Source organism: Piliocolobus tephrosceles, chromosome 6 (genome assembly GCF_002776525.5).
Source record: "Piliocolobus tephrosceles isolate RC106 chromosome 6, ASM277652v3, whole genome shotgun sequence".
NCBI lineage: Eukaryota > Metazoa > Chordata > Mammalia > Primates > Cercopithecidae > Piliocolobus > Piliocolobus tephrosceles.
Window position 1 is genome coordinate 116,922,391 of NC_045439.1, and position 72,089 is coordinate 116,994,479.

The window sequence follows — 72,089 nt, forward strand, 5'->3', positions numbered from 1 at the left end:
CGAACTCCGCCTCCCAGGTTCACGCCACTCTCCTGCCTCAGCCTCTCGAGTAGCTGGGACTACAGGCACCCGCCACTATGTCTGGCTAATTTTTTGTAGTTTTTAGTAGAAACGGTGTTTCACTGTATTAGCCAGGATGGTCTCGATCTCCTGACCTTGTGATCCACCCGCCTCCGCCTCCCAGAGTGCTGGGATTACAGGTGTAAGCCACTGCACCTGGCCAGGGAGAACATTTTTATGTCTTTCCCCCTGGGTTTACATTGCCCCCAGTTTTTACTTTGATGTTTCTATCTGTCTGTTGTTACACTAGATCCCACAGCTAATGGGTCCTAGGTGAAAGCACTTTGGTTATTTGTTCCCAGACACCATGGTTCAACTGCTAAACAGAACAATCCTTTCTCATCCTCTTTCTTTTGAGATCTCTGTAGGTATTTCCAAAGGAGGTGAGAAGACTCAGCATTTCATCCCCAGTTTCTGCCTTCGCATCTGTATTAGTTCATTCTCATGCTGCTAAGAAAATGTGGCACATATACACCATGGAATACTATGCAGCCGTAAAAAAGGATGAGTTCATGTCCTTTGCCGAGACATGGATGAAGCTGGAAACCATCATTCTCAGCAAACTAAGACAAGAATAGAAAACCAAACACTGCATGTTCTCACTCATAAGTGGGAATTGAACAATGAGAACACATGGACACAGGGAAGGGAACATCACACACTGGGGCCTGTCAAGGGGTGGGGGTCAGGGGGAGGGACAGCATTAGGAGAAATACCTTATGTAGGTGATGGGTTGATGGGTGCAGCAAACCACCATGGCATGTGTATACCTATGTAACAAACCTGCATGTTCTGCACATGTATCCCAGAACTTAAAGTATTAAAAAAAAAAAAGAAAGAAAGAAAGAAAGAAAGAAATATCTGAGACTGGATGATTTCTAAAGGACAGAAGTTTAATGGACTCACAGTTCCACATGGTTGGGGAGGCCTTGCAGTCATGGTGGAAGGCAAAGGAAGAGCAAAGGAACATCTTACATGGTGGCAGGCAAGAGAGCTTGTGTAGGGGAACTCCCCTTTGTAAAACCATCAGATCTCATGAGACTTACTCACTTTCATGAGAATACCACAGGAAAGACCCACCCTTATGATTCCATTATCTCCCACTGGATCCCTCCTCCAAAACGTGGGGATTATTACAATTCAAGGTGAGATGTGGGTAGGGACACAGAGCCAAACCGTATTATTGCCTCTCTCTTCTCCAGCTGTGCCTTATTTCTTAGCTTGCCTCCCGTCTCTCTCACTTTGGCATGGTAATGATGGACCTCTCCTGATTTACTGTGTTCCAAAGTGTCTCAGAGGCCACTTAGGGTAGCTTCCAGCTACCCCTACATATCTGATCTTTGGTAGTAAAGTCTCAGTCACTTTCCATCCAGCAGGGGAACATCTTCCTTTCTAGGTCCAGATTTTGGTGAGGCTATAGTGGTCCCATGTTAGTGAGACTAGGTCCAGAATAACACTGAGCTTTCAGTTTTACTGCACCAATGCTCCGTACCTGAAACTCCATACCATAGATGTGGTACTGAATTTGCCTGGCAACACCAGTGTTGAGTCTTACTCACGATACTTTTTCTCTTAGGGCACTCATTGTTTCTGTCTGTTGTCTGGCCTCTGTTTTCACCCCCGTTAGTCTATAAGACATATTAGTATATGTTTGGAATCCTGTTGAAAACTGGGTTCAAGTTCTTCCCCACAATGTTCATGCAATGGCTTACAAATCAGAGGATGTGGCTGTTGACCTCTGCTTAAGTTACTGTAAGCAGATAAGAAGGCTTTGTCTTACCAGTGTCAGCTCTGGCCCAAATAAATCATGTTACACCACATTTCTTCATTTGGTCAGACTAATTTATTTATTCAGAGTACAGAAGGGAGAAAGATCTTTTTCTTCACTGTTAGTCTAAATATTATATTAGCTGAGTCGCCTGCTTTGTTACTGCTTGGGGAAAGTGAATGGTAGGGCATGTGGGAGTTAGCGTGACTCCATGTTTTTATTATAAAACATCAGCTGTACATTGTAGAGCAAAAGATAAGAATGAGGTGAATGGAATTCTCATAGCCAGGACCTGATGAGAAAGAAAAAGGGGGAAACATAGTAAATATCAAATAGGTATGAGTTTAGAAACAGGAAAAGAAGTTTTGCAAGCAGAATAGAATTTTGTGGCATTCAAAGATGGAAAAGAGAAAATTTAGAAAGCTACCCTGAGTATGAGTTTGGGAAACAAAATGAAACCAGAGAAGGTTTTCGTAAATCATACCCCCAAAGAGCTTCATCTCCATCAGCAAGTATGAAATTGACAGCAGCTTAAGAAAGCAGGGCCCAAAGGAATAAAATCTGGCTGGCTAGAAATAGAAGTCTCCAGTGGTAACCCAGAATATTAAGAGTAAATAGAGGAAAGAAGCTTTAAAATTGGAAGTAACTATTCCTTAAACCTACCTTATTTTAAATTCTTTTCTTATTTTAAAACCTTTATCCCCAAATTTTCTGGACATTCATAGGGAAGCTGGTGTTTACTGGCTTGCCACATTTGGCCACTGGGCTGCAATGGACACCATGAGAGAAAGGAAATATAAGTTACAGAAATAATTTAGCATCAAGAAGTGGGCTTTGAGAAAGGGAAAGTGTCACTAGTCTTCAGACACTGAGATGGGAACTCTGATGTTTGGATAAAACAAGAGGTTCCAGGGCAAAATGCATACATACAAAATCTCCTGCATACATTACAAAAATGCTCTTATTAATCTATAAAATCTCGGTGAATTAATCATATGTCTCCCTATAATTTTCTTGTGATATTAAAGTACTCATTTTTATATAACTTTCAGTGAATTTTTACCCTATAATTAAATATTGGTAAATGTGGTCAGAAGGTAGTCATGACCGCCACAACTAAGAACAGGAAATTTAAGATTTTAATTTATTTAACAAGAGATTACTCAACCCACAGAATGTATTTCTTCAAAAATGATTTCTTCTGCTAAAAATTTTGTGAGGTTATTATATGCATATATGTGTTGCCAGAGAACAGTTATTAATAATTAGAGATCCTTAGGTCAGGATCAATACAAGTTTCAAGTAATATTGTTTCATAAAAGGCCTTAATCAGTGAGTTATTTTCCTGCAAGTGGTTCTGGAAAGTCTGAAAAACAAAGTATTGAGTGTTCACCAATGTGCCTCTGATTGTACTCCCTGTGTAATTTTATCAGTGTTTCAAACCAGGAATCACAATGGCAGGGCAACTGCCAAAATTATGTCATAAAATTGGTACAGGTGGGCCCAGTGTGGTGGCTCACACCTGTAATCCCAGCACTTTGGGAGGCTGAGGCGAGGGGATCACTTGAGGTCAGGAGTTCGAGACCAGCCTGGCCAATATAGCAACACCCGATCTGTACTAAAAACACAAAAATTAGCTAGGTGTGGTGGTGGGCACCTGTAATCCTAGCTACTTAGAAGGCTGAGGCAGGAGAATCAGTTGAACTCGGGAGACAGAGGTCACAGTGAGCAGAGATCGTGCCACTGCACTCCAGCCTGGGCGACAGAGCAAGCCACTGTCTCAAAAACAAAACAAAACAAAACAAAAAATTGGTCCAGGTGTCCTCATTCTCCAGGAAGGATACATCTTGGTGTTTATATAATATGAAAGCCTCTACAGCACACTGATGTGGAAATCAAAGCTCTAACCTGGTTGTCTTCTTCTTCTTCTTCTTTTTTTTTTTTTATTATACTTTAAGTTCTAGGGTACATGTGCACAACGTGCAGGTTTGTTACATATGTATACATATGCCATGTTGGTGTGCTACACCCATTAACTCATCATTTACATTAGGTATATCTCCTAATGCTATCCCTCCCACCCCCACAATAGGACCTGGTGTGTGATGATCCCCTTGCTGTGTCCAAGTGTCTCACTGTTCAACTCCCACCTATGAGTGAGAACATGCAGTGTTTGGTTTTCTGTTCTTGAGATAGTTTGCTTAGAATGATAGTTTCCAGCTGCATCCATGTCCCTGCAAAGGACACGAACTCATCCTTTTTACGGCTGCATAGTATTCCATGGTGTACATGTGCCACATTGTCTTAATCCAATCTGTCACTGATGGACATTTGGGTTGATTCCAAGTCATTGCTATTGTGAATAGTGCTGCAGTAAATATACTTGTGCATAACCTGGTTGTCTTCTATCTCAGAGTGGGCATAAATAGTACTGCCCTTACTGTGCTAGACTTGTCTATAAATTGAATAGATTCAACTGGATCTTTAAGGTCATTTCCACTTTCAAATTCTGTGACTTTTGGCCTGAATCTTTGCACTGACTTTATCGTTATTTGGAGTTGGGATATGATGGTTGACTTGGTGTGTCAATTGGCTGGGTTAAGGGATACCCTGATAACTGATAAGGGAATATATCTGGGTATGTTTGTGAGGCAATTTCTGAAAGAGACTGGCATCTGAATCAGTGGATTGAGTAGAAAAGATCTGCTCTCACGTAATGTAGGCAAACGGCATCCGACTGGTTGACAGCCTAGATAGAACAGAAAGACAGAGGAAAGGCAAACCCTCTCATTCTCTCTTTTCTGAAGCTAGGGCACTCTTCTTCTTCTGACTTTGGATGTCAGAATTCCAGTTTCTTCTACCTTTAGATTCCAGAACTTGCACCTTTGGACTCCGGAATCCCTAGGATTTTCAGCCAATAGTGTAACTCTTGGACTGAGAGTTGCAGTATTGGCTTCTCTGGTTCACAGGCCTTCAGACATGAACTGAGCTATGCCACCAGCTTCCTGGGTTCTCCAGCTTGTAGACGGCATATTATGGGACTTCTGAGCGTTCATAATCATGAACCAATTCCTCTAGTATATAAAAGGGGATTTCTCTATACACATATATCCTATTGGTTCTGAATTCTCCTATTTTTTTCTGGAGAATCTTAACACATGGAGACCTTTAGAATATTGAACTTTTCCATCCAATACTTATTGAATTTTATATCATTTTATTAAAGTTCTATAGTTTAATACTTATTTGGTATTAATTTTTTTATTTGATATTTTAGTGTTTTATTGTTTGCTGAGAACAGGAAAGCCAACATGGTCCCACATTGCCAACCTCTCTCAGAATTTTCAAGAGATTTTTCTGTTGACAGTCTAAAGTTAGAATTCTAAGTTGACACAATGGCATACCTCATGGATTTGACATCTAGAATGGATCATTTTTGAGCACTCCATCCTGTATGTGACAAAATTGTTTCCAGCAATAATCATGAAAGGAAGCAAGTAATAATAATCCCCAGAAAAGAAATGCAGATAGATTAGTAATTCTCTTTATTTAAATTTCATATGTATATAATGCCACTTAAAAATTAATATTAAAAATAGGCCAAGTGCAGTGGCTTCTGCCTGTAATTCCAGCACTTTGGGAGGCCGAGGCAGGCGGATCATGAGGTCAGGAGATCAAGACCATCCTGGCTAACACAGTGAAATCCTGTTTCTACTAAAAATGCAAAAAATGGTGGCACACGCTTGTAGTCCCAGCTACTAGGGAGGCTGAGGCAGGAGAATCACTTGAACCCAGGAGGCAGAGGTTGCAGTGAGCCGAGATTGTGCCACTGCACTCCAGAGCCTGGGAGACAGAGTGAGAGTCTGTCTCAAAAAATATACATATATAATAATAATAATAGTAAGTATTACAGTATGTAAAAGGAAAAATGTTATAGATTAGCGCTTTTAATTATACTATTGTGTCTTTTGAAAAGGGGAATTTATATTTATAATGGTCTGTTTCAGTAATAATAACTTCATAATTTTTATTTTCAAATCTTAACAATCTTAACTTCTGTACATTTTTCAAGGACTTTGGAAAAATTAATCTTTACTAGTCAGATTAATTAATCCATCTTTACTCCCAGTAGATAGAATATTTTTCTTACTTTTAATTAAAATGTTTTCACATGAAGCAACAGATACATAAATATGAAAAGTCTTAAATATAAAATTGTCAGTGATTCACAAAAATTCTATTTCTTGAGAAATTCCAGAAATTATAATACTGCCCATTTCTTTTTTGTAGAACAAATTCTGTGAATTTCATTATTGATAGTGTTTTAGAATTGCTGACACATGGGAATAATAAAAAAAGACCGAGTTTTTGTTGGTCCTGCTCCTGTTTTAAAAATGTCTACAGATAACGTACCTTTGTGCATCTGAAGTCCACCACTCTTATCACTTTTCACTTGATTTTTTTTCTATAACTTTCCAATATCTATACATTTTGTTTATTCTTCTAGTCTGGCCAGGCTAGAATACTATTACATTGTAACAGTGATAATGAGCATTTCTGACTGGATCCTGACTGATACGAAATTGTCTCTAATTTTTCTATTATATATCTTTTTGACATCTGTTTTATAAACAACCCATTGTTTAGAATAAGATTCCTTATATTTCTAACTTACTCATTTTTAAAAAATCGGAATTGCATGTGGAATTTTATGACATAAATTTCTGTATATATTGGGCTGATCATTTGACTTTTATCCTTCTACTTATAAATTTCACATTAATAAGTTTTTTTAAGTTTGAAGCATCATTTAACTTTTGGAGTAAAAGCTACTTTTTAATGATGTACCATTATTTTGTATAATGCTTTTAGATATGTGCTGGTATTTTGTTTAAAAACATTTATAAATAGTATAGGTCTAGAGGTTGTTTTGTGTGTGTTACTCTTAGTTTTGATATCAGGATCACAAAATATCATAGGATGAGTTTGGAAAGTTGTTTTTCATACTCTTTAGGAATTTACATAAATTGTCATAGTCTATTCCTTGCAGGCTTAGTTATTTTTTCCCCTTTTTAAAAAAGAGTATTCATGTATTTGGGTATCTTACTTATATAAGTCTCAGAATTGTTTATGATAGTATAATAGTGAGTCTATCTTGATTTTAAAACACAGATGTGTTATCACCTTCAATGTTTCTTTTGGAGATATTGTTTTAATTATTTTAAAGTTATCAGTTCCCTCCATTAGCACCGTTTTATTTGCAGTGGGGCTTAGCTCTTTTCTGTATTAAGTTTAGTTTCTCTGTTGCTGGTGGTTTTCTTCAAATGCCTGCCAATTCTTGGTTATCTCTTTTCATGGGTAAATGAGGTTCTAGGTTGAACAGTATTCGTATCTGAGACAGAGTTTCAAGATATCTCCAGACAGAAAAAATGTTGCTAATGGAATTTGAAAGCCTCCTCATCACTTCACACTTTTCAGTCTCCAACCCTGAGGACAAACAGGCCCTTAGATAGTTAGAGGGAGGATTTCAGTGGATAAAAAACAACTATTGCTTCCTGGTGCAAAAGTATTCATTCTTAAGGATGAGAGTAAGTAGTGGGGATCCATCTTATATCTGTGATGCTGAAGACCTACACCATTACAAAAATCTAAGTTGAATTCATCTTTCTTTTTCTCAGTGATTCAGAGAAAACAAGATTTCTAGATGTTCTTGTACATAAACATGGAGAAGAATTTTCCATTTAGGATGACATATCCAAACCTAGGTACCTGCCCTTGGAAAAGGAGTTATTTACAAATTCTCTGTTGTTCCAGATAGAACTGCAACTTATTTGCTACAAATCTTGGCTTAATGTCTGTGTCATGGGCTATATAGGGGAAATATATTAAAGATAAAAAAGTTAAAAAATAATTAAATCAGGGATTTCCTTTGAATTGCCTGGAGAGAAAGACTCATCATGTGGAGACATATTACAGTCAGTCCTCTGAGTCCCAATCTGTGCCTTTAAAAACATGAGTAGTTCCCTAGGGAATGTGAGATTCATCTTTTTTAAGGTGAATGTCGGCACTAGATGAGACCTCTGTGGAGGCTGCGGAATTTCCCTAGAGTTGCTGTAAAGCCACTGTTTAACATTTCAGATGGCTGTGAACCTGACTTTTACCAGAACATCCACAAAGACATCTGTGCTGCTACATTGGCCAGTTTTTACATTTTTGTGGATGCTAAGGTACCAATATTGATTATTCCACCAATGCCAGCCTGTGTCGTTAGTGTCTTTGAAATCTTTCATTCAAGTAGGTATTTTAGATTTTTGTCCTAAAACTTGGACAATCTGGCACATATCTCTCAAATACTGGCCTAAAACTCTTGGATCTCTCTTGGGTTATTCACTGACTTCTAAAAGATGATGAGTTCTTTTCTAGTAAGTTCCTAGGTCTTTTCTGCAAATAAACCATTGGCAGATCTACAGAGTTTCCAGATATGAAGTTTTCTTAGTTCTAGAGTACACGACAGTTTAGTTTGCCTAGCTTGGAACCAGACAAAAGGATGACTAAATAGTAGTGAATAAATAACGTTCTGTTTTTAAAAGACGGGGCTGGAGTAATGAATACAGATGTTCATGATACTTGTCTTTTATAACTTATATAAAAATAACATATTCATTCATACATACATATATAATATTTCAAAAATAAAAACAAAATAGGCTAAATGAACCAAATTTATATATCATTCTAGGACCTCTTCTTACCCCTAAGAATTAATTTTTGAAATTACATGTGTTCAGACTATGACTCTGCAGATAAGTTTATCTAAGTGATGGTTAGTTTACATGGTACACCTTGAGAAGTCTATTAAATTTCACCTATTCTTTAGATTTCCCACTCTGGTTTACATGAGAATTCAGAATTATTCTACCTTAAACTCACCTCTCACATGGGCATTGCCACCAAGAGAGGGAACTGAGGCTGAAGCTGACCCCTTCCGTTTAACAAACGGTTAATGTATATTAAAACTACTTTTGTTAACTATCGTTTTGAAAGAGGCCCATTTAGGAAAAGTCTGAGCCTAGAGGGGCATAGGAGGAGCAACATAAGCCTGTAGGTTTCAGGGGAGAAAGGCACAGCAGACAAAAGTATCTAGTCCTAGTTGGCTGGGAGGGAGGCAGGAGTAAGAGTACCTGGGAAGGAATCCTGTGAATTCTATTTCTGAAAAGTTTCTTGGCCAGGCACAGTGGCTTACACCTGTAATCTCATCACTTTGGGAGGCCGAGGCGGGTGGATCACCTGAGGTCAGGAGTCTGAGACCAGCCTGGCCAACATGGTGAAATAACCCCGTCTCTACTAAAACTACAAAATTAGCCAGGCGTAGTGGTGTACGCCTGTAATCCTAGCTACTCGGGAGGCTGACGCAGGAGAATAGCTTGAACCCTGGAGGCGGACTTTGCAGTGAGCTGAGATTGCGCCACTGTACTCCAGCCTGGATGACAAGAGCGAGACTCCATGTCTAATGATAATAATAATAATAATAATAATAATAATAATAATAATAATAATAATAAATAAAGGTTTCTCACATCCCTGTTTCGCACATCCATGTCATCAATGCATCATTGCTTTGGTTACTCTTTCATCATCTCTCTGTCTAGATTATCACTATTATTTCCTTATTATTCCCCCTGACTAAAGTCTCCACTCCACTCTCATCCATCCTCCGTGTTATCTTTCTTAATCACAGGTTGGAGCAGCCATGTTTCTTCTTAAAAACCTTCCATGGCTACCCATTATTACAGAATACTACAGAATAAAGTTCAAAGTTATTGGAGTGACCTCATTCTGTCTTTTTTACTTTATTTTATTTTATTTTCAGTATGTGCTCGTGTTTGGAAGCTTATGCTCTGGAATCACTGGCTTCAGATCTTGACTCTACCACTTGACGTGGGGTGAGACACCACATCCTTCTCTCTCAGTTTCCTCTTCTAAAATAATGACAAATAATCCTATTTTTCATGGGTTAGTAATAAAGATTAGTTTAAATAATACTTGTAAAGTACTTAGAAGAAGTGGTACATGCTAAGGACTCATAAGTGTTAGCACTTATTATTAATTATTATTAATAACATGTTTTGCCAATCTCCTAGGCACTGTCTATTCTACCAGTGCCATGATTTTGCTTATTCTATTCTGGGAGTTGAAAATTTAAGTATTTTGTAGGTGTCTGGTAAAGCACAAAAAGGAATCATGTGAATTGAGAGCATATGTCCTTTTCCCACAAAGGCATGCAAATTAAGGTTTTTTTTAATTTTTTTTTTTTTTTTTACTGCTGTACTGACAAAGGAATCATCTCTGTGGTTCATCCTTTACATTTGTGGCAAATTATGACCCATCACCTAAGGTCAACAGTAAATAGTGTCTCTTCCATTGACTTCTTTGACTTCTTCCCTCCTCTGTACTCACAGAGTATTCATTCTCCCATTCTATTGCTTATTATTCATTCTACCATAACGCCTATCTTCATTATTGTATTGAATATGTTCATTTTCCCATTGTCATGCTTATTGTATTATCACTTAGTTATTTACATAATTGTCTGTCCATTTGGATTTTTGAGGTCCTTGAAAGCGAGCAAAATCGTTTTCCATTTGTGTATTTTCAATATCTAGCCGGTAATTATTACATTTTTTGAATAAATAGTTATAGATAATATCTAGGAGATTTGCAACATAGAAAACTAATAATAAGTAGGGATAAGAAGGTTAAAAAATAAAACTGATGGGACCATGAAGGTAGACTTAAACTACTTTACATGTTTGTATTGGCTTTGGTTAGAATCTCTCTCATGAATTGTTACCCTTTACTGTTTGGAGGCAAATATCATCAAGGACACGTCCTCTTTTAAGCCTCTGCCAATTCAACAAGGCAAGAAATTGATAGAGTAATCAGCTCTTACTTCCTAATGGAGGTTGGCTGGTTCTTACATAAAAATTATTGAGTTATCCATCATTGACAGAAAACACTCAGTAAAGGATTATTTTTGAGATGTGTTAAAGGTGGCGATTTTCTTCTGTTTCATCAAGATAGTTTTTCTAAAACAAAATTGCTGAAACTGAAATGCCGATAATTTACCAAGTTAAAGTGTTTCTTTTTTTATATACAACAAACACACAAGCAGACAAACAAGTAAACAGCTCCCTCCTCCCCACAAACACAGAAAATAAACAAAAAACAAAACCAGACAAACCAAAGCCAAAACTATCAATGGGAAGGGTCATAGCAAGTGTCTTGGATTTGTGGCTACCTCTGTTGGACCATCCAGACCCCATTTTTAGTTTAGGAGTTCTTGGAAGCAGTGCTCAACTTCCACTGTCCAATCCCCTCAAGACTCAAAAGCAGCTTCCGGGGGGTTCTCACTTCTTTATGAGGTAGTGTGCTCTTGGCAACTGGATCTGAGCACCATTTCCCAAAGTAATTTTCTTCCCTTTCTTCTGGTTAATTATATCACGTGTATTGATTTTCTATCTTTTGAACCTATTTAAACATTTTATCTCACATTTTAGTGAATTTTCCGATTTTTTATTTTTATTGGGGGAGGTTCTCAACAAATAAAATATTATTTAAGACCATAAATAATTGTGCATTAACAGATGAGTGCATAAAGAAAATGTGTTTTATTTACACAATGAAATATTAGCTTGGTGCAAAAGTTATTGCAGTTTTTGCCATTTGGTGCAAAAGTATTTGAGGTTTTTGCCATTGAGAGTAATGACAAAAACTGCAATTACTTTTGCACCAAACTAATACTTTTCAGTCACAAAAAAGGATGAAATCTTGTCATTTGCAGCTACATGGATGAGCGTGGAGGACATTACGTTCAATGAAATAAGTCAATCATATATAGACAAATAGTGCATGATCTCACCTACATGTAGTATCTAAAAAGTTGACTTCATAGAAGTAGGAAACAGAATAGTGGTTACTAGTAGCTGGAAGGGGTAGTGGGGAGAGTGGGATGAGTGAGTGGTCAATGGATACTAAGTTACAGCTAGATAGGAGAAATAAATTCTAGTGTTCCCTTGCACAGTAGATTGACTATAGTTGATAGTAATATGTTACATGTTTCAAAATAGCTAGGAGAGAGGATTGTAGATATTCTCCCCACAAATAAACGATAATTGTCTGTGATAGATATGTTAATTACCCTAATCTGATTGTTACACATTGCATGTATATATCAAAACATCACATTGTACTCCATAAATATACACAATTATTATGTATCAATTAAAATAAATTTAAAAATTTAAAAAGCATTAATAAAGACAAGTATTGTAAAGGTCTTTCTTCTTTTCCTTCTTAAATAATTTTTAGCAATGTATTTACACATATTGATATGATTTCATTTAAAAATATCTTAGAATTCATGTGTCATCAAATTCAACATGAAAAAATAACGCCAACAACTTTGCAGATTCTCCCTGGCCCAAATTCTTAAGCACTCCAAATCTGATGATATGAATATAGTTTTGATGAAATAAATCAATTGATAACATGATGCACTAGATTAAGAAAAGAAAGGAAGAGATTTTTAAAATCCCTCTTTTTTTTTTTTTTTGGTGTTTCTAATAAAGCTCATTTTATTTTTTCATCTGCCTGAGACATCCAGCTCTTCCTAGAAACTTTGCTGTCATTATAGTACCTGCAGAGTGATACCACTAACAGACCTGGCTGTTTGTTTCTGAGTAAGAACAGCTGTGCAACAGACTGTCTGAACAGTCCCCATTTCAGGATGCAGCACAGATCTCTGACACTGAGGCAGCACCACACCAGCTGGCTCTGCGCTCGGTGCATTGCTATTCCTGGATGATTTACCTGTTCTCAGTCCTGTCACCTTACTGTTTCTGCCATCTAATTAAGAACCCATGTTATTGAATTCACTCTGCTGCAAATTAGCAATCCTATCTGTGTTCTTTCTGAGCCTAAACTGACCATTTTTACTTTTATGATACATGATTTATTTTTAAATTCATACAAGATGCTTGATTATTTATTTGTGGTATATTTTAGCTCTCTTGTGAAGTCTCGATCAGAGTAATCCTCTCCTAATGTATTCATATAGCGTGAAGATCTAAATTTCCTAATCAAAATCATGTCAGCAAAAGTAGAGCTGCTCTTATGATAACATTTTAGTCTAGAAAATGATTTTCCTTTAAAAGGGATTCAATGGACATGATGACATAAAAAGAAGTGGCAAAATTACACACAATCAGTTCACATAATCAAAACAGCAATGTTTTGTATTCAGCAAGGATTTCTTTTTACTATAATAAATGGAACAAAATAGTCCTTTTGGAATTCTGCAACCGTGTTATGGCTACAAATGAAATACTACTAGCTTCCTATAGGATTAAGAACAAGCATTTTAAAAACTTTAGCGGAAAGGGTCCCATTGAGATATAGTACCTAAATATACATTTGGATAACATTTCATCACTAACACTGGAGCTCTACCTTCACTTCAACTTCGTTAGGAACTCACTATTAAACCAAGATTAGTTTACTTTTAAAACAGGGCAATTCATGCAAATAGTTCAAATGGTTGCATTTTAATCCTAGTTTTCTGGAAAAGAACTATTATGTTATTCTAGTATGTGCTGTGGAAGTGTACACGATCTAGGGAGCATTTCTGGATTCATCAGGAAGAGCTGGTACTGTCTTGAGGAATGCTTTAATAGCCTTTGTGCATATTCTATCAGTATAGTATTCTGAAAGTGTATATTATAAGATGCATTTAGTTTCTCAGAAAGATTGAGGTTCTGTGCAAACAAATATCATGTATTGTACATCTTTATAATCCTTGAATCTACAGTCTGGAAGCCTGACATATGGTAGGTGTTCCAAAAATGATTGTTGACTAACTTCATGGAAGCTGAAGGGACATTAACTAGAATTTATATGAATTAAGATACTAAGTTAATTGGCTTCATATACTATAAAATTATAGTCACATCTAAATCCCCCAAAAAGTAGTCAAGTCATTTACATGAATAGATGTCCATATTTATAATCCTGCTTTTTAAAATTCAAGGATCTGTGAAAATTGATCATATGAGTTGGAGACTCAAGTCTTATCATACTCAAATAAAAAAGAGTTGAGAAGCCAGCGGGGGAAAGCATTCACGGCACTTAACATTGCTCCAAGAGTGTAATTTTCTGCAAGCCTGGTTGCTAGAACTGCATGCTGTAACCTGAAACAGTTTTACCTAATGGCTTCTGAAACAACCTGCTACAACTTTAAGAGTGGTTTTACCCAACATCGTCACTCACCAAACAGAGCTCTCCTTTCTATAAAACTTCCAAGCTCCTGTTTGTTCTTTGGACATACCGAAGACCACCTGTTCTGTGTATATGCCCTGAATTATGATTCATCTATCCCAAGTAAAATTGTAAATTTAGAGATTTCTCTCTACATATTTTATTTGACATTGATAGATCTCTTGATTTATAATCACAGATTTATATATGAATTTGATTTGGTCAGACGACCACTTCCTACTGAATGATCGAATTATCCTTTGGTCTTTTAACAGTTTTGATTTTAAAGAATTTATTTACATAGTTCATTTCTTCATTTTTTACCATGAGCTACAACAAACTGTGTGTGAATTCTGGAACCATTACTTTACGTACTGCAGTAGCTATATTTGAGAAGTAGAGATGGAATGACAGAGGAGCTGGAGAATTGGAAAAGTATTGAACGTATCTCTCAGTGGTCAGGCTGCCTTTATTGTGCAAGGAGTTACTTCAATCCAGGACAGATACATACTGCCACAGCTGGCTACAAAAGCTTTTTCTATGAGCCCGGAAATCATCAAGAAATTTTAAAAGAGATAGAAGAAAACACCATTGGAAAAGGACTTTTTTCTCCAGAGGACAGTCGGCCTCACTTTCCTTCTCTCAGAAATGATTTCTTTCTTTCTCAAATCACAATGGTGTGAAGAAAAGAAGACTTTCTGCTTTGTAAAGGCAAACTATATAGACACATAAAGATTCATAGGTTAGAACAGAGTAGCCTGCTAATGGGAAGTTTTCAGAGACTACTTTTGAATTGATTACAATTAGCATCATAACTGGTTGAAGTTAAATTGGTAAGTTTATAGCATCCAGGGATCTAGGCAAGGTGGTCAGCAAGACAAAAACATAAATGAACAATAAAGTTATTGTTGACCAGGAAGATCATTGGTTTTGTAGTCATTTGGAGACCACAATGGAGAGCCCAAAATGCTAAGGAAACGGCTTAAAATACGGCCGAAGAGAAAAGAAACATTAAGAACATTGAGAATCTACGCTGACAACAGCAGGAGATGGATATAAAAGAGAAAGCAGAATGTCAGGAAATGCACAAGGTGAAGAGGATAAAGAAAAACACACTAGTAAGAAAGTGTTCATATTGTAATGAAAGATCTCTCCGAGTGCATAGAGGGAATCTGAGGTCCTTTACTGCTAACAGGAAATGTCAGCATAGGGCACAAGAACTGGACCACATGATTTGGGAATAAAAAGAAAGAAGGTAGGACTGGCACAGTGGCTCATACCTGTAATCTCAACGCTTTAGGAGACGGAGGTAGGTGGATCACCTGAGGTCAGGAGTTTGAGACCAGCCTGGCCAACATGGTGAAACTCTCATCTCTACTAAAAATACAAATATTAGCTGGGTGTGGTGGTGCATACCAGCTACTCCAGTGGCTGATGCAGGAAAATTGCTTGAACCCGGGAGGTGGAGGTGGCCGTGAGCTGAGATTGTGCCACTGCATTATAGCCTGAGCAACTGAGTGAGACTCAGAAAGAAAGAAGGAAGGAAGGAAGGAAGGAAGGAAGGAAGGAAGGAAGGAAGGAAGGAAGGAAAGAAAGAAATGGAAAGAAAGAGAGAGAGAGAAAGAAAGAGAGAAAGAAAGAAAGGAAGAGAGAAGGAGAGGAAGGAAGGAGGGAAGGAAGGGTGTGCCAGCTCATTGGTCTAGGGGTATGATTCTTGCCTTGGGTGTAAAAATAAAGGGGGACAAAAAATGAGGACAAAGACTATGATCTTGCACATAATTTTCTTACAAAGTTGTGTAATTCTCTGGGGGGACAACATGTGTTTTTTTTCTTTTTTTTTGGTTTATTATAGTAGAAACTTGTGGCTTGTCTTTATGCTTTTTTCTTAATATTTTTGAGTTCAAAAGAGCTTCTAATTCATATTTTTTGTGACCCTCATTTAATGTAAAAATTATACTTAATTATATTTTGTATCTCTTTGCTTAAATATTCTCAATTATTATAGATTAAGGTAGACAATTTGAAAATAAAAATAAAAACACGTGTCTAAGTTAATTATATACATATTATATTATATACATTAATACATTAATTATATACATTAATTATATACATATAACAATTTCTTTAAGCACAAATGTAATTCATTACACATTTATATTTTATATAAAATTTATAATTAAGTATGAATATAAATATGTACATGTATTTACTTAACTGTTAATTTAGACATTTTATAACTAATTATAAAGAGTTATAAAATATATTTATGTACTAAAAGTTTTATTTAGTTTCTGAAATGATCAGAGTTTTTTCTCCTCTAAATCCTAAAGAACTCCTTCAAATGTTATAAACCATGCACAACTGAACTTATGGGGAATGCAACCAACGTTTGGCATCATTTTGGAATTTATCCAAAATAAAGGCCAAATTATTACAGTTTACGTTATCTATCAGGTAAAAGGATGCACAATGCTAGGTGAGCCTCACTGGAACTAGAAGCATCATAGTCCACACATTTGAATGTTATTCTAACCTACATATTGATGTCATAAAATGCTGCTATTTGGGGCTCAGTAATAGGCTCTGCATCAATTCTAAATTTTGGAGGCTTGCCACTTTGTCTATATGTTCTGGTAAACCCCATGATATTAGATATATCAGTGGCGGAAGCACGGCATATAGGTTTTATATGCCCCAAAGGACAAATCGCAACACAGATGGCAAGGGTTTTAAAGCAAGGGAATCCCTTTTGCAGTGAACAGTTATACACCTTGTGAAAAACAGCTACTCATTTGCTTCTGGTCCTTAGCAGAGAAGATGCCCTACCTGGTTGGTGGATTGAACCAGCTAGGACTGGCCATCTAAGAAGGCCTGACCTGTCAGCATTGTCTATTCCAGAGGACATTGCCTTGCACTTGACTCTTTCACCACTAGTCTGATACAAAGACAAATCTTGAAAAAATAATTTTGAATATGCTAAGTTGAACCATATGAAAATTGTGGGGATTTTTGCAGATAAAAATAATATCACTAATTTCATATACTTCAAACTAGCAGAGAAAGATTAACTGACTTTTATTCAGTGCCTAGCATATGCCTAAGATATGATGCCTTCCTCTTTCCCTCCTTCCTTCCCTATTCCCCACTTCCTCCCTCCCTCCATGTCTCCCTCTTTCCCTTTCTTTCTCCCTTCCTTCTTCACAATGTATTTTTCATCTGTTGTATCGTTTGAAACTTTTATTCCTTTTGAGCTACTAAACACATTTATATTTTTGCAGCATATACTGTCTTGTGTTTTGCAATTATGATTCATAGTTATGATTTTAAAATTGCATGAAAATCATAACCATCTCAGTTTTAAATGGCCATCTTACACATCAATACAAAACCTTCTTTTAAGAAGTCACCCAAATATATGAGGCACACATCAATAAATATACTATTAGAAACCTGAAGGCAATAAAAGCAAATGCTAAGGAATTAGTAAATAAAGTTTCCCTGGGTTAAGTACAATTCTAGCCAACAGCAGACATTAATGGTTTAGTTGAAAGCCTGCCTGACTTTTGGTTCGTTCTTTCTTTTTATTATTAAGGTGTCCTAAAGACAAAATAACAACTTTCATACCTAGAATTTCCACCAACTAAAATTTTGCACTGCTAAAAATACACAGAATTGCGGGGGAACTGCCCTTGTCATCTGTTAAGTTATACAAGCACGTATGCTGCTGAGAGTTAAGAAACATCTCTCTTCAAAAGAGAAGGACAAGCTCCAGTACAGGGAAAACCAAACCGTACTATTTTTTTTTTTCCTTCACAAATAGTACAATAAGATTAGCCCAATGATTTTTTATTTAACATAGTCGAACACATTACTAATATTAAGAGGCTATCTTACTCTACTTTATTTGCTATAATAATTGCAGAAATAACTGCAACTAATAAAATATTCTAAAATATCCATTAAGGCATTTATCATAGATGCAGCCTTTTCATTTCTTATTTTTCAAATAAGACCTTAACAGGAAGAATTATATAAGTATGAAGAAAAGGACATTAAAAAGAAGCTAGTCCAAGTTCTTTTATTTTTCAGATGAGAAAACTGTGGTCCAGAGAAGGGGACTTGATGATGCAAGTGATGGAACCGGGATGAGAACTCGCATCTGCTGATTCCCTTGTGCTTTATTTCATCACACACATGAAACAAGAAGAGAAATGTTTAGCATTCAGTAGTGAGGACCACTTTGAGATTAGTTTGTCAATTGCCATATAAGTATGCTTTTGCTCGGTATATCTGTGTAAAGCAATAGGTACTCCATGTACTAAAAGTACATGATAATTATGACTTGAGGATAATACAAAGACTGACTGGTTTGTGATTAAACATTTCACATAGTAGGAGGTGCTTGGATATTATTATCTTTAAAACAAATATAAAATTGATTTAAAACTAAAGCATGAATATTTTAACAAATATATTGAATATCAGAGAGGAAGGAGGAAGGATTTTAGAACAATGAACTTGGAAAATATGATTATTTTTGACACGTTTTCACATTCCTACAACTACAAGTCACTTGATAAAAATGACCTAAAAAGTTTTTCTTTTTTTTTTTTTTCTGTGCCAACTTCTCGGCTTCCAACCATGTCATTTTAACTAACAGAATTGCAGCCTATTTGTACTTTTTTCCTTCTGCATCAGTTTCGATTCCTTTTTATATACTTGCTTTTATCTAGGTGTCACATTCTCTCTAAATGATAGATTGTAATCTTAGCCATAGGAAAAAAAAGGAAACTTAGAAAATGGATGGATTTGATTTTAAGAGATGTAGGCTAGGCACGTGGCAGCTACAGAGAAATGAGCCTCTAGTGAATGCTAGCATTATATGTGTTTATATTAACCCTTGGTTACGTGCATATAAAAATATTTTGTAAGAAATTTCTTCATGTATTTTGTAAAATTATTTTAAAAGTCCTTCCTCCTCAAGTCTCTGAGGATAATCCAAAACATCTGGCAGTTTTAAGGTCAGGAATATGAATTTTATTCTCAAATACATTTCATGTCTCACTTTAATTATGTGTAAAATGGTCATGTATTCATTTATATATATAATATAGATATAATTTACTAATGTCATATAAAGGAAATATTTAGCAATGTGAATGAGAAATGAATAAAACTTTCATAGAACCTATAGTCTAACAGAGGAGCCACAGAAGTAAAGAGACAATTATAACATAACGTGACAGACCTTAACCATAGGGGAGTAGAAATAGTGCTGGAGGGAATAAAGTTGCGGCTTCTCTAAAGCAGGGACTATGCTGAAAACATGTTTTGGTTTTGTTAAAAAGAGCATATCTGCTCATTGAGTTGAAGTTCTGTGCATAGACAGATGATTCAAGAATCCTCATTCAATAAATCAGGAAGGCATCATGCTTTCCAGTTCTTATTGACAGTGTGTAAAATAGATTTCAAAAACAGCTGAATCTAGAGGGGGAATGCAGGGCAAATCAAATTATTTAAATGGTTTCTCCACCCCAGTGAAGTTTAAAGAACCATATTTAGAAGAAGAATCTAATTTCACATGCAACTGATTAAGTTTTACATGAGTTTGAAAGGGAAATGGTTTGGGGCATGAGAGAAGTCGGGGAAAATGTCAAATTCTGCTGAACCAGATTTCCCAGTGTGGTTTTATTTTCAGTTTTGTAATGGAATTTCAGAGTCTTACACTCACATTTTAGGTATAACTGTTAACACAGAAACCTATTTAATAGTTACACAAAATATTCTTAATAGTATTAACAATGCAGTTTCTTCATTATTTGAGCAGATGATTGAGAGGTGATTGTTTTGCAATGAGAATCTTCCATAGAATACAATCAGTACCAGTTACTGAGACCTGAGTCAGGCATTGTTCTACATGCCTTATATGTATTCATTCATTTAGCTTCGTAACATCCATAGTAAGTACAGGAAAATATTATCTCTATTTTATGGATACAAAAAGTGAGGTCAGAGAAAGTGCTTTCCCAATGTCACACACCTAGTAAGTGGTGAAAATTTGACAATCTCTTTAAGGAGTCACTTGGCTATCTCAAATTCAGGAATTTTAATTTTGCATTCAAGCTTCCACAGCTCTATTTTTAACAATAGGCCTAGATGTTCAGAGAATAATTTAAAATGTTTATGTTTTCTGGATACCCTTTATATTAGAAAAATTTGGATTTAATTCTCTGAATTCATATAACCCCACTTTAAAATTTGATTTTATTTAACTAACAGCAATAGCAAGGAGACATGTACTATCAGACATATAATGAAGATAATCATTAGAAGGAAAATTGACATAAAACATTTTAAAATAACTCATATTTATTTAGTCTATTACAGTTTACAAAGCACAAATATCTGTCTGTGGTAATTTTATACTTTTTCCTTCTACCATATTTTAATTTGTACCAACATCTTGCTTTATGTATCCTTTTACTTTCTCTCCATTTCTTTCCACCAGTTACTCTTTTTTCTATTTTTATTTCTTAGAGTCTTTTGGTGAAAATTTAGCTCAAAAGTTCTAAATGAGTAGGGTCTTTTTTTTCCATATGCTTAGCTTGGGGTCTAGTCTTCATTCTGAATCACCATTATTGATCCACACAGGGTTTAAGTTTCTGTCTGAACCTGGGATGGAGACAGGTAGGAAGGCAGAATGAAGTTCTATACACACAGAAGCTTACTGCCTTGGTTGCTACAGACTAACACTCTACCTGTATTCTTTGTCCCATGTCTCTAGCTTCTAGGGATAGTGTTCTGAAGGTGTTCTGAAGGGCCCTCAAAGTAATTTTGTTTTAAATCCTGATCTTTCTCAATGTACCACACAACATTCTGATGTCACTTCTGTTTCCTCATCATCTGGCCGGCAGAGTTGTGACAAATATGTATTTGACAATCAAGTGAGACAAGCCCATAAGAGAACTCATTAAGATTTTATCCTGATAATCAGACCTAGAATCTTATTTAAGGGAAAATCAAAAATGATAACAGCACACATATCACATAGGAATCTTAGATCAAAATCATCCAAAATGCCTTCAAACAAGCCACTTATATCCCCAACTTTTTTTCATTTTGTAGATCTTGGTGGAGTACACATATGGACTATGGTAGAAAAAATAACAGCTAGCATTTGATAAATTAGTCTGAGTGATTATGATTTACAATAATCCATTGTATAGCTCAAAATAACTAGAAGAGAAAAATTTGAATGTTTCTAGTATAAACACAATTATTTAAGATGATGGATATCCCAATTATACAAATTTGATCTTTACAAATTATATGCATGCATTAAGTTATCACATGTACCCTGAAAATATGTAAATCTATTATGGATCAATAAAAAAGAAACAGTTGTGATTTGATTAGGAGGATTAATCTCTTGGGGATTGGAGCATGGGAGGAAGGAGAAGACGGAGTATTTCTACCCCTCCTCTGAATCAGGTTTGCTGCAGTTCCCACAATAATTGTGTTCCTCCCTAGCTTTCCCTTTCTCTGCCCTATGGTAATACTGTTTCTTCCTTTCAGCCCTGCAGCCCAAAGAGGCTAATGGCTTCCTATTCTTGTCAACACCTATGTGTCTCAGATCCTCAGCTGGTTCCATTAATCCTGTCCATACTTATGCAAAACGTATCTTCATTAAATTCTCAGAATTTCAGCTGAATGTGTCATCTGTTTCCTTCTGGCATCCTCACTGGTGTACACCTATTTTAAAAATCCTGAATTTCCCTAGTACGTATCCTAGAGCTAGAGCCCCAGTGAGAACATAATCTGAGTACCTGACTGGAGCCAGGCAACATCTGAAGCAAGTATTGCCTAAGCACATTACAATGATGGACAGCTTCACAGCCTAGGATGTAGGACATGTCTTCATTGTATTCAGTTCATTCTGTATTGTTGTTATTTACGTGATGCCCCTCTTAGGACCAGATACAGTACCAATTATTTTTTGTTTATTTTTATTTTGTAAGTGGCAGAAAACACTGACTAAATCTTAAAGAAGATGAATTATCTTCTGTAATATAAATCCAAAAGTAGGAAAGACTTTAGTAAAAATTTTATTAGGGCAAAAATTCTGTTATTTTTGTATCTTCCCTCTTCAGCTCTCATGCTTACTTCATTCTCAGGGTGGCTTCCCTCAGGGTTCCAACATAGTTGCCAAGATCAAACAGGACTACAAGCTTCTTGATTAACACTGGGCAAAAGCCCTTGGCCCCTTACAACAATTATACTTATGCCCTTGGCTTTACGGTATGTGACTAACAACAACAATTTTTAAAAATTAGGTAGGAAACAAAGATCTCATGTGATTTGGTATAAAATATATAAATTCTGGATACTTGAATATAGGAGGGATATTTTTATTTTTCCTTAAATATTAGATGATAGGAAAATACATTCAGAAACTTAGCTATATTTTTGGTGACAAAATGACTTTTAATATTGTTTCATAACAACTCTTCCAACTTGTGCCAGCCTACACTTAGCCTTTTTACTTACATTAGCCTTGAGAAAAAAGCCATCTTGCTCACAGCATCACTGTTAAATATGTATATAATATATAAAATATAAATAAAACATGCTTTCATGAGAATAGCAGTGTGCCTAGCTTTTAATTATTTAAAAAAACAGCTATGAAATTAATGCTGCAGGTCGAGTACTGCTAGAGAGTATAGGAAGATGACAATAGACTGATATGTTCTGTGAGAAAATGCCTCCACATCTTTAGCTGAGCAGTTTCCCATCCACCACCCACTTCTGCTGAAGATAAGTGTTAGATTCTATTCCAAAGGGCCATTTCAATTTGTTTCCCAAAGTATGATTCAAGTAACAGTAATTTTAAGACATGATGGTAAGGTTACACGGTTCAATACATTTGGGAAATTATGAGGTTAAATGCTGGGTTTAAAATGTGTTCATACTTGGATTTCTGAGGACTTTTAATATGAAAATGTGCATTGCAAATGGTTAGATGGTATGCTACACTGTATTTCTCAAATATACATTTCATTTTTGAGAGTTCTGTTCGAAGGAGTGCACTTAGAAAAATGATAGGTTAGGTTACTGACATCTGAGTCTGGTTATCTTGTATTTATATTTAGAATTCACAAATGTCTGTATTGTTTGAAAAATTATTTATTCATTCAGCATAAATTTAAGACTGCCTACTGTCTCCCCCTGTTCGATACGGTGAAAGGGAATAAGCAGGAGTTCCATAGACTTTGGTATAATCATCTGTATTAAAACCACTACCATATATGGATATATTGACAGTGTCCCATTATACTTTGAGCACTATGCTAAAAGTCCCTGAGTGTAAGGACCTTATTTATGATTAGAAAGACCAGACCACCAGAAAAGGTAATAAAATCTACCAGGTCATGTTAGATGACAAATATCATATAGCAGGTGTTCAAGTTAGGGAGTCATCACCAAGGAGTGAAAAGGTGAGAAATGTCTTTTTGAAGAGTATGGGAGTGAAACTGGACTTTGAAGGAAGGATCAGGCTTTTAAAATGTCCAGGTGAGAGGGGCAATTTGAGATTCTATGAGAATAGTTTCTCTGATAAACAGGATGATTCTTCTGAATTAGATTGTCTTTCTCTATCAGACTAATAACCTCATTCTTCATCAATGCAGATAAAGATGTAAAGATCTGTAAAAAGATGTAAAGACAGGGTCTGTTGGAGGAGACACAGATATCACCTACTATTTAAAAAGTTCATTATATCAGGAATGGTTTTAAAACATTTATATGACTTTGGAAATAAAAAAAGGTATAGTGTTTTGAGGCATTTTGGGGCCATGCCAAATCTAAATGACTATTGGAAATCTAATAAGAACTGACGTACTTGCCACAGAAAGCACCTCTTATTGTCACCTAATTTCAGGGTTATTGAATTGGGATAGTGGAAAATAATGAACACCCAAAATTGTAGGTTCTGTAATTTCCCTGCCTTTTGCAATTTTTCTTGTTTTCTTCTACAGCTAAGTTTTCATTTTAAAGAAATACATTTCCTTCCTTTCTAGTAGCAAAGATAAAAACCTTTAAAATCTCTCAAATTGAGACTTTATTTCTCAGCTATCCAAGTTTCCACTACAGAAAAAAAAAACTATAAAGTGAACTATAATTATTTCTTTTCTACTTTCAAAAGTCATACAGAATGTTGAGTCCTTTAAATCCTACTTTCTGATTCTGAGAAGTTGATTGTTTCATAAGCATTCAGCTGGAGTTGAGGCACCTAAAATTACCAAACCACTTCTAGCCTGTTTTATTCTAATTGGCCATTTTGATTATTCATTAATACAAGTTGTTGACTCTAATCACTGAAGTCATGTTTCAGTGGTTCACTTACTTCATTCTGGCAAGTGACAAGCCTGACAACATATGAATGTGGAAGTAAATTATCACCCAAAATGTAAGTCATTAATCAGAAACCATAAAACTCTGTGATTTCACAAATATGATTAAACAAATATTTATGGAACCATTAGATTCTAAGGTACTCTCGAAGTCATACTGAGGGTCCTGAAGATGGATGAGCAAATCATAGACCACTTCTATCAAAGGTTTTAATGCTATACTGGGGAGGCCAAATAACCAAGCAGTGATGAATCAGTGCAAATATGTTAAACAACCTTAAGGAATAAAGTAAGAAATAAAAGTAGGGAAGGAGAACAACTGGGATTATTGATCAGGAAATAATCCATGTGATAAAAAGAAATTCAATTTATGCCATAAAACGAAAGTGAAATTTTCTGTAAGAAAAAGTAGTATCTGGGAGAAAGGTCCAAGTGATGAGTCTGTCAAGAACAACAACAGAGGGATAGGAAAGTAACAGGCTTCAGAAGTTTGTGAGTAATTTCAACTCGATTGCCTCATGGGTTGCAAGTGGGGAAGTAGCTGGAGCTAAGGCTCCAGGGTAGGTTGGAATACTGTGAAGTGTCCTAGGAAAGACAGGGTCGGGATTTTGTCTTGATTTGATTGATAGTGGGAAGAGGTTTACTTAAGGAAACATTATCATTTTAGTCGTGTGTAGATAAAACTGCACTTAGATAAGTTAGGTTACCAGGGTGCAGGATACTACTTTAACCTATGGACATACCCTGGGCCATGTGGTAGAAGGAGATTTCTTATGCAAAGTAAAATAACTCAGGTCAAAGGTAAGAAGGCATTTGACTCTAACAAAATTTTAACTGACCCTTGATTCATTTTTTCTTATTTCAGGTATAAAACATTGAGTTTCCTTTAATGTACAGTTTAATGTATGTATGTATGTATATATAAATTACTGTTCCAATGATAGTTATTAAAGACAACAGTAATTTGTTATTGGTTACAATAATGCTTAAAAGTGTTTCCATATTAGTGACTTAAAGGAAAACAAGTATTTGGCCACTAAACTATAATTGGCTCTCTACCTCGTGCATTGCCTGGAATTCGGCATTATTCATCATTTATTCTTCCTTTTCCTCCAGTATTATTGTGTATGGGGATTCAAAGGCATTTTTTTCCCCTTATTAAGTGCTCAAGCACAGTTTGTTTTCCCATATGAAACCAGATTTTACAAAATCTTCCCCATATTCCCCCACACCTTCCATCAATTCAATCTCTCTCTCCCTCCCTCTCCTACTTATTCTTTCTCATACGCAGAAAGAAAAGATAACATATAAAATATATTCATCAATTTTACTTCCTAATCAATTAATTACTTTCATTCTGCTTTACTATTTTTGGAGCATAATTCATTGCTTTTGTGTTAAATTTCATGATTAATTTAAGAGCAATTTCTTTACAAGCGGCACATTTTATTTGATTCCTTGAAAATATTTCTAATAATGTATTCATAAATCTAACAGTTACATAGTGGGCTATATTTTTCTTTTAACATTTTAAAAATATAAGACTTTATAGGAATAGCATTGGATTTGTAAATTACTTTGGGTGGTATGACTGTTTTTATAATATTGAGTCTTTCAATCCATGAGCATGGAGTGTTTTTTCATTAGTTTCTGTCGTCTCTGATTTCTTTCAGTAGTGCTTTGTAGTTCTTCTTGTAGAGATTTTTCACATCTGTATTAGTCCATTCTCACACTGCTATAAAGAATACTACCTGAGACTAGGTAATTATTAAGGAAAGAGGTTTAATTGACTTACAGTTCTGCAGGCTTAACAGGAAGCATGGCTTGGAGGCCTCAGGATCCCTACAAGCATGGCAGAAGACAAAAGGGAGCAAGCACCTTCTTCAACAAGGCCACAGAAGGGAGTATGAGCCTGTGAAGGAGGAACTGTCAAACACCTATAAAACCATCAAATCTTATGAGAACTCACTCACTATCATGAGAACAGCATGGGGAAACCACTGCCATGATCCAATCACCTCCCTCCCTCTATATGTGGGGATCCTTGTCTTGTTTCAATTTTCAAGAAACATGTAAAGATGCCTCCTCCTCTAGTTTCTGTAGGATTGCTATCAGTTCTTCTCATATGTCTGTTAAAATTCAGCTGTGACTCTATCTGGTCTAGGGATTTTTGTTTGTTTGTTTTTGATTGGTAGCTTACAATTTGAAATAAGATTTGGGTGGGGACACGGAGCCAAACCTCCTTGGTTAGTTGTATTCTTAGATATTTCATTTTCTGTGTTGCTATTGTAAGAGGGATTGTGTTCCTGATTTTACTCTCAGCTGGGATTTTGTTGGTATATAAGAATGCTACAATTTTTTTTCTTTTTTTTTTTGAGATGGAGTCTCACTCTGTTGCCAGGCTGGAGTGCAATGGCGCGATCTCTGCTCACTGCAACCTCTGCCTCCTGGGTTCAAGCAATTCTCCTGCCTCAGCTTCCTGAGTAGCTGGGACTACAGGAGCGCACCACTATACCAGCTAATTTTTGTATTTTTAGTAGAAATGGGGTTTCACCATGTTGGCCAAGATGGTCTCGATCTCTTGATCTCGTGATCCGCCTGTCTCGGCCTCCCAAAGTGCTGGGATTACAGACATGAGCCACTGTGGAATGCTACTAATTTTTGTTCATTGATCCTGTATCCTGAAACTTTGCTAAAGTTATCAGTTGTGGGGGCATTTTGTTGGAGTCTTTAGGGTTTTCTAGGTATAGAAACACATTATCAGTGAAGAGAGATAGTTTGACTTATTTTTCTTTTTCTTATTTGAACAACGTTTATTTTTTACTCTTGCCTGATTGCTCTGGCTAGGACTTCCAGTATTATATTGAATAGGAGTGGCAAGAATGGGCATCCTTGTCTTGTTTCAATTCTCAAGAAACATGTACAGATGCCTCCTCCTCTAGTTTCTGTAGAATTGCTATCAGTTCTTCTCATATGTCTGTTAAAATTCAGCTGTGACTTTATGTGGTCTAGGGTTTTTTGTTAGTTCGTTTTTGATTGGTAGCTCTCTTATTACTGATCCAGTTTCAGAAATAGATATTTGTTTATTCAGGGTTTCAATCTCTGTCTGACTTAATCTTGGAAGACTGTGTGCTTCCATATCATGCTTCACAGAATTAGGAAAAACTATTCTAAAAATCACATGGAACTGAAAAAGAGCCCAAATATCCAAAAAAAAAAAAAAAAAAAAAAAAAAAAAAATCCTAAGCAAAAGGAACAAAGCTGGAGACATCACACTATTCTATTTCAAACTGTGCTATAAAGCTACAGTAATCAAAACAGCATGGTGCTGGTGGAAAAAAAGACACATACACCAATGGAACAGAATAGAAAACTCAGAAATAAACCTATACACCTACAACCATCTGATTTTTGACAAGGCTGATGAAAACCAGCGATGGCAAAAGGACTCCCTATTAAATAAATATAGTACTGGGATAACTGGCTAACTATATGCAGGAGATTGAAGCTGGACCCCTACCTTTCACCATATACAAAAAGTATCTAAAAATGGATCAATTTTTTAAAGGTAAGACCTCAAACGAAAAGTCCTAAAAGACAACCTAGGAAATCCTCTTCTTGAAATTGGCCTTGGCAAATAATTTTTGGTTAAGTCCCCAGAAGCAATTGTAACAAAAGCAGAAATGGACAAGTGGGACCTAAGTAAATTAAAGAGCTTCTGCACAGCAAAAGAACCTATTAACAGAGTAAACAGACAACCTATAGAATGGGAGAATATATTAACAAACTATGTATTCGATAAAGGTCTAATATTCAGAATCCACTGGGAACTTACACAAAGCAACAAGCAAAAACCAAATAACCCAATTAAAAAACAGGAAAAGGACATTAACATATATTTCTTAAAAGAAGACATAGAAGTGGCTAACAAATGTGAAAAAAATGTTCAACTTCACTAATCATCAGAGAAATGCAAATCAAAACCACAACGAGATAACATCTCACACTCGTCAGAATGGCTAATATTAAAAATATCAAAAAGCTGGCAAGGTTGTGGCAAGAGGGGAACACTTATACTGTTGGAGGGAATTTAAATTAGTCCAGCCACTCTGGAAAACAGCCTGGAGACTTCTGAAAGAACTTGTAACAGAGCTACCATCAGACTCAGCAATCCCATTACTGGGTATATACCCAGAGGAAAATAAATCATTCTACTAAAAAGACACATGTACTCATATGTTCATCCCTGTGCTGTTTGCAATAGCAAAGGCATGGAATCAACTGAGGTGCCCATCAGTAGTAGACTGGATAAAGAAAATGTTGTACATACATACTATGGAATACTACAGAGCCATAAAAAAGAATGAATCATGTCCTTTGCAGCAACATGGATGCAGTTGCAGGCTCTATTCCAACCAAATTAATGCAGGAGCAGGAAAATAAATACCGCATCTTCTCACTTATAAGTGAAGCTAAACATTGAGCACACATGGACATAAATATGGGAACAATAGCTGCTGTGGACTACTAGAGGGGTTGGGAGCGAGGGAGCAGGGCGTGTGTTGAAAACTGTAGGGTAGGCCGGGCACAGCGGCTCATGCCTATAATCCCAGCACTTTGGGAGGCTGAGATGGGCAGATCACGAGGTCAGGAGTTCGAGGCCATCCTGACCAACATAGCGAAATCCCGTCCCTACTAGAAACACAAAGAATTAACCTGGCATGGTGGTGTGTGCCTGTAATCCCAGCTACTCGGGAGGCTGAGGCAGGAGAATCGCTTGAACCTGGGAGACAGAGGTTTCAGTGAGCTGAGATCGCACCACTGCACTCCAGCCTGGGCAATAGTGTGAGACTCCATCTCAAAAGAAAAAAAAAGGAAAAAGGAAAAGAAAACTGTAAGGTACTATGCTTATGACCTAGGTGATGGTATCTGTACATCACGCAATATTCCTATGTAACAAACCTGCACATGTACCTCCATTTCTACAATAAAAGCTGAAATTAAATAAACAAATAAGTAAATAAAAAATAAAAGTTATGTTTACACTATAGGGAATGTTAGATGACATACAGGTTAAATGACATCCAGTTAAATTTGAATCTCAGATAAACAGCCAATAATTTTTAGTATAAGTATGTCCCTGCAACATTTGGGGCCTTCTTATAGGAAACTATTGTCATTCATCTGAAATTTAAATTTAACTGGTATGTTGTACTTTTTTTTCTTTATTTGTTTGCTTGCTAAATCTGACAACCATCTATATCATTTAAATGTAAAATAGGGCCAGGTGCTGTGGCTCATGCCTGTAATCTCAGCACATTGGGAGGCCGAGGCAGGTGAATCACGTGAGCTCAGGAGATTTGAGACCAACCTTTGAGACCAGTCTGGCCAACATGGTGAAACCCAGTCTCTACTGAAAATACAAAAATTAGCTGGATGTGGTGGCAGCACCTGTAATCCCAGCTACTCAGGAAGCCGAGGCAGGAGAACCCCACAACACTCTAGCCTGGGTGACAGGACAAGACTTTGTCTAAAAATGAATTAATTAAATAAATAAATAAATGTAAAATAATTATTCTCCCCTCATTGAGAGATTTTTTAGGTCTAAGCTGCTGAGTTCATTAAGACATTACTACAGTTATTTAGAAGAACTCCACCAATTGGAAAGAATGCATAGAAATGCTTTTCCCACACCTCAGCCAATGTAAACAGGTTTTTTTTTTTTTTAGATGGAGTCTTGGTCTGTTGCCCAGGCTCGGCTCCCTGCAACCTCAACCTCCTGGGTTAAAGCGATTCTTCTGTCTCAGCCTCCCAAATAGCTGGGACTACAGGCACGCACCACCACACCTGGCTCCGTTTTGTATTTTTAGTAGAGACAGGGTTTCACCATGTTGGCCAGGCTGGTCTTGAACTCCTGACCTCAGGTGATCCACAGGCCTCGGTCTCCTAATGTGTTGGGATTACAGGCGTGAACCACCAGCCTGGCCCCAGTTCTTGATATCACTTAACAATGAAGGAATTGTAGTCTTCTTAATAAAATAAACCAAATCTCACTAAATAATGGCAGGGCACGGTGGCTCATGCTTGCAATCCCAGCACTTTGGGAGGCTGAGGCAGGCAGATCACCTGAGGTCAGGAGTTTGAGACCAGCCTGGCCAACATGGTGAAACCCCCTATCTACTAAAAATACAAAAGTTAGCCAGGCGCGGTGGCAGGTGCCTGTAATTCCAGCTACTCAGGAGACTGAGGCAGGAGAATCGCTTGAACTTGGGAGGCAGAGGTTTCAGTGAGCTGAGATCACACCACTGCACTCCAGCCTGGGCAATAAGAGCAAAACTCTGTCTCAATAATAATAATAATAATAATTAATATTTCTTGAGGTAAAATACAAAAATGTTGACAATTCCACTCTACTTCCTAAAACTCTTTAGAAAATTTTACTATTCTTCTGAAACTCTATGAGCCCTCAATTCAAGATATTTCATTGTTTTTAGGTCGTTCAGAACTGGAACTGTGTATTGGCACATTTTCTAGCTTTCAGAAGGACAAAGATAATGTTAAGGTCAGTTTATCAACATGGGTTTATCTTTGCTTATCCAATTACTCCCAAACTAAATTGTCCTAAATTTTCTTTATTCTTTTTTTTTTTTTTGACAGGGTCTCACTCTGTCCCCCACGCTGGAGTACAGTGGTGCAATCGTGGCTCACTGCAGCCTCCTCTTCCCGGGTTCAAGCAAGTCTTGTGCCTCAGCCTCCTGAGTAGCTGAGACTACAGATGCACATCACCACACCCAGCTATTTTTATATTTTTAGTAGAGACGGGATTTCACCATTTTCACCAGGTTGGTCTTGAACTCCTGACCTCAGGTAATCCACCCGTTTCGGCCTTTGAAAGTGCTGGGATTAGAGGCATGAGCCACCGCGCCTGGCCGACCTAAATTTTCTATTGAGGAACAATTTCTATTATACACTGAGTGGAACTTCACTAATATAATACATAACCAACATCATTATAAATTATAAAAATAATGTTGATTGATTTCACCTTTTAGGAAGATACACTTTTCCCTGAGTAAGACTGAAAACCTTGGACATCATATATAAAATAAACATAAGATGACTCTGAAAACTGAATTGAAAAAGGCATGCTGCCTAGAGGCTTTAGGACTAAAGGCCAGTTCTCTAATTTTCCTTTTTGTTTCACGTATCTCATATGTGGAACTGAAGAAGTTGGTAAACTGGAAATACCAATGGATGCAGACAGAAAAAGTTCCAATAAAAGTCTGTTCTTGCTCAGGAAGGGTCAGTCTAACAAGACTGGAAGCTATAGACAATAACTGCTCTACATCAGCCAAAACACAGCAGAAAAAACTGTGGTCCCACCCTACTCGTACCAACAAAGGCTGAACTAGGAGACTAGACCTCCACCCACTCTAGGCTGCAATGATGCACCTCAAATTCCTTGCCAAAATGGTATAGGGAGCTGAGACTTTAATTCCCCTCTTCCCCTCAAGCAGTAACGAACTCTCTCCCTTAACCTGTTCTGTACTCCTGCCCTATGATGTCAGTAGAGATCACTTGGAAAGCCTACCATGCCTTAATGAGGTACGCGGGCAGTCTCCCTGATATGGTTTAGGTGTGTCCCCACACAAATCTTACCTTGAATTGTAGCTTCCATAATTCCCATGGCTTGTGGGAGCGACCCAGTGGGAAGTAATTGAATTATGGTGTGGGGTCCTTCTCGTGATGTTCTCATGATAGTCAGTAAGTCTCATGAGATCTGATGATCTTATAAGGGGAAACCCCTTTCACTGGGTTCTCATTTTCTCTGACTTCCTACCATGCAAGACATGCTTTTCACCTTCTGCTATGATTGTGAGTCCCCCCCAGCCATGTGGAACTGAGTCCATTACACCTCTTTTTCTTTATAAATTACCCAATCTCAGGTATGTCTTTATTAGCAGCATGAAAATGGACTAATACACTGGCTCCTAACCAGATCTTTCCATCCTTTTCTTCCCATCCCCGTGGTGTTAGTAATGAAGCATTCCAACCTTTCATTCAGGAATATAACAGTAGAAATAAAAACAAACCCAAAGCAAGTGGAAGAAAATAAAGAAGAAAGGAAATTATTTAATAAAGAGTGGAAATAAATGAAATTGAAGGAAAAACAGTAGAGAACTATTCATGAAATAAAGAACTTGTTGTTTGCAAAGGTTAACAAAGTTGAAACCTCTAGTAAGTCAAAGAAAAAAGAGAGACAACACAAATTGCCAATATCAGGAATGAGACGGGAACATCACTACAGATACTGTGGACATCAAATGAATAACCAGGGAACACTACAAAAATTCTATACATATAGGCTTGACAAGTTAGATAAAATGAACTAATTCCTCAAAAAATACAAACTGCCATAACTTATCAAACATGAAATTCAAAATGAAAATAACCCTGTAACAAGGAAATCAGATTTGTAATTGATAAAGCAATTTTCAAGCCCAGATGGTTTCACAGGAGAATTCTACCAAATGTTTAAAGAATTGCTAACACCACTACTATACAATTTCTTCCAGAAAATAAAAGAGAAGAGAATACTTCTCAATTCATTTTTGAAGCTAGTATCCCCAGTACAAAAGTAGAAAACTAGACACTAATATCCCTCATTAATATAAATGCAAAGCTCCTTAATAAAATACAGTTATGTGATGCACAGCAATGTTTCAGTCAACGCAGACTGCATATGCGATGGCAATCCCATAAGTAATCTCATAAGAAATAGTATCAGATTTTTACTTTACCTTTTCTATGTTTCAATACACCAATACTTATCAATGTGCTATAACTGCCTACAGTATTCAGTACAGTAACATGCTGTACAGGTTTGTGACCTAGGAGCAATAGGCTATACCATGTAGCCTAGATGTGTAGTAGACTTGATTATCTAGTTGTGTAAATATGCTCTATGATGTTTGCACAACAAAATCACCTAGTGACACATTTTTCAGAATATATATCTGTCACTAAGTGACATATGACTGTATCAGCAAATGAAATTCACCATCGTATAAAAGAAGTTATACACTATGACTAAGTGGAGTTTATCTCAGTGATGCAAAGCTAGTCCAATATGCAAAAGTCAATCAATATAATCTTTACCATATTAAGAGGTAAAAAGGAAAAATCACATAATCTTGGCAATTGGTTCTTAAGAAGGATTTGACAAAATTTAATATCCATTTGTGATGAAAACTCTGAGAATTCTGGAAATGAGGCTGAACTTCCCAGACTCGATAAATAGTATCTACAAAATACCTTCAGTTAACCTTATACTTAATGGTTGAACACTGCTTTCTCCCAAAGTTGTGAAACAAGGATGTCTGCTCTCACCACTCTTATTTCACAAAGTACTAGATGTTCTAGATGTATAATTTTAAAAAATTAAAACACAGATCAGAAATAAAGAAATAAGACTGCCCCATTGGCCAGTGACATGATTGTCTACCTAGAAAATTCCAAAGAAGCTACCAAAAAACCATCTTATAAACCTGATAATTAAGTTCAGCATGTTGAGTGTAAGTTAAATATACAACAAACAATTGTATTTCTAAATGCTACTAATGAATATGTGGACATCAAAATTAAAAATACAGTACCATGTAAATTCACTCAAAATAAAGTGATTAAGTGTAAATCTAATAAAACACAAAACTTGCATGAAGAAGACTGCAAAACATTGACAGCAGAAATCAAGAAAATCTCAACAAACAGAGGGAGGTACTGTGTTTGTGCATTGGGAAAATCAAAGCAGTATAGATGTCAATTCTCAAACTAACATGCAGGTTTACTCCAATTCCTATCAATATTCCAGCAATACCTTTTGTAGATATAAATAATACTTTTATAAGTCTATATGGAAAGTAAAAAAAAAAAAAAAAATCTAGACTAGGTAGAGCAATTTTGAAAATAAGAATTAAAATATAATTCTTATTATCATATTCTTCTTATTGTAATGCCACAATAATCCAAGCCTGTGTGGTGTTGGTGGAGGGACAGTCACATCGATCAATGGACCAGAATAGGGAACTCAGAAATAGACACATACAAATATGCCCAAGCAATTTTTGAAAAGGGCGCAAGAGCAATTTAATGGAGGAAAGATAGCCTTTTCAATAAATGATGCTAGGGCAATTGAACATCCATAGGGCAAAAAAATAAACCTTGAGCTGAGTCTCATGCCTTATATAAAAATTAGCTCAAAATAGATCATGGACTTTGATGTAGCATATAAAACGACACAATGTTTAAAATAAAACATAGGAGAAAGTATTCAGGATGCAGGCTTAAGACAAAGAGTTGTTAGGCTTGACAGCTAAAGCAAAATCTATAAAGCTAAAAATGAATAAATGTTTCTTCTTCAAAATTATAAATTTTACCTATGAAAGACTCTTTAAGCAGATGAAAATACAAGGTACAGATTGTGAGAAAATATTTGCAAACCAGATATTCGTTATCTAGAATATGTAAATAACTCTTAAAAGTCAGCAATAAACTAAATAAAATACAATAAAAAATCCCTTGAAAAAATGGTAGAAAGATATGGAAAGATATTTCACTGAAAAGGACACACATATGACAAATAAAGATATGCAGAGATGTTCAACATCATTAATCATTAGGGAATTGCAAAGTAAACCCACAATGACAAACGAGTAAGAAGCCAAGCCCCAAACTGGGAAAAAATATTTGCAAAATATACATTTGATAAAGGACTGCTATTCAGAATATACAAAGGAGGCCAGGCACGGTGGCTCATGCCTATAATCCCAGCATTTTGGGAGGCCAAGGTGGGTGGATCACTTGAGGTCAGGGGTTCTAGACCAACCTGGCCAACATGGTAAAACCTCGTCTCTACTAAAAATACAAAAAACGAGCCCCGCGTGGTGGCACCTGCCCGTAGTCCCAGCTACTCGGAAGGCTGAGGCAGGAGAATCACTTGAACCTGGAAGGCAGAGGTTGCAGTGAGCTGAGACTGCACCACTGCATTCCAGCCTAGTCAACAGAATGAGACTCCATATCAAAGCAAAGAAACAAACAAATAAATAAGAACAAAGGGGGAAAAGCAAACAAAAAACACAAAATTTACAAGGGAATCTTAAAACTTAACAACAAGAAAATGAACAATCTGATTTAAAAATGAGCAAAATGGGCACAGTGGCTCACGCCTGTAATCCCAGCATTTTGGGAGGCCGAGACAGGTGGCTCACCTGATGTCAGGAGTCCAAGACCTGCTTGGCCAACATGGTGAAACCCCATCTCTACTAAAATACAAAAATAGCTGGGCGTGGTGGAGTGCATCTGTACTCCCAGCTACTTGGGAGGCTGAGGCAGGAGAATTGCTTGAACCCAGAGACAGAGCTGTGTAGTGAACTGAGATCATGCCACTGCACTCCAGCTTGGGCAACAAGAGTGAAACTAGAAAAAAAAAAAAAAAAAAAGAAAGAAAGAAAGAAAAGAAAAGAAAAGGGCAAAAGACTGCAGCCTAAACAAACTCTTAACAAATAAGATATACAGATAGCATATGACAAGATGTTCAATACGTGTCATAGAAAATTACAAATTAAAATAATGAGATATCACTATAAACATATTGAAATGGCCAAAATTCAAATCAGTGACAACACGAAATGCTGGCGAGGATGTAGAGCAATTAGAATTCTAATTCATTGCTGATAACAGTGCAAAATAATTTAGTTACTTTGGAAGACTGACAGTCTCTTAGGAAACTAAACATACTCTTAACATATGATACAGAAATTGTGTTCCTTGGTATTTACCCAAATGAATAACAAAACTGTGTCCACACACAAATCTGTACTTGCATTTTTTATAGCAGCTTTATCAATAATTGTCAGAACTTGGAAGCAACCATATCTCTCAGTAGGTGAATGAATAAATAAATCGTGGTACATCCAGAGAGTGGAATATTACTCAGCACTAAAAAGAAATGGGCTGTCAAGGCCAGACAAGACATAGAGGAAACCTAAATGCATATTTGTAAGCAAAAGGAGCCAACTTGAAAGAGTTATATACTGTGTGATTCCAATTATAAGACATTCTGGAGAAATCATAACTATGGAGACAGCATAAAGATCAGTGGCTGACAAGGGTTAGGAGGTAGGGAGAAAGAATAAATAGAACACAGAGGATTTTTAGGGAAGTGAAGTTATAAAGTATGATAATGCATGTAATTATATTTGTGTTACCATACGTTTGTACAACACCAATGGTGAATGCATGTTATACTTTTGTTACTATACCTTTTCTCAACACCAAGAGTAAACCCTAATGTAAACTACGGGCTCTGGGTGATAATGATGTGTCAATGTAGGTTCATTGACTGTAACAAATATATCACTGTGGTGTAGAATATCAATAGTGGTGGCGGTTGTACATGTGTGGGGACAGGGGATATTTGGAAATTCTCTGTACTTTCTTCTCATTTTCTCTGTGAACCTAAAACAACTCTAAGAAATAAAGTTTATTAATATTAGAAAATACAAGATATCATATAAGCTTTTCAGAATGACTAAAATATAAAAGAGTGACAAGACCAAATGTTAACAAGGCTTCAGAGAAACTGGATAATTCATATATTGCTGGTGGGAATATAAAATGGTACAGACACTGTGGAAAACAGTTTGGCAGTTAAAGAACTAAGCATGCAACTACCACGTTAACTGTCGATTACACTCCTGGGCATTTATCTCAGAGAAATGAAGACTTATGTTCACACAAAAACTTGTGCATAAATGTTGACAGCAGTTGTATTTATAATCTTCCTACACTGGAAATTATCCAGACATCCTTTAACAGGTGATTGATTAAACAAACAGCGGAACATCCATACCATGGGATATTACTCATCAATAAAAAGGAAGGAAATATGAATACATGCCACAATCTGGATGATTCTCCACATAATTTTGCTGGATGAAAACATCCTAAAAAGTAACATACTTTATGATTTTGTTTATATAACATTGAAATGGCAAAATTACAAAATAGAGAATACATTAATGGTTGACAATATAAGGAGAGGGTAGAGGTGGGAGGAAGTGGATGTGGTTATATATTTGGCAGCATGAGGGATCCTTGTGGTGATAGAAATATTCTGTATCTTAATACTGTCAATGTCAACATCCTGGTTGTGATATTGTACTGTAGTTCTGCAGAATGTTATCATTGGAGAAAACTGGGGGTAGAATCTTTCTGTATTATTTCTTACAATTGCATATGACTACACAACTATCTCAAAATAAATAATTTCACTAAAAAGCAACCTGGATTCTGAAGACATATAAAGCGAAAAATGTTTCACAACTAAGAATCTTAATAGTAAAAGCATCAGAGCATCTGAATCAACAAACTTAGAGGAATCAAGTTGATGAGAGATCACAACAGACTCCATTTCAGACATTTCCCCCTCTACTAGAATACTTCTCAATTAATTCTTTAAAGAATATTTAAGTTAAAGTCATCAAGTTTCTACCTTTGTGACTTTCATGCTCAGCTGAACTGATTTTCAGGCTTATCTCCGTGTATTTAATTAAGGCTAGTTTGGGTGGATTTCCGTAATTCTTCACATTGAGGAAAGTGGGTTTACTACATATTTAATGTAGAGAGGGGGAGCATTCTTTACAGGTCATTTCAAGGAATATATTTGCTTTTCACATAAATTATTCAGGTACTTGTATTGAAAAGATTCTACTTTTTTCCTTAAATGTACATAACTCAGGCATAGAAACAGGCACAATTTTTCCTTTTTATTTTATTTTTCGGTTATTAGCTTTCCTAACTTTTTGGAAACAACTGAATTCAGGTTTGATTACAAGTCAGAAAGATGCTAAAAGAACTCATGACGTCTTGAGAAATCTAGGAAGTGCCATCAATACTGTTTTTACTTGTCTATCTTTACTTATCTCAACCAATATTATTTTTGAGCTGAACCAAGGTTAAAAATGTAATTATGTTAAAGATTTGGAAGTTATTGAACATTTGTAGGGTCCACTCTCATTTTCCCCTTTCCATTTGGCCAGTGATAAGCTTATTAAGAGCAATTACGGTAGTTTGGTGATTCAACTGGTGGTTGGTCAGAAGTGATCGCCATGACTCACCTGTAAGCTTCTTCTGACATTTTCCTCCAATTTTACTTGGATATGATATGACGAAGATGAAACAACAAAGCTAAAATAAAACAGAAGGTAGCTGGCTCTTCTAGTGTCCAAATCTGCACAATGTCTCTGTTGGTTTCTGAGAATATTTGCTTCCATATTACCTCAAAAGTCAAAAATTGAGTTACGCACATTGACTACATGGAACCAGTAGCAGTATTACAGGTTCCTAAAGAGCCTACAATAAATGTCTGTATTTCAGTTGGAAATATTAAATGTTGAAAATGTTATTTTCTTTATAAGCTAAGAGTTCTATTTTGCAAAACAACCATGTATTTTTTCCCCTGTGTTTTGGTTTGTTTTTACATCAAGGCCTTTATCAGAGCTTTTGATGTATCAGTATATAGAATGTTTAAATAAGTGAGTGGATTGTTTGAAAAACATGTCAAGACTGGACAAAAAGGTGGGTGAATTTGGAAATGTCTTCTTAGGAAAATCATTGTTCATGCTGGCATCACAAATTGTCATGTTCCTAATATATAGCTATATACAGACACAGGGCCCAAATATATCAATTTTTGAACTATATGCTTTATGTTTTAAGGTGTCATTTCTTACAACAATTATTATCATAAAGACAAAACATATGATTCCATCCTTGCCCTCGCAAGTGTGTCCTGTTTACAGAATTAGTATTTTCTACGACAAGATCTATTGAAACATATTGTTTATTTCTGCTTGCTAGTAGAAGGTTATTTCTTTCAGGAGATACATTAATAGATAGTTTTATGTATAACTATGACAAATAACACAGAGGGTTGATTACCTAAGATAATGCTTATTAAAATGTGAGACCTTTAGATGCAGTCTGGGGGATCCATTTAAAAATGGGACTATATTTATTAGAACTCTATAACCTTAAATTTGTAAGGAACTCAAAATTGTCTTTGAAGCAGAGTGATTTAAATATTGGATATATTTGAATATAGCAATAAGTGTAGAAGCCCAAATATATGCTTCAGTTGTTCACTAAATTAATATCTAAACTTTAAAACAAACAGGTTATAAAGATACGTAGACAAGTTAGAGTTATTTTGTAAAGAAAAGAGAAATGCGAGTGACATCAATTGATCTCAAATAAATTGGTGATATAAGTAATTTCTTCTTCTATTAAGGAAATGAAGAATACCATATAATTTGTCATCCAAACTGGGATATGTTTGAAAGTGAAATAGGCCTATTAGTAAATAAACAGGCGTAAAGGCATAAAGTCAAAATAGGCATAAAGCAGGATATGTAGTTACCCGAAGAATTATTTCCTCATTTATTAATTCAACAGACACTTTGCTAAGTAATTAGGTAAAAAAATGAAGAAGATAAATTCTTGTCCTCAAGATTAAGACCATGTGGGTGAAACATATATGCTTTTACTAGGAACTAAGATAGCTTTTACCAGGAACTAAGATAAAACTCTTTGTAAGGAGCACAAAAGAAAGGTTTCTATCTCTTAAACATGATGGGAAAAGATACTGTTAAGCCATTAAAAATCTATAGAGTTGAGAATAACACTCTTACTCCCGTTTGACAGCTGGGGAAACTGAGGCTTATGCTACCCAGCAGCCTAATAGCAGATTTGAGGCTAAAGCATATGGCTCCTTGAGTTCCCATCTATAACTTTTCATTGCACTATGTTATTCTTATGGGAATTGCCAGAAAGAAAAGATATGAAATGCTAGATATTTGGTTTACATTTCTCTGAATACGAAGGATAGCATGAAACTTATTTGTGATTTATTTTCCTTGCAATGAGAGAGAAGGACTAAATGGCCAAACTTAGTCACTTGTAATGTGCTTTTTAAAGCTTTGAGATATCATTTTTTTTTCCTTTGGAAGATGCTAACACAAATTTTTCTTGTGAGTCGAATCTCATGACAAGGGGAATTGCAATTTGCATACTGCATTACACTGAGTAACTGAGTCTTTCACTATACTGCATTAGAAGTCGAATTTTATTATATACAAGTATAGCAAAAGCAGATTCAACTGTGTATACTTAACTGAAGTCCGTTATGAAAATATTTCTCGGAACGTGTTTTACTATATCTTAGAAACCTACTTGCTAGCAGGATGTTGTGCTAGCCCATAATATCTGCGGTGAGTGTGCCATTGTGTGGGAATACACTCACTTAGGCACACATAAAGTCATCAAGCTATTCTACTATTCATTATCCACTGCTAGTCATTTCATTATTTGTTTAGTTCACTCTTTTTTTTAACTCAATTCATAATATAACCATTAAATCAATCAAACCGACACTAATACCTGAACCCTGTTTTTAGTATCACTTCTTGTTGTGATTTTAGTATAAAAATATTAAGTCTTGGAGATGGCTTACCAGTTCAGTGTGTTTATTTGGAAGATAAAATTTTGAAAATAAAAAAATGGTAATTATAAAAAAGTAATAAAATGTACTCTCTTTGAAGTGGAAAGCGCAGCACTTATACAAGACAATTGCATACATTCTCTGACAGGTGGATATCACATTAGATGAAAATGATAAGATTTAGTAGAATGAAGAATAACTTCCTCTTGACAGTGCCCTGACCCTTGACCTGTGGCCTGACCCTGTTGGCTTCACTAACACAGGGCAATTGTCACAGGTGTAGGATAAAAGACATTTCTGTAGAAGCTACCAACAGTTAGAGAGCTATTTCTTTTGATGATCACTAATGTGCTGCTGGGATAAAACTGTAAATTCTGACCTTCTCTAAGCTATAAGGACATAAAAATTTACTCGCAAGGAAGCAAAATTCTAAATACAAAGAGTTTTCTTTATTGTTTGGCTGGAAGAGCACTATGTAACAGAGAAGGTACATGCATTGGGGCAAAATGATGGCACTTGTTATTGTCATCACCCTGAAAACATGTTTCAAACATAATTGTGACATGGATCTAATAAAGAATACTCCATTTATCCCTGCATTTTTATAGTTATTAGTAAACTCTTACCATGTCATACCCTGGAAGTTTGTACTATTCTGAAATGATTCTTTTGATTTATATGGTAATCACCATTTAAAAAATCAGTTCTTTGACTTTTATTTAAATTTTCTGAAAGTGGTAGCTTTGAGAGTACTTACGGATGATGTGGTAACAATTGTGATTTCTCATGAAAGTTAATGCCTCCTGCTGTAAGGAAATTTATTGTATACTTCTTTTTAAGTAACACAAGCAAGAAATTCAGAAAATACAGTGAAGCACAATGAGTGATGCGAATCCATGTTACAAGAGAAGAATATTGCAAGGGAAAAACAAATGACTGTGGCATCCATTAAAGTGGGTAAATCCATGATTGAAAAGGAAAAAATACCTGCAGAAGAATGAATTTTACAGGTAAAATGAAAATGACTTCACAATTCATTAAAATAAAGCCAAAGCTGCAACCTGATAGTGTTTCCCAAAGTTTTATCATGAAGGAAATGGAGTCAAGTTTTTGAACACTTGACACGATAAAGTGATGTATTTCACTATTCTCTTTAGGGGTTGAGGGGGATGTAACACAAGAATCATCCAAATGTTTGTCACTTAATGTGAAAAAACCATAACAATTTCCTTGCCATAATAGATTTCCAGGACCCAATTACTATTCAAAACTGTGTGAAAGGCATAAATTACTTTTAAATTCATTGAGGGTTATTATTCAGGTCATAGGTCTTGCCCTTCAACATTTTTTATCCACGGTGTGCTTTGATGACACAAAATTGGTATATGTAAGCTTTAGGATACTCAGTCAAGGAAAATACAAAGATTATGTTTATAATAAAGTGATTCTATAGGTAAACTACTTCAACTGGTTTAGTAAAGGTGTAGCTAAATCCATTTGTTTCCAAAATATCACACTTTCTTTTTATTAAATCATGAAAATAAGGGATTATAATCATGTAACTTATTGTCATGCATACTTGCTATAATAATGCCTTCTTCCCAGACTACCATCGTTGCAAATGTGATGAGATCATCAGGTAACAGTGTAGGATATGAAGGCTTAGTGTGCTGTGTTGTTAGCACATTAAAAAAAGAAATTGCTGGGATAATTAACAACTACCTATTTGTCTGTGGGATGCATTCATTATGGCTCTACAAATTGGAGGTCTCCAAAATCTGTGCAATAAAATTTACTCTTTGTTCAGGAAGTTCCCCTTGGATTTGGGGAAAATTCTGGTTTGCTGTGTCTATTGTAATTGTGACAGGCAGTTGACATGTCTCATAGTCTAAATGTAGTGGCAAGCAGGGGGTGGTACAATGATGAAAAAACTGCCATTCATTCTTGTGCAAAGGAAAGGTGTTTCTTAGCATATTCCAACCTATGTTCAGACTGGAGTTGGGTCTTTGGGGTTGAAGGTCAAATCTGTGAGGTCAAAGCTATTTCTTGTCAATCTTCGTTCACTAATGACACATGAATTGGAAATTAGAACAAAGTAAGTAAAACGAATAGCCAGAAGGTGAGTGTCTGTTTTATTACTCAGAAGAGCTGGGAAATCTGGCCAATTGTTGCCCTATGTGGCTTGAATGACAGTTGTTAAGTTGAAAAAGGGACAGTGTGATGGGAATGCCACTTTAAATCTCAATTACCTCCTCCACTCCAATCAGCTTGGTAGAGCTTTAATGAAGTGCAATTCTCTGTCCTTTTCCTCATACTTCTATCTCTAGAATAAGCCTCACATTCAAGTTTGACAGCAGTACAATCAGTTTTCCATTCATCACTGGCCCTGTTTTAACCCTGCTGAAAAAGGGCCTAATGTACGTGGCAGTGATGGCAATTAGGCAGAAAAGTAATATTAGAAACAGACAAAAGCCTGAGTCTTTTAGCATTACAGGTGTTTTTTTTTTTTTTTTTTTTTTTTTTTTTCAGCCCGTTCTAGACATAAAGGAATAGGCAGTGTTGTTAAGTTCCCTTCTTCAGTCTTCTCTTAAGCTGAAAGTCCAACGATTTCAAGATTCAATTAATTAGAGACATGGAGAGCCAAAGTACAAGGTAAAAGCTAAGTTCTTTCTAACTGAAGACACACTTAGTAATTGGCCCCTTATTCAAATGGATATCTTCTGGGTGTATGTTTAATAAGGTTGATAAAAACTCGTCATTTCCTCATTAGGATAGCACATGAATACACTCTGTATGTAGAAAAGAAATCTTAAAGAGAACAAACAGGAAAATATCAATCTGTTAAATATAGGAATGTAAAACATAAAAATTCAAAAGCCTGAGAACTATAACTTTGCAGGATGGTGCGGGGGGGTGGGGGCGGTGGGTATGTTAAATGCATTGTGTGTGTGTGTCTGCACGCGTGAATGAATGAGTGTGTAAGCTGAGAATTTTTTTTTTTAAGACAAATCTTGGCTCTTCAATCAGTTTATCTAGGAATGTAAAATATTTAAGCAGTTGAGTTTTATAACCTGGATCAACGGTGTTTACTATGACTTAAAAAAAAAAAAAAAACACAAAGATGGATGACACATTTAAATGGCTTTCTCATATAGAAACAAAAGCAAGGTTTCCAAATCTATACATTTGTGTCTGCATGCGTAAGTATCCACGTAATAACCATGCGTGTATCTTTACACAGAAAAGTCACATACATGTGTTTAGGTACCCACAATGTATTCTTTTATCTAATTCTATCTGTAAGTGTGTCCACACAATGTGTGAAATCTTAGGAAAAAGAAAAGTTCATATATTTTTGTGCGTGCATTTAATTGTTATATATGTTTTCCTAACGGTTCTTTTTATGCCAATTTAAAAAATGTCAGCCAGGTTGGGGTGTTTTTTTGTTTTGTTTTGTTTGATAGATTCCACAGGAACATGTGGCATCGGTGTAAGGATCTTGTTTAAGAGAATGGAGGCTTGGAGGAAAAAAAAAAAAAAAAACACAGATGCAGCAATTAGGCGGCTCTTGCTGCTCATTGGGGAGGTGACACAAGTGGGTGATAGTGGCTTTCACCTCTCACACTCCCTTCTCTCCTGCCTGATTCCTAGAACAATCCCTGTCAGAAACACTCTTTGAAAAAGGCTGCATTAGACAATGGCTCTTCACCCTTATTTTACGCTTTAAGTAGTGGAGCAGAATGCTGTAAGGGGCTGAAAACAAGGCGTAATCTGAGAAAGACGCGCAGGCATTGTTATAACTGTGAAAACCAGAAGAGCCCCTTTCAGAGCCGTGACTGAAAGTGCTCGGAAGACCTTTAGTCCTTTGCACTCTCCCAATCACCAATTAGACAAACATTAACATCAATTAAGCTGTTATACGGCACAGGTTCCATATAATTACCTTAATGGGTTGACGCTTTCTTTAGCAGCAATTTCTTAAACAAACTTCATCTTTTGTGCAACAGGCTAAGAAAATTTTCAGCAGGGAGCATTTCCTTTTGTCAAGTTTTCTAAAGAGACAGCTGAATTGTTCTATTTAACAACAAACACCTTCACTAAGGACCCTCGTCTTGTCCCCGTTCCCACCACATTTGACTACTAGGCTCAAAGCTTATTAACCATCAGAGACAAAAAAACGGACTGGCCAGGGGAGCCCAGACACATGCAGGGCGGGCAGTACACAAAGGACCAGTGAGTCTGGCACCGGTTTGCAAGCAGACCCTCGGAGAAAGCACCAATTGAATTAGTTGCCTATTTAGTATCCAAAGCGCCAGATCCGTCCTTACCAAAAGCACAAAGAAAATGAAATAGAAAAACAGGATCTTGCTCATAAAACAAGACAAATCTGTCTAATTTATTTTGTACCAGTAAGTGCTAATTAAATGCAAGCTACTCAGATTCTTCCTGTTCCTGCCTCACCTAATTCGCTTAGAATCACGACAATGCCAGTCTGATTTTTCCCCCTGTTTAACAAACATTCATTTGAAATGTACTCAAATACAGCTATAAAAATACAACCCTTATATCACTTCTATTTTTACTTTATATAAAGTCCATGTGTTTTTACTCTGTTGTGAAATTATTTGGTGGGGGGAGCTCTTGGCAGAAACAAGTCCTTAAACTATCCTTGTGCATCATAATGAATAAACAACTTGAGATGCATATAATGAACTATAATTGTCCCCCCCTCACAGGGTTGGAGTAATGTATGTAACCAAATTTCACAGCAATTCATTAAAAGTCAGAAGCCTGACTCTTCCATGTACAGTTTTTAAAGCCGAATGTGGTTAAAAAATAAAATTAAAAAGTATATAAAATATGTACTAAATACTTATAGCAAACCAAGAAATGTTCTCTCTCTCTCTCTCTTCCGTTCTCTCCTTCACATTCTTACTGCTCATCTTCACATACCTGATTATAACAATCACCTTGGGAGCAGGCAATTCATTTTACATCTTTAAGGTCAGTGCTTGGGCTCCAAAGACAAGTGTTTGCTCCATTTAGTCCTGCCCTAGTGAAATCCCAACCCCTCTTTGGGTCAAAAGCTCAAGACCACAACATTAAAAGATGATGATGAACTTACATTTAGATTTTGACCACAGGCCACTGCCACCCATGGCCAGAGGACTTTACAGGGGATGAATTCCAGACACAGAAAGATATGCAATTACAAAATCATTCTTCTCAACTGTATTGCCAACAATTCACATTTTAAAAAATATGTATATGACTAGGGTTAATTTATCTACAGTATCAAATTGGTAACCTATTTCCTGAAAAGTTTTATGATTATAAAATAAAATTATGATAACCTCACCGAAAGTTCTCCCTTAGTAAATTTATATAGAAAGTGATGTTTTTCATTCTAATACTTGTCTATTATTTATTGGAAATTAGTCTTTTTCACTAAATTTATACTTTATAGTTAAAAAACATAATTTGAGCGTTCCTGGATTACTATCTTGGTGTCTCATGACATTACTTTAAATATAAAACTGTATTGCTCCTATTTTTTTCATTGGTTATTTCTGTCTGCTCCAGCACAAATACAGCTACAAATTGGGAATACCACACATAAATAGTGGGAAGCCCAAGTAAAGAGATTCCATCACTGAATTTTCTCTGATTGGAGCTCAGCCACTCATGATATAGCATGAACATAACAAGATTAAATCAGGAAAGGCCTGAAGAAGAAGAGACTGTGGGGGATATCCTTTTAACTTTATTATTGAGGGATAATTAATCTTTCCAAAATAGATAACAAATTAGAGTCACAAAAATGATTTCTTTGTCAGCATCATGTGAGATTTGTACAAATTTATATCCTTCTTACAACTTTTACTTTTGACAGATATAATAGGGCATAATGAGGACGAACTCATTCCAGGTGGCAAAGTCACCTCTGTAACCACAAAGAAAATGTGCATGGAATCTGAGATTCTTTTCTCTAATTTCCAGTATTAAGGATGAATCTGTGGTGCATGAATGGATTTTTCCGCCATTCAACACATCAGGCAAAGATCTGAATAAAGTTAATGTTCGCATTTTGACACCCATATCAAACTGAAAACACCTCAATCAACTGTTGGATGGATTTGGCATAATTATTGATACACTTTGCAGGATTTAAAGAGTAAGGATTCAGTGCTCACATACCACATTTGAAATGAACACAACTTATCAAGTAGAGTTCTGACATGTGTGACTCTTAGTATCATTTTGGAAGTGAAATAACCTGTCAAAATTTAAAATGTGTTAACAACTGGATGGTTAAATGGCAGGGACATAAAGAAAGGACATGGGCTTGGTTTGAGATCTTGTTCTGGAGTAGAGTCACTGACTGCCAGCCTAGAAGTAATCACAACAAAAGTTTCCCCCCCAGGGGTTCTGAACAAAAATTCTATAGTAGAATAAATAAACTACTACACAGTTAGATTATCTTAACTAGCATCTGCAATCTTCCTTACAATAGCTATTTATTGATGTCTTTCCAAATGCATTAGAAGTGGCAGATGATTTATTTTGTCTTTGAAAAGTACTTATAACCATTCACTCATTCAACAAATATTTAAGTTTCCACTATGTGCCAGGCATTCTTTTCTAAGTACATTATCAAAGTCAAAGAGTAAAAACTGCCTAACGTTCTTTTATTGGAGATGTCTTCACTTTAAATGGGTTAAGGCAATTTACAGAGAAAGCACTTACCAAAAAAATTTACTTTTCTCAGATTGTAAAATTCTTCATATATTTAATTATGTCTGGCACCTGACACACAGTAGGTGCGTCAAATAGGATGCTCTGCTAGTTTCTCTATATTCTAACCCTAGCTGTTTTTTTTTTTTTGTGAATGCAAAATGATCAAGCAAAAAGGAATCCACTGACCATTGCCACTGTTCAGCTTCACTCGTCGCATTGCCATCTATGACAATTACACTTTTTGTTGTATTTGAAAACATATTTTTCTTATTCTTTTTGTAACATTCATTCTGAAAAGAAATGGGAGAGGCAGTGCATGTAAGATAGGGTGGATGAGTCGTGTTGGGAGATGCGTAGTATTTACGTATTTTTGAAATTTTTAAAATGAGTTTATGAGTGTGCTTGTGTTACACATCTGAATAAACTGGAGTCTCCCAAAAGTAGAGTTAGAAATTTTGACTCTTCAAGGAAAAAGTAACAGAATTAGTAGCAGTGAAACCTAGGCTGGATACAATTTCTCTTTCGAGAACAGAGTCAGTCAACGCCCATGCTGCTGAGCATCCAGGGGACCGAACAAAGACTCTTGGTACCGTTGGAGGAGATGCGGACTTTTAAGATACAAGAATGATTGAAATTTTCTTCTGAAGGAATTCAGAACCTGGGGTCTGAAATATTAAGACCACAAGAAATTTGTATCATATTCCTTGACATTTTCTCTGCTTATTAGGATGTTTTTGAGGACATTTTGACCATCAGTGTATGCTGCAAGTTGGTGTTTGAATCCGCTACGAAAAACTGATTTCTTTGATTTGTAATCCTTAAAAATAGATAACAATCATTATATGTCGTTTATCTAGAGGAAAATAAGGCCTGAGATAGTTATCTGAGGACCGAAAATAATTCTATGCCAAAACTCATTCTACCAAAGTTCTATCTATCTATCTATCTATCTATCTATCTATCTATCTATCTATCTATCTATCTGCCTGTCTACCTACCTATCCATTTATATACTTATAATAAAAAATACCCCTATGAACATTAATACAATAAAATGCACTCTTCATCAAACATAATTATAGATTGCAACCATTCGATATGTGGTACATATACATCCGTACACTGACAAATGCAAAGTGGCAATATTACTAATGACATTTGGAAATGCTAATATACTTCTAGCACTTCAAATATTCTGCACACATAGGTATAAAGGGGCAAGTCCTTACAACCTCTTCGAGGAAAGTAAGCATTTTTATTCAAAATGTTGAGAGTTAAATGAAAAGGCAAAGCCTTCTGGCAATAGGCATACAAATGAATATCTCCTCTGAAATTCCTTTCTCTGTATTTCACCATCCAAAAAAGAGAAGGGTCTTATTGCAAATGTTACTTTTTCGAGCTACTTGAGCCTATCTATAGGTGTAGATCATTTCTATGGTCCCAAACTAAATACATTTTATAACCCGTTTCTTCTTTACCCAATGTCTTCTACAGGAGATAAACCATGTAAAGAGGGACCAGTCAGTATATTAGCTTTGGACGACACTCCTGGTTTTTAACATATAATAGAATTCTTTTATGTTTTACTTCCAAACATGTACATCTTCTACTCTGAGTAAGAATTTAATGAAAACTTGGGGAGACGTATTTTAAGAAAACACTTTAAAATTACGCTTCATCTTGTTACTACTGTGGTATCCAAAGCCCAAGTACTATTGAAACCAATTCTTTGATAATCAGTTCTGGAAGGTTTTGAACTTTATCTCCAAAATGTAAACATGTTTCTATTCTTAAGTGGAGTATTGCCAGTATGCTAAGTACGCTTTCATACTCATAATTTTTTTCAAGTCTTAATTCAATTATTTAAACTTGAGCCTTTAGATGTCTAGGGGTCAAAACGTTTCACCTGATTTAGTGAGTTCCCATTCAGTTAACCTGTTATGGCCTACATTCCTGAGAGTTTCTAGAGCTACTATGTTGTGTATGATCTTTATAATAGTTCAGCCTGGTTAACAAACACTATTTCTGCCTTGTTTATCCCAGTCCTTAGGAGAGGCCAAAGCTTTTCACTCTGTGTAAAATTTGCTCCTCTTTTGCAGGTGGTGATGTAAACAGAAAAGATCAGGGTGTGTCCTGGGCCATGTCCTTCCTTAGTGCCTCTCCCCTTTCTCTTTGACAAAGGAGTGACGAGAGCAGAGGAGACTTGAGGCATGTTAGTGCAAAAGAATATGGACCAGGACGGGGATGATGTGATCAGGGACAATACAACAATAATAGGAAAGTAAAATGAGGGAATACTGGAATATACAATAAAAAAAAAAAAAAAATGGCACAACCAAAAAGAGGCCCTAAGCGTTTGCACATACAGCTTATTTGTTTTGCTTGTGAAAAGGTGTTAGGATCAAGGTACAGTGAGTCAATTGGAGGTATTTCAGATCTTACAAAGGAAAAAAAAAAGAGGGAGGGGGGAAAGAACTCTCCTTAGTAGCTACCCCCCACCCTCTTTATTTTGGTACAATGCCTCAGGAAAGGATTATGACACAGCGACCTTGCTTTTTATAAATGCATTATCTTTTTAATACAAATATTAACTACGTTTGGCTTTTCGAGTGTCACACAATTAGCAAATTAGTCATTGACTAAAGCTATTAATCTAGGTTTTATAACACTTTCCCCACCTTAATTTTAGAATATTACACGCAAGGGGAAAAATCGCCTTCTTTTTTATTGCATTCATTGAAATCCCTTCTCTTAATGGTAGGCTCTAAAGTTATAGTGGCAGTTAGTTCTGTCATCAGAACCTCAGCACGTTGAATGAAATTTTGAAAATTACAAAGACTGCACAGGCATATAGTAGAATCGATCATTCCCTCTATATGCTAAATGCACCCTCATTTGAATCTTATGCATTCCCTTAATATACCCCCCTTTCAATTCAATTCATTGCATTTATTACAAGTATGAGATGGAAATTAGAAAGTCCCTCCAAGGCTTCATATCTTTTGTGTGCAGGATTTATGAGGAAGATAACTTTTTGCTGTTCTTTTATTTATAAAATTTAGTGAATTGAGCTAATACCCTAAGACATAAAACAAGGTGTTCATTTGTACTTACATGTGCAAGTATGAAACACAATATCCATGTCATTAATCTTCTACTTATTATCACTTTAAGTGAAAACCTAGTTGTATGAGTCCAGAACCACAGCATAATATTATGAAGACAAGTGTATATATATTCCTTAATATTCTAGTGAGAGCTTTAAAGGTTTATATAACTTGGAATCACCATTTTGAGTATTATCGGTAAAACTATGAAAAGTAGTTTTAAGATCAAAATACAATGGCACAATATTCATTTTAATTCCCATGTTTAAAGTAACTTAATTTTAACAAGATTTACAATTTGCTCTCTGTGTCCATGTATTCAGCATCCAAGGATTCAACCAACCTCAGACGGAAAATATTCAGGGAAAAACTCAATAAGAAATAACAACACAACTATAAAAATAATACAAAGAATACGGTATAACAATGATTTGTATAGCATTTGCATTGTATTAGGTATTATAAATAATCCAGATATGATTTAAAGTGTACAGGAGGATATCCATAGGTTATATGCAAACACTGCGCGATTCTATATAAGAAACTTGAGCATCCACAGATTTCAATAAAGGCAGGGGTTCTGGAACCAATCCCTGGTGGATACTGAGGGACAACTGTTCTCCCTAAATACAACATTTCAAAAATGGCATTCAGAGGGGCCTAATGCTATGCTGCATCTCTTTGGATCATCCATGCTGAAAATTTACCAAGGGACTGTCACCTTGTGGCTTTTGGCTAAGAAATCAGATAATATAAAGCTGAAGCAGAGGCCATTTTTATTTTAATCCGTTTCTTCTTGACTTTCGTAACTTTCCCTTTGGAATAAAAGAAACGCAACTACTCTCCAGCAAATCCAAGAGCAGTTAGCCATTCTCTGCCAGAGGTAGTCACCATCCATTACCAGTGCCTAGGGAATACTCAAGAATGGCAGTGCATGCCGTTCCTGGACAACAGGAGGGGTGACTTGAAAACTGTCTAGTGTTTTGTCCATCACACCCATTAAGAGAGTTGTGTAATGGAATACCATTTTTTTTTTTTTCAATTTGAGTACTTAGCTGTTGGAGTCACCGTGGATTGGTACTGAGACCTTCAATAAAGTCCTCCTCTTATAGAAGAGCCTGCACTGTGTTAAATAGTCATATAAATTCATGCATTTCCATCTGTTTCTCCAGATAAGGGTGTTTCTTTACTTGTCAAGTCATTAATCTTCTACTTAATATCACACTTAAGCCAAAACCTAATTATATGAGTCCAGAACCACAGCATAATATTATGAAGACAAGTGCATATATATTCCTTAATGTTGTAGTGAGAGCTTTAAAGGTTTATATAACTTGAAATCACTATTTTGAATATTATTGGTAAAATCATGAAAAAAAAGTTTTAGGATGAAAACACAATGGCATGTTAATTTCATAGGTAAATGTGATCTTGCAGCTAAATCTCATGTTATCCATTTCAATAGCTGTGGGTTATTATACAGTTTAATTCAATTATTCTTGATTAGACAGAGTTAATCCATTGTAGGGATTGATTAACATAATTCTGGCAATTTGCAGAGGATAGATATGTTAAAGATATAGAGTAAGAAATATTTTTTTAACATATGTTTATACTAGCTTAGTTTCAGAACTTAAAGATCATAATTTACTTTACTCTACCAGTGCATGCACACACACACACACGCAAGCACACATACACAAGCACTCATGTGCACACACACACACACACCCTGTGGTTAGTTTATTCCTTGGTACTTTAACAATCAGTTACTGCTTTGGTGAAAGCCTAAAGCTTAATCCATTAAGAGCCATTCAGAACAAAACAAACAAACAAAGCTTTAACCACTTCAGTGACAACAGTGCAGAACCAACAAGGAGCCTTCTTAGAAAACCCTAGCAATTTTAGGATCAATAGCTTCGCACTAGATGCTCCTAAGTGATGAAAGCTAGAAAATTTGTGCTGCTGGGTTTTAGAGAAAACACAAAACACACACAAAAAAATGTTGGCAAAAGATAATTTAATAAGTTTAGTTTGGAAATACCCATGCAGTTTAGAGGGCTAACTTAAGTCCCGTCAGTAGTTATGATGAAAACAAACTAATTTAAACATCATGTTGGGCTGAAAACTTTACCTATGTATCCTGCAAATGGAACTGTTAAAATATCTTTTAGACTCTCTCCAAGTTCCACTACTTAAGGCTTTCTTATTATTTCTTCTAATCAGTGTAAGTGAAATCTTTGGGATACACACACACACACCTATGCATGTATATATGTACAAAAATTGCAAATATTTCTTTGAAAACAAAACTAAAGTATTTAGGAGAACTTTACAATCCACTTAATTCAGGGCTTTACAAATTACAGTTTGAACAATAAAACTAACAAATACATTTGTATATGAGAGGAGCAAAAACAAACATTTTTTTCCACAAGATTAAAAGCCTGTTCATTTCCTTTAAGAATTATTCCATTGTATATTATCTTTTGTGAAAAAAATCCATTAGCTTCTTTTATACATCCTCAAGTCTTAAATAATACAACACTGCTGCAGGATGTGTTTTATGGAGAAAATCTTCTGTCGTTCCATAGAATTTAAAAAGGCCTCCTACATCTTTTGTGTTCATTGCAATTATTCTTTTCAGTTTCATAAAACAATTTTAAAATACTGTATCTCCTGTAGTTATAGTTTTAAAAATGCCTTTACATTAATACTTAATTATAAACTCAGTAATGACATAGGAGTGTTATTTATTATTTATCTCAAAATATCAGCTGGCTAGACTTTACCCACAAATTATCTGAAGGCATTAAATTATATACCTTCATAGGTAGTCAACAGACACTGTTGGGATTGTCTACAGCATGTTTACAAGCTAATTTGTTTACAGAATGTTGACTACTCATTTACATTTCTGCTTTTTTTATTCTAGCAGATCATCTCTGAACAAACATACTTAATATAAGGAACTTGTAAAGCACATCTTTTTAGTTTAAAAAATAAGTGTCAGATCAAAAGCAGAATAATCTCTTTACTGAAATGTTATCAAATAATATTGACCATCAATATTTTACACACTAAAGAAATAAATTACCCTGAAATATCATGAAAATGCATGATTTTCCTGTGTGTCAGGAATGCTGTGCAGTTTTGTCTGGATTCATTAAGGCGCTCACTGCATAAGTGCGTTGCCAACCGGAATGTGGGTGGCTATAATGGCAGCCTGTAGGTTTGTATGGAAAACAAGTATGGCACTGTGAAAAAATCCTTCTCTCACCCTACAGATACCTGTACGGAGAACTTGGGAGGCATTTTCATAAGCTCATTATCAAGTGAATGTTAAAGTCCCCATTCACTGAGAAGCAAAGGTAAGTCTGAAAAATGCGTTGAAAAAAGAAAAGGGGGTGGGGAGTGGGGTGGAATCACCTAGCATTGAAGCAGCCTAACCAAGTGACAGACACGTAGACAACTCCGATGCTGCCAGAATAACACTCTGCACAGCCCACCAGCAAGCAATTTGTCACTGCGACAAGAATATCCTCCGCAATTTGGCATCAGGGTCCTTGGACAGCCAACTGCGCCTGTACAGCACGAGACGTGCTATTCGGCGACGGGAAGATGGGAACCAAGGTTCTCGTTTTCATGTCCAAATGTGTTATTTTATGAAAAACATATCTTTTGTCATGATCAACATAGAGGTAGAACAGAAGTAATTGATAATAACTGGGGACAAATGAGATGAAAAATTGAGAAAAATATGTCCTTGTATTTTTTTAGGTACCCTGACTGTTGAGAGAATTTCAGGATGTTTGCTTGATGTGTCTGGTATTTTATGGCACGCTTCCACAGTGTTTCATAGGAATAATAAATCCATAAGTGCAGAATGAACTGGGAAGATTTTTGGTGGTATTAAACCATTTGCTTTAGGCAGACCGTACTCTTTGCTTTGTTTTAGACTTTATGTGATTGTATATGGTGTTTGATTAATAATATGCTGCTGGGTGCAAATCCCTTCTTATTGGTCTGATTTGAAGTAAGACAAATAATACAAGGTAAGTTGAGTTAAAAATTTGCAAAGGAAAGACCTTTTACTCTTTACATTGCTATCCTGGTAATCTATTATAAAAGTGCAGTAAAGGAAAGAAGCCAGGAGCATAGGATAAAGGTATCTGATAAATAAGCAAGTAGTGTTCCCCTTGCCAATTACTTGGCATCTCACTTTGTAATTAATGCCACAGTAATGAAAAAAGTGGTAGGCACGAAGATTGGGCCTTTTGTGCATTCTATACAGAAGCAAACACTCATAAAAATCTAGCTCAAAGCTACCCTAGTTTGGCTTTCTCCACAATCAAAACTTGCTGGAGAATTAGAACAATCCCATAGGGGTTTGTGTGTGTGTGCGTGTGTGCGTGTGTGTGTGTGTGTTACAATGTATTATATAAGAGTGACATCAGCCAATTGTGGTATTGCTGTCTCCATTACACAGACAAGGGTGTCCTTCATTCCCCAGACATGATGGAATCTTGTACCCATTCTGCCAGGAGCTAACATCATGGTATCTATTATGTTGTTCACTAGTTGTCCTATGAAGCACGTTAGCTAACTGCTGCTTCAGTCGCTATATTAACTGCCTGGCCATGCCTGGTGTATTTCCAAGAAGCTTATTTTGTTGTGCTCTATGCAAACTTTCAGGAAATCCTAAAAGTACTTAAAAGTTAAATAGTAATGAGAGTAGTAATATTAATAGGCATTGTTTTAGAAGTAAGAAAGAATATAATTTAGGCAATTTTGATATTATTTGAAATCTAGTATGTGTTTCAAAAATTATCAAGCTAATATTGTAACAATATTCCACAAAAATGTTTTCCCTGTCTATCTACATAAACTGGACAATGGTGAATGGCTGGGGGTCGGCAGGTTGGATAATGAGGTGTTTAATTGTGACACTTTGGAAATGGTGCTGGGATGGAGTGTGTTGACTAGCTATACACGTGGATGGTTAAGTGAAAAGGCCTAAGATTTATATTATTTGAGGGATAAGCTACAAAGAAAGGGGAGAACAGAGGTGAGTGAAGAGAGAACGTTCGAGGCTAGAGAGTACAAAATACAGTGGAGACCGTAAAGAAAACTAACCCCTACTTTTCTAAGCTTCGCATGGGGTGTTTTCCTTGCAACTCCCATTAAAGTCAATGGGAATCACGCAGCTAAAACCCTGTGTAACTCTTTGACAATTTACTTCCTAGTGTCAGGAAAAGAGTACTACCTACTAAAGGCAATTTACTCATTTTAGTTTGTGCCTCCCATACAAAGATGAATTTGATAGCACATAGCAGGAGGAAAAGAGAGACTACATTTAAGAATTTTGTTATTGCAAAAGAAGTCATCATTGAAAAATGTCACCTAAACTCTCACCTTGTTTAGCAACAACAATAAACAGAAAAGCAATCCAGTGAAAGAGTATGAAAAGAAGTATGGACTTGATTACAGGAAAAATTGTGATTGCTAGTATTAGGTCTTTTTTTTTTTTTTTTTTTCACTTTAAATTCTCTAGCTCTGAGCACAATCGCAGGATAATAAGAATACAGGACAATTCTTAAGACACCAAATTGAAGTTCCTGATTACTTGCTTTTTCTGTGCACCTCAAGTTGTACATATATAAATACAGCAATGGTATCCTTACAGAATTCTTAATAATACACATACAGTGGGGGTGGGGTTACCATAGGCTCCTAGTTAATAGGTGGCAAAATAAATAAATGGCAGATGTCTATTCTGCTGTAAGCAATAACTAAATAAAGGCAACATGACCTCTATATAGTATTATTTTTGGAAGCTATAGGATGTGCCTGTTAAAAAGTACGTGCTATTTACAGACTACTTCATGAACTTTGAAATCGGAATACTAACACTGGCTTTCAGCCTTTATTTTCATTATGTCTCTATATTTCTTTACTCTCAAATGAAAAGTCTTTATTTCAGTGCTCTTCCATTTTACTGATATAATTCTAATTTCACTGTTATAAGTGGTATATGGGCTGAAGATGGGGCTTCTGTATTTTCTGACTCCCTTCTCTGTGATTTGTTTTGTGACTTGTCCTTTGGAGGGTGAAGAAGTGAGACCCTACATGGCTTTTTAGTGCATTGATGGAGCAGAGACACTTCTATGAACAACTGCCTATGCAAACTGATTACTCGGCAGTATAATTTATCAGTTTTTACGGGTAAGTGAGTGCTTCTCACTATGGATTTAACTTGCACTTCAATTTAGGTAAGTATACTGCTGCAGCAGCCTTGAAACCAGCACTCTCTGATTGTACCAATTAGTAAATCCTGAACTTTACCACCAGAAAAAGACATAGCTCCACATTTATGAATGCCTGGCTTTTGAGAATTAGAGTAATTATGTCACCAAAACTGCCATTGATTTTTCAGATAGACATCTCAATAATTTTGCAAGAGTAAAAGCCTTTTTCTAAAGCACATGGGTATTTTTTATGGTACGAATAATACATAGGGATGAATACAGTGATTTGATATGTGAGAACATTTAAGCGAGGAGGTATTTTATTTGAACAGAATTTAGATGTGTTTCTGGGCTGAGTTCGTGATTATAAATTTCATGGTGGAGGGTTTTGACTGTGTGAGAACTTCTAACATCTAATTTTTTTTGATGGAGGGGATTGAGAATTTACAAAATAATAGAATAGCATGTGCTGTTGTTAAAACAGATTATAATATTATCATAAAATAATAGATGAAAATGCATTTAATTTTCTATGTTTTAGTTTAAAAATTCACAGCTGGTTTATGCTCCTCCTTATATCCCAAGCCATTTGTCATTGGTGACTATATCATATATCCTTAACCAAATATACATTAACAGATTTCTGTTCACAAATTAAGCCTGAACTGAATTTAGCACATAGAATTTTTTAGCCAGCTATTAAACTTCTTCGTTTTTTCCTTCTAATTGAACATAGGTATGGTTAACAGCATTTTTGTATCAGCAAAAATAAATGAATATCAGTATTTAACCCCCCCCCCCCCCCCGGCCCACAAAAAAACCCTGATATTGCAGGGAAAATGTCATTCACAATATTACCGATACTTGTTTTCCTCATATTCCAGTGTCACTGTTTCATTTTAGGTAAGAACTTGAATACTCATTAACAAATTTTATGGAGTTAAAGACTTACAAGGTCATATATTCGAGATCTCTTATTTTAGAAATTATATTTTCCATGATCTGAAAGAATTAGATATCTGAACCAATTAAGTTATAAAATTAATCTGTTTGTTTCAGACTTGTTTTGCTGGGGAATTTGCTATAAATCAATGTTTGCTGTCACTGAAGTTTAGGGCATCTTTCAATATTCATTTAAAAAATATCTCCTTCCACGTGGTTAAGGAATTATTATGACTTTGACATTACATCTATGCAATCATTTTGCAGTATGTGTAGCTGGAGAAAGACAGACAAAAATAATATAGTTTGCCTTTCAATATCTCAAAATCATGTTTTTAGTTTCTAGCACGAGGTTTTTAGGCACACACACACACACACACTGCATTGCCTTTGGCTCAATGAGAAACACTTTGAATATATTTAACCTGAAATATTTTTCCAGTCCTGGAGATACTGTTTCTTGAACTAATTTTATCACCTGTACAAAATAATTATGTAAGCATTATCACTAAGAAAGTCTAAGAAGCAAAAAAGAATAAGTGTATAATCAAATTAATGACTGATTATATGCATAAGGACGAGTCTGTATTCATTATTTTCTTTACCGTGGCCACATTTCTCTTTTTCTTGTTTTCCTATTTATCTGCGTTTCTTCAAACATGACACTTGACTAGGCTTCTGCAACTAAAATATGTTTGGAAAGCTAAAATGTGGAAGGAGGTAATTGTTGGGTAAGACATGGCACTGTTAACGATGTTGATTCTCTGGCTCCAGAGATCTTCGGGATTTTTCATATGGTAAATTTCTGATGCTCCACCTCAAAGATTTGAAGCCTGATCTTCGTTCTATATCCAAGAAAAGGAAGCCATTGTACGATAGGCTGAGTATTCTGGAGCAAAAGGTCATCCAATGTTATACAAGCTTGCCTGAGACCAAAGCATGGAAAGGAAATCCTCCTCCCAGGCAGTGTTGTCTGTTCCCTTCTTGGCGTGTGTGTACAACTTCTTTAACACTAAGGAGATTTAAGCATGGGTACTGAGGGAGGAAGGGGCTTTATAAGGTGAAATGGGGCCTTGAAATTTCTCAAAGATACCCTAAAATAGACAAGGAACAAGTCTGTTCCAAATGGTAAGATGGAGCAGGATAGTAATGATGGAGCAGGATAATTTTTTATTTACAGTTATAAAACATTGGGTGAAATACAACATAATTTTCATAGTTATTTAAGTGTGAAAGGCACATAATTGGTAAGTTAAATTATTTCACATCTTTTAAGAGGCAGTGTTGGGCAATGGGAAAACAAATAGGTTATTTATCTGTTTTTCCAATAACATGCTATACAAATTAGAGCAAGTCATTTAGTTAGGGCTTTGTATTGCTTCACTAGCAGAAATTCGTAGCATCCATTTGATTATATTTCAGGTCTTTTGGGATACTAGTATTAGATGATTCTGTGTCATAGCTGTGGTTGTCAAAAGTGCCTACGTGGATACAAGACAAACAATATTCTAACATGGTTAACGTAACAAGTGATGCAAGATTATTGCTGATATCTGATTTTTTTCAGTGTTATTTGAGCTCTTATTCTCCAAGAGGATGTATTATATTTACTACGATGGTTTCATTCATTTGCTCATTTGCTCACTCATACTGAGTATTGACTAAAGGCCATGTCTATCCTGTCTGTCAGTAATTCAGAAACCAGTAAGATAAAGTTTCAAAACTTCAAAATACTGATCATCTGGTGAATGAGGATATAAAACAAAGGCAACAACACAACACAGCAAGCGCTATAATAAAAATGTGCCAACATTTTTATGGGAAGTTGGAGGAGTTGCTCCTAACTTACCTCAGAGAGGCTAGAAGACTCTGTACAGGATGTGATCCCTGAACTAGATTGACAGATGGGACCACTTCAAACTCTTGTCAGTAGACTGAAGATTGCCACAGGAAAGTTCAAAGCCAATTAATGTTTTTTAGAAGGTCTTTGGCTTTAACACTTTCCATGGCTTCAAAAATATACATTATTGTAAAGCTCTGCTTCTACCATTTTGTTTTGGTATTGGCTTGCTTTCTTGTCTCTTTTACATTACATAGGAAGGGAGGGGAAAAACAGTAAGTACTAAATGTAGGTGTCTGGTTGATATCATGACTACTTTCCACTCATTCAATACCTCCATTTAAAAAATAATATATCTCTGTGTGTATGTATATGAAAAAGTAAAGTAAATATATATAAATTATTATGAGATTTTTCTGAGATAACAGGAAAGATAATGGAATATTAATAGGCCCAAACAGAGAAATCTATACTCAAATTATTTTAAATAGTTGGTAATTCTAAGGCTTTCCAAGAATAGTTAAATATTCAAACTTTTTTTCCCCATTATACAATGTGTTAGAAGGATTCTTTTTCTAGCAGGTGTGAAAAAGAAGCAGGTAGCAGGAGAGCTAAGTACACAGAAAATATTTGAAACAAAATCAGAATTTAATGATCTAGGTCAGTGATTCTCAAACTATAATGTGTTTAAGAACTACCTGAAGAACTTGTTAAAGCAGTAGGCCTGGGGTAGGACAGATTAGTTTTCATTTTTTTACAGACCCATGGATGATGTTGATGCTGTTGGTTGAGAATCACACTTGGGGAATCACTTATCTAGACGAGTCCTTCTGATATTTAATCTATACAAATACCCTCAATCTTGTTATACTGAAGATGCTGATTCAGTAGACCTCAAGTCATATTACATGGTCTGGTGATTTCAGAAAATAATAGGTTCAAATAAGGCTTCGAGTTTATTTCCTGATCTAATAAAATTTTATCCTTACCAACAAGATCACTGTTTCTTGTATACAGTATGAATATATATTATCACCCCATTGAGAGAAGAATTTACTGAGCTCGTGTTTCTTGTATGAAATGACTGCCCTAGTTACTAATTAAGTAAAAAGTGCGTTTCTTCTTTTACTTGCTTCCATAACCATTCTGAAGCTTTAGAAATGAAACACTATCCAGACTGGTCATTTATTGAGTTTATTATGTTTTCTTGATTCTAATAAATGATATATAAGTACAGATGGCAAAAAAGTACTGCTCTAATATCTCAACTCAAAAAAAGAAAAATTTTAGGAATACTACATTAGGCAAGGATCGTTATCTAGCCCCCTTATTTAAAATTTTTATTTAGTTAGACAAAGTCTATTCATATAAAGCAAAAAGTTGAACTAAATCTTGTCAAATGAGCTGGAAAATATACTTAATTTTGATGAGATAACAGTCCCTGGTGGATTATATGGGTGTGGGTGTGAAGGAGCCTTACTAATAAGTGTTGGCTGTCTTCAACCCACATTTTCTCAGTAATTGATAATTCTCCATTTCTTCTCTGCTATGTAAACCTTTTAAAAAATAGAATAGTGGAATCATGATAATGATAATACATTAAGAAACTTGAAGTAGAAATTTCTAATAGAACATTCAAATAAAAAATACAAGTAATAGAATCTGTAGTACATATTTTGGCCAACTTTGAATTGTTTGAAGAACCATGGGGATGCATACCTTCTTTTTTCTCTTATGCTGCTCCCATTCACATATTTTTGAGTGATGTGACACCGTTAAATTCTGTAATTCAGTGACTTGAAATGATGTTTGCATAGTTAGCAGCAAACATCTCTATTCTGCTTATGTATGTATTTATTTATTTGGCTGAACTGGAACAAATATGGGTAACTGATTTGAGTATTTGTTAATGCAAATACCAAAGCCTTTAGCCATATTATTGTAAAACTATTTTAAAGTTTTACAAACTATTTTAAAGTTTCATAATAATTTTAAGATTTATTTCTGCCTGGTGTATGTGGTTTTTTATATGATCATTTATGAGGATAAATGATTATAACAATAATCTGTAATTAAGTACTTTGTCATTTCTACTCCTTTTGCCTATTTCCAAAGGGTATTAATTTCTGATCCACTCACCAAATTGAACTATTACAAAAAAAAAAGGTTTACTTGCAGGATGTTTGACTTCTTAAAAAACACCATGCTTGTGTCTTTAGGTAGTATCTATCTTTAAAAAGGTGCAAACAATGGGATCTCACAATGTAGATATTTGGGCTAGAGGAGCAGTGGTTCTTAAACCTTTATGGAAATACAATTCTTTATAAACTCTGTGGTCCTTCTTTACAGAAAATGTTTATGAAGTACACACAAAGAAATTTTGCATACAAAGTAGTGTCTATTCACGATCTTCTTGAAGGAAGATTCAGTAACTCTAATCTTGATAATTGAGGTAACGTTAACCAAAATGCCATCTTTTTCCTTCTTTCTTATATAGACATTGAAACCAGATGGATCAATAGACTGTTTTTCTAAATACATCATTTTGTTTTTATTGTGTAAACCTTTCCTTACAAATAAGCCTTTAGACTGATTTGTAACATGGAAGTAAGTGGACATCTGGCTTCTCTGAAAAATATGATTCACTCATTTGCATTTTTAAATTCCATTCATTCCATTTTTAAATTTTTCACTTGTCCTCTTTGCTCTTTCTAAAAGCAACTCTTCTCAACTCTTTTCAATTTCAAATACCTAAAGAGTTTATATTTCTTATAATTCAGAACATCATTTCTTTAAAATTTTTATAGGAAAATCAATATTCAAGATCCACAGCATGAGGAAACTCTGATAGGTAGGTGAGTGAGAAGTTACTTTAAGTGCAAAAAGAATTTGGGTGACAAAAATCAATTTACCCCTAGTTATTTCTCATATATTGGTCTTGGTTGACTTGGAAATATCTTTCAAAGGTCATTTAAAAAATTTTATGGGGCAAGATACTAACAAATAATTCATTCTTCAGGTTGGTTATAAGATTCCTTCAAAATGTGTTTTGAGTATATAAAGGTATTTCTATTATTAATGACATGCTTGAAATAAATTCTGGGATGAAAGACTATAGTGCTGTTTGATTGTTCATGTTTATTATTTACAGTAATAGATTGTGTGAGTAAAAACTGAAGGTCTAAGAACTTAAAATCTGGAAGATTTATTCATTCATTTCAAGGTCTCATCCTTCTTTATCGTGGCAAAACAGAATTTGTAATAATTTCCACAACATTGAACTCTCATAATAACCAAGAACAGAATGACATGGAAATTCCATTCAAATTTTAGATGCGGCTTCTCACAGAGCATTTTATTTCTCATCTTAAAATAATAGGCACATGTGGAATCCTAATTAAACACATCTAATATCTTTGAATATTTTTCTTTAATCAACTAGTCATATCCCAGAAAGGTGCAAGCACGTGTGTGTGTGTGTGTGTGTGTGTGTGTGTAAATATTTCCTCCAGTTGAGTAAAATAGTTGGTAGAGCCAAAACTAGATGGACAACCATGATAAGCAAAGATGAGAAACTGACAGAAATTAGTTCACCATGATCATCAGCTGTGAAATTTGGACTCAATAATGAAAGTATAGCAGAAGATTATGCTTTTCTTAGAGTATCAGTAATATGAGTCTTCAGGAGATTTTCTCAGGGGATATGCAGCATGAATGGTAGGGAGGTATAGAAGTAAAACAAACCAAGAAGACCAAGTGGTCAAAATTAAGCTCTGAGCTTGCATGATCTCATTTGTAATTCCTGTCTCACAACTGGTATTCTTGTTAATGTCATACAATATAGAAAATACTAGGATGAACACATTGGACTTAAAATTAGGGAAAGTAAGTTTGATTCCACTTTCCAGCCTAGATTTTGTGACAGCCATTACATTGAACTGAGTCTCATTTCCTCAATGGAAATGTGATTTAAGTTAGATTTAGATTTAATAGAGCACCATCTTGTTCTATTCCCCCCCAATTTTGATGCCTAAAATTGGGGAGAAATAGATGATTGTATTAATGATGTAGTTCATAGATATGTTAGGAAATGATAATTCCCCTTATTGAAGTCAAGGAATTATAAGCCTTTTTAAGAAAGCCTGTATAATTTTATAAGATAGAGTCATAGATGTGGATCATGCCTAGAACCAACTACTCTTTAGAGAAGTCAATTCTTAGTCTACTGTAGCATAATCAGAGAGAATACATCAATCTCTTGAGATAAGGCAAACTGGTCCCATTAATCATTCAGAAATGCCCCAGCTCTTCTGTTCTGGGGAGGATGAGGTTGCTATCATCAGGATATCCCTAGATTTTTGAGTAATTGTTACTACTTTTGCACACATTGCATGGCAGTCCAGTATGAATATAACGATCTTTAGTTCCTTAAGAACAAGTAGTTCACTTCTCTTTATCACTGATGTAGCTGTAAGAATTCTGCATCACGAGGCAGTATGTATCCTCTCTCTTTAGAAAAAAAAAGTTACTCTCCTAGTGAGAGAGAGAGTAAAGTTACAGATGTAAGTATGTAAGGTGTTGAATGCTGATTAGCATGTCATTCGGGCTTTCCACTTGATGTAATTAGGAGAAATGAAGGAGCCTTAAAAAACAGCTCTGGAGAGAAATGTGGACAGCTGTCTAAAGCATTTTGTGTTTCAAGCAAATATTCCTGGAATTCTTCACTGAAGGAGATGCTAGAAAGTAGTCTCTGAGCATGACTAGATGAGTCTGTGTTTAGTAGAGTAGGTCAAAGCAGAAATTATATGTTTGAGTTGGTAAGGCCATAAAACAAGTGCAGAATCAATCAATCGCCCTCTTTTTCGTAAAAATCCAAATGGGTTTTGGTGGTGGTTTTGGTTCATTCTGTCTTGCCTTGTGAGATGGATAATATCTTTCTCTATTCACTTCATAAGCATGTGGCAAGGACACAATAAAAGACAATTACAGTTATGCAGCACATAAAGACATTTCAGCCAATGATGGACCACATATATGACAGTAGTCCCAAAAGATGATAATATCAGATGTTTACTGTACCTTTCCTATGTTTAGATACACACATACTTACTACTATGTTACAGTTGCCTATGGTATTCAGTACAGTAACATGCTGTACAGTTTTTAGGAGCAACACTCTATGGCATATAGCCCAGGTGAGTCATAGGCTATACCATCTAGGTTTCTGTGAGTACACACTATGATGTTTCCGTAACAACAAAATTGCCTAATGATGCAGTTCTCTGATCGTATGGCTGTCACTAGATGACGTATGACTGTTCTCAATAAAATAACTTAGAGATTTAAGGGAAAAAAGTACAACCATATAAAAATTAAGACATATAAGCATTCTGTTGTGGTTTATAGTGCATTCACTTGAAGTTATTATTGTAGTGGTATATATGAACTGATGTCCTTAACCTCCCTTTACCATAAGTAAAATTGAAGACTAAAGCCTCCATGAAGCCAATATAGAACTTTAAACTATGGGACAATATCTTTACTGGTATAGTAAAGTCAGTAAAGAGAGGAAAAGATGAAGCTAAAACTTTTCTTCTGAACTATATTTTCATCAGCTCTGCAGTTTGTTTTGTGTTAAGTAAATTTTTGTTGAAATAAAGCATTAAAGGCCGGGCACGGTGGCTCACACCTGTAATCCCAACACTTTGGGAAGCTGGGGCGGGTGAATCATGAGGTCAAGAGATCAAGACCCTCCTGGCCAACATGGTGAAAACCCGTCTGTACTAAAAACACAAAAATTAGTCGGGCATGGTGGTGTGCGCATGTAGTCCTAGCTACTAGGGAGGCTGAGGGAGGAGAATCACTTGAATCCAGGAGGCAGAGGTTGCAGTGAGCCGAGATCATGGCATTGCACTCCAGCCTGGGTGACAGAGTCAGACTCCGTTTCAAAAAAAATAAAAATAAAAATAAAATGAAAAAAGAAATAGACATTAAAAATGCACAAATGAAAGTGTACATATTATTACTTAAAAAAGTGAACATACCTGTGTAATACTCAGTAAGTTCAAGGAATAGAACATTATTAGCATATAAGGACCTCCCCTTTGTCACATTTTGTCATTAGAAAAAGAAATTGCAATCTTGATTCTTTTATCTTGCAATTAGTTTCATGTTGCTGACCTTTATATAAGTAGTAACATATCATATGCACTTTGTTGTACCTATATTGGGTTGTATAATTGCAGTTCACTCATTTTCATTGCTGTAGAATATTTCGTCACATAAATATACTAAAATTCATTAATCCCGACTTTTGACAGACATAGGTTGTCTTTAATTGTTGGCTACTGTTAATCTTCTTGTATGTGATTTGGGCACGCAAGTACACATTTCTGTTGAATATATACCTAGAAGTGGAAATGATGTGTAATAAGGTGTATGTTTGTTCAACTGTGGTAGATTTGATCAAATAATTTTCTGAAGCAGTTGTACTATTTAATTCTTGTACCAGCAATGTCTGATGTTGCTCTATATCCTCACCAGGGTTTGGTGTTGTCATTCTCCTTAATTTTATCCATTTTGGTGGATATATAGTGATATCTCACTGTAATTCTAATTTGCACCTCTTTGACAACTAATAAAATTTGACCATTTTACATACATTTATTGGCCATGGATATTACCTTTTGTGAAATATCTGATCAACTCTGTTGCTCATTTCTTTTTTGAGTTGTCTTTTTTCTTCTGGTGGTGTAGTAGTTGGTATATTCTGGATACGTGTCCTTTTGAAACATGTGCCTTGCAAACATCTCTTTCCAGTCTATGGTTTGCCTTTTTCACTTTCTTAATGATGTCGTTGGATGAATATAATCTCCTAATTTTAATGTGGTCTTCCTTAATGGTTAGTGTATTTTGTGTACTGTTAAAGATAGCTTTACTTATCCAAGAGCATAACAATACATTCTTATTTTTTGGAAATGTATTTTTACCATTTGTTTTTATGTCTACAAAGCACCTGAATTGATTTTTGTGTATGCCGAAAGGTAAGGTCCTTTATATATTTTTTCTTTATGTATAACCAATTTGCTCAGCAGTATTTATTGAGAAGAAAATTCTTTCAATATCTCAGTGCAGTTTCACTTTTGTCCATAAAGCAAGTGACTACATATTTGTGCAGATTTGTCTTTAGGTTCTCCTCATGTACACTGTCTCCTTTCTCTGTGCATACACTGTCTTAATTACTATATATTGTATTAAGTCTTAATCCGGTAATGTATCTCTGTTGAATTTGTTCTTCTCCAAGATGATCTTGGTTATTCTTATCCCTTTACATTTCCATATGGATTTTAAAATTATCTTGTGGATTTCCATATTTAAAAATATCTGCTAGAATTTTGATTGAATCTATATATCATTTTTGAAAGAAATGTTATCTTTTCAACATTGTATTCTGTTCAGAAACATGGTAAATCCTTTCATTTGTAGTTTTTAATGTCTTTAATTTCTCTCAGTAATGGTTTTTGGTTTTACATGTGCAGATCTTATGCATATTTTATTAGATATTTTTTCTTGTATTTGCTTTCGTTGGATGCTGTTGCAAATTGTACGTATATTTTTATAATTTCATTTTCTAATTGTTAGTGTATATCAAAGTAAAATTGATTTTCAAAATATTGACTATTCCTTCAATTCCCTTGCTAAATTTACTTGTAAGTATTAATTGGTTTACTGTAGAAGCCTTTGAATTTTATATGTATAGAGTTACATCATCTGCCAATAATGTCATTTTTTCTTTTTCTCTAATCCTTGTATCTTCCAGTTATTTTTCTTGCTTATCTCTGGCTAGATGTTGAACAGAAGAGGTATTAATGGACATCTTTGTCTTTTTCCAACTTTGTGGAGAAAAGCTTCTGTGTTTATGTATGATACTAATTATGGGTTTTATGTAGATACCTATTAATATCTACATATATTATTAGGAAATTTTATTCTATTTCCAGAAGTGCATTGATCAATTTTCAAACATCTGTGGATTTTCTACTTAAAAAATTCAGTTTCTAATCAACAGCAATGAGATCAGAGAATGCACTATGATTTTAATTCTCAGAAATGTGAGAATTAAACATTGAATAAAACATGATCTGCTTTTCTTTAGCATACAATACATTCCATATGCACTTGAAAGAATACCTATCACCTTTAAACACAATGTCATAATAAGTCAGTTACATCATGAATGTTTATTTTCTTGCTAAAATCATCTGTATCCTTACTGATTTTCGTTCACTTTTATTATTACTTAGGGAAATATGTTAAAATTTTCCACTATGATTGCTGATTTGTGCATTTTCTATTTCTGTCAATTTCTTTTGTTTCGTATATTTAAAGCAATGTTATTAGATAGGTAGATGTATAAATTTTAAACTGCTGTATTTTTCTCATGTCCTAACCCTTTTATCATTAAAATATGCTCTCTTTATATCTAATAAAATTAGGTTGCCTGAATATTTACCTTGTTTGATATCGTTGTAGCAACATCAGTCTTATTTTGATTCATATTTTTGAGTTGTTTTTCCATCCTTCACTTTCACCCTCTCTGTGGTATCTAAGGGCATATGGGTTTGTGCGTGTGTGTTTTAACAGCATAAAGTTGGGTTTAAAAAATAATCTTACCTCTTCGTTTTAACAATGTTGTATTTAGTCCATTTACATTTAATGTAACTGCTGATACATTTGAATTTATGTTTACCATACTACAAGTAATTTTCTATTGTGTTTACTTATTTTGTTTCTGTTGTTTCTTTGTTTTGCACTAATTAACTATTTCCATTAATCCACTCTCATATTTGGCTAGTTTAGTAATTATACTTCACAGATTTTTATTGATTTCCCAAGAGATTACAACTCACACTCTTATTTAAGAGAATCTCTTTTATTTGTGTTTGTTTTTTTTTTGTTTTGTTTTTGTTTGTTTGTTTGTTATTTCTTCTTGAGACAGGGTCTCTGTCAGCCAGGTTGAAGGGCAGTGGCATGATCATACTCTTGGGTTCAAGAGATCCTCCTACCTTAGCCTCCTGAGTAGCTGGCATTACAGTTTCGAGCCACCATGCCCAGCAATTTTTTTTTTTTTTAAGAAATGGGATCTTGCTATGTTGCCCAGGCTGGTATCAAACTTTTGGTCTCAAGTGATCCTCCAACCTCAGCCTCCCAAGTAGCTGGAACTACAGGCACATGCTGCCATGCCCAGCCCAGAGCATCTGTCTTAAATTTGCACTCTTACTAACTTCCAGAAAATACAAAACCCATAAAACACTTTATTTTATTTACCCATTTCTTGATTTTTGTATTCATATTGTCATGCATTTTAATTTTAGCTGTATTTTTAATTTTAATTTTTATTTATTTATTTTATTGAGATGGAGTCTCGCTCTGTCACCCAAGCTGGAATGCAGTGACATGATCTCAGCTCACTGCAACCTCCGCCTCCTGGGTTCAAGCAATTCTCCTGCGTCAGTCTCCTAAGTCGCTGGGGCTACAGGAGCATATGCCACTACGCTCGGTTAATTTTTGTATTTTTAGTGGAGATGGGGTTTTGCCATGTTGGGCAGGCTGGTCTCGAACTCCTCACCTCAGGTGATCTACCTGCCTCAGCCTCCCAAAGTTCTGGGATTACAGGCATGAGCTACTGTGCCTGACCAATTCTAGCTGTACTTTAAACCACAAAGTAATTTATTTCTTTTTGTAGATGTTATATATTTTCAAATGTACATGCATAGTTACCATTTCCATTACTCTTCACTTCTCTCTGCATTTTTCTATTTGCTTCTGGCTTCTTTTTCATTTTGCTCAAAGAAATACTTTACTATTTTCTTTAATCTGTGTCTACTGCTAATGAGTAATCTTAGTTTTTATATTCTTCTTTCATTTTTGGAGGACATATTATCTGAGTCTAAAATTCTGCTTTAGTAGGGTTTCCCCCCCTTTAAGCACTTTAAAGATAAGGCATTACCTCCTGGTTTCCATTGTCTCTTCCACTTCTTTGAAAGAAATGATACTTTCGCCCTCCGGGCACTCTTATGATTTTTCTCCTTGTCTATACGTTTTGCCAGTTTTATGCTGAAGTCCCTCATTGTGATTTTCTTTGTGTAGTTTTCTTTATATTTATTCTACTTCAGGTACACAGGATGTTCTGAATTTGTCCTTGCAGTTTTTCTTCAGCATTGAAGAATTCTTGGTAAAAATCTTTGCAATATTGCATTTGCCACATTCTCCCTCTGCTCTTTCCAGCACTCAAGTTGCATAAATATTAGATCTTATTATCACGACCCACATATGTCTTACGCTCTTTTCTGTACTTTCTATTCATTTTACTCTACATGCTTCAGTCTCAGTATTTTCTACTGACTTATCTTCCAGTGTTGTAATCCCTATTTTAGCTCTTTCCAAACTACTGTTGAGCTTATCTTTTAACATATGCATTTAAGTAACTATGTTTTTAGATTTATATGTTTTATTTGCTTTTGTTTAGGTTTTAGTTTTGTGGTAAATTTCTCTGTCATGTTTCATTTCCTGAAGCTGCTGATTAATTTATCTTAAATTATGTGTCTGTTATCTTTAATATTTGTGTCACGTTTGGGTTTGTTTCTATTGTCTGCTTGTTCTTTTGAGACTCCTTTTTCAACAAGATTATACTGTCTTTTTTTTTTTTTCATTGAATCATAGACATTCTGTTTGATTGTGAGAACCAATCTGTTATCTCATTCCAGAGAAGATTCATTCCCTTCTGTGACAGGGAGCAAAAGAATGGAACATATCAATCTAATGATGAATTGAGCTGACTGTAGATGGTTTTCTGCCTTTGTAAGACTTAGTATTCCTCTTTCCAAGGGTATAGCTTTCTAGATATCCTAGTTGAGAGTCCTCACAGGATCATGAGAATGCCAGTATTCTGTCCTGCTTTATATATATATTTTTCTGAATGTCTCTTAGCCTATTGTTCAATGCAGCTTAATTAGTAACTTCCTTGAAGAGTGGAGTGGTACAAATCCTGATTCTTTTTCTTTGGATTCTCTGTCCCTCAAATTTCTATCTCTTTTGATAGCATAAAACTCCAATATTTTACTTCTTAGTCTCTTGAGATTGCCTAAAACTTCTCTGCCTATTAACAGCTGGCCTTCATCTGCGTTTCCATCTTCTTGCTCTAAGCCAAGAATTGGCAGATGCCATAAAGGGAAAAAAATATTTTAAAAAAATTGGGATTGCCATGGTAAGCTCCCTTTTCTCCGCAAGTTTGCTCCGAAGTCTTGACTATTTCAGAAGCTCTCCTATGCCTTCATCTTGTGTCTTTGCATATTGTCCAGCTTTTCCTAATTGCTTTTAGCTACAGCTTGTTATTATTATTTTGTTGATGAACATCCAGTTTGAAATCTATTAACTTTGGAAAAATAATTATCTACTACATATATATTGTAAAATAAATAAGTTTATTTATTTCAGGTTTTTAAAAAAGTCTATTTTATTATTTTTGACCTACTATAAGCTGCTCCATGATATTTGAAAGTGGAAGTCACTTCCTATGAATATTTTCTTTGAAAAATGATTATATTAGATAATGTTCAGTGATATTTTACATGTTAAATTGTTTGAAAATAAATCACTTAAAACTCTATATACTCTGGTATTACAAGGAGTTACAGTGTATAACCTTATGAGTATTCTTTCTTTCTTTCTCTTTATTTGTTTTCTTCTCTCTTCCCTTCCCTTCCCTTCCCTTCCCTCCCCTCCCTTCCTCTCCCCTCCCCTGCTCTTCTTTCTTTCTTTCTTTCTTTCTTTCTTTCTTTCTTTCTTTCTTTCTTTCTTTCTTTCTTTCTTTCTTTCTTTCTTTCTTTCTTTCTTTCTTCTTTCTTTCTTTCTTCTCTTCTCTTTTCTTTCTTTCTTCTCTTTTCTTTCTTTCTGCTCTTCTCTTTTTCTTTCTTTCTGCTCTTCTCTTTCTTTCTTTCTTTCTTTCGCTCACAATCTCAGCTCACTGCAAACTCCGCCTGCCGGGTTCAAGTTATTCTCCTGCCTCAGTCTCCTGAGTAGCTGGTATTACAGGTGCATGCCAC

At 35.4% G+C, this 72,089-nt stretch overlaps 1 long non-coding RNA gene across 1 annotated transcript; it reads right to left on the reverse strand.

The window, feature by feature from the left end:
• Positions 1–1,880: 1,880 nt before the first annotated feature.
• On the reverse strand, positions 1,881–45,185 carry LOC113224990. Its single transcript, XR_003309606.1, has 4 exons — positions 45,054–45,185; positions 38,730–38,890; positions 26,348–26,464; positions 1,881–2,120 (listed from the first exon to the last, which is right to left on the reverse strand). It is a non-coding gene; the product is annotated as an uncharacterized LOC113224990 (long non-coding RNA).
• Positions 45,186–72,089: the final 26,904 nt, after the last annotated feature.